Source organism: Rana temporaria, chromosome 5, assembly GCF_905171775.1.
Source record: "Rana temporaria chromosome 5, aRanTem1.1, whole genome shotgun sequence".
In the NCBI taxonomy this organism is placed as follows: domain Eukaryota; kingdom Metazoa; phylum Chordata; class Amphibia; order Anura; family Ranidae; genus Rana; species Rana temporaria.
In genome coordinates, this window is record NC_053493.1 from 342,476,985 (window position 1) to 342,549,073 (window position 72,089).

The 72,089-nt window shown below is 42.1% G+C and overlaps 1 long non-coding RNA gene across 1 annotated transcript; it reads right to left on the bottom strand.

Moving 5' to 3' along the window:
• Positions 1–39,137: 39,137 nt before the first annotated feature.
• Positions 39,138–44,230, bottom strand: LOC120939678. Its single transcript, XR_005749349.1, has 3 exons — positions 44,098–44,230; positions 41,934–41,968; positions 39,138–39,780 (listed from the first exon to the last, which is right to left on the bottom strand). It is a non-coding gene; the product is annotated as an uncharacterized LOC120939678 (long non-coding RNA).
• Between the last annotated feature and the right edge of the window lie 27,859 nt (positions 44,231–72,089).

A 72,089-nucleotide genomic window follows, 5' to 3' on the forward strand; every position in this document is an offset into this window, starting at 1 on the left:
TCTACATGAATCTGGCCCACAGTGTCTGGAGTTGAATCCATTATCGTCTGTGTGGAACTCCGATGGAGAAAAAAACATGCATGCTCAGAATCAAGTCGACGCATTCTCAGAAGCATCGAACTTCCTTTTTCTCGGCTCGTTGTAGTTTTATGTCACCGCGTTTTGGACGGTCGGAATTTGGTCTGACAGTGTGTATGCAAGACAGCTTGAACAGAATTCTGATGGAAAATTCCATCGGATTTTATCCCATCGGAAATTCCAATCGTGTGTACAGGGCATTATAGTTGCATAATATGATTGATTGCATTGCATTGAAAAATATATATTTGTTTGTATGCTCGCATTTTAATTTCTGCTTTAAGTATGGAAAAACAGGAAATGTTTTAGCAATTAAAACTAGCCAGGGTTGAACATTATAAAGTTTAAAAGCTTTCAGTTTAATATGATGAAGTTAATTTTTTGCAGCCACTATGCAGTAGATATTGCAGTAGATATTGAGAAATTTTGAGATATGTGTAAGCCAAAGTAATAATATTGAAACTAAGAAAAGGGGTACTTGACATTGAATATAATATTATTACTTATTTTTAAATGAATAAACAAGTAGCTTTAACACATATAATATTGCCATCTTGTATCTATATAATCAATTTAAGAGATTGAATAACTGAGGTGCATGATATGATAAAATTAATTCTTATACATTTTGTTTTATGGGTGCACTTCACCTCTATTATTCGAGAATGCATATTGCTGCATTTGCATTTCATATTCGGCAAGTCCTAGCCTTGCTGGAATGGGGTGAGTGTTGAAGACAAATGCAAATTGATGAGAAGGGTTTAGTTCAGAGAAGTTATCCGTATAGATTTAAAGTATGTTATTACATGTTTGTTGTTGAAAGGTTGCAACTACTGTCAGTCTGTTCATGGAATGTGTTGGGTGCATATTATTAAGCCCATGCCCAATGCACTGTTAATTGGAATCATATATGGGGAATGTGAAGTCACTATTAAATTACATGTATTTGGTGGTACCAAATACATCTAATCAGATAATTAAGTATATTTAAAAGGTTAAGATAATTGCAAAATACATAGCTGTGGTATTTTGATTAGTCCAGTTAAAATCTGACTTAAATTGTGCAATTGCCTATCCTCACATTGTTCAAGGTTTTCTTCAATATCAACAAATGTACTATATTTTGGATTGAGATAATTGCCCTGGGCTCTGAAGTGTTCAATACATGACATTATAGTTTTTGTAGAAGAGCCTAAAGTGGTGTGTGTATACAGTATATATATATATATATATATATATATACAGAAATAAATATGTTGTTCAAGATTAATTAAGAAAAAATGATTATATGTGCCGGAGGACCCATTTGTTGATATTGAAATGAAAGACATAGAACTTGCCATTGTACATTGCCTGTTACAAAACAAAGGGAATGCTTATTTGTGCAAATGTTTTTTAGTTGTGTTTAAGTTAATACAATTGATACAATATTGAAATAGTTATAACAATACTTTGGGATTCATAAATATTTGATTTAAACTTTTGGATTAAGAAAAAAAAAAGGAGGAAGTTTGTTCCAAGCTATTTGTCCAGGCACGGTGCCAAAGGAATTGTGGTTAATGAAGAAAAGGGAAAGTATCTTAAGGTTGTGTCATTTTATGTATTAAGTAACAAAAGGAAAAAAATATACTTCGGGTGATATATGGATTCGATAAAAAATATGGGCAAAGGTGTTAGAGGGGAAAATATGGAAACATTTCTAAATTCAGAATGAATAAACAGGCCAATGAATGTGGAATACGAAAGTGGTATTGTATTGTGTTTAATGAATGCACAAGGTATTATTTGATTAGTATTTAAGTTTGTTTTAAAATGTACACAAAGAGATGGTTATCTCAAGTGATTGTGTTCTCTTGTTTAGGGAGTAGAGGTTACTAGGCCCATGTTCCTGATAATATATATACAGTGCATTGCAAAAGTATTCACCCCCTTGGCTTTTTACCTATTTTGTTACATTACAGCTGTTAGTTCAATGTTTTTTTTTTAAACTGAATTATATGTGATGGATCAGAACACAATAGTCTAAGTTGGTGAAGTAAAATTAGAAAAAATATACATAAAACTATTTTTCAGAAAAAAAAATGATAATTGGCATGTGTGTATGTATTCACCCCCTTTGTTATGAAGACCGTAAAAAGCTCTGGTGCAAGCAATTACCTTCAATAGTCCCATAATTAGTGAAATGATGTCCACCTGTATGCAATCTAAGTGTCACATGATCTGTCATGATCCGTCATTACATATAAACACCTTTTTGAAAGGTACCTGAGGCTGCAACACCTAAGCAAGAGTCACCATTAACCAAGCAATGCCATGAAGACCAAGGAACTCTCCAAACAAGTAAGGGACAATGTTGTTGAGAAGTACAAGTCAGGGTCAGGTTATATATTTTTTAAAATCTTTATGGCAGAGTGGCCATAAGAAAGCCATTACTTTCAGCAAAAAACAAAATGGCACATTTTTAGTTTGCGAAAAGGCATGTGGGAGACTCCAAAAATGTATGGAAGAAGGTACTCTGGTCTGATGAGACTAAAATTAAACATAAAAAACTATGTCTGGCACAAACCTAACAAATCACATCACCCAAAGAACACCATCCCCACTGTGAAACATGGTGGTGGCGGCAGCATCATTCTGTGGGGCTGTTTTTCAGCAGTCGGGACTGGGAAACTGGTCCGAGTTGAGGGAAAGATGGATGGTGCTAAATACAGGGATATTCTTGAGCAAAACCTGTAATACTCTGTGTGTGATTTGAGGCTAGGATGGAGGTTCACCTTCCAGCAGGACAATGACCCCAAGCACACTGCTAAAGCAACACTTGAGTGGTTTAAGGGGAAACATGTAAATGTGTTGGAATGGACTATTTGTTGTTTGCTTCAGAATAAAAAAAAATCTTCTAAGTTGTGGGCATGTTCTGTAAATTAAATGATGCAAATCCTCAAACAATCCATGTTAATTCCAGGTTGTGAGGCAACAACACACAATAATGCCAATGGGGGTTAATACTTTTGCAAGACACTGTGGGCCAGATCCACGAAGAAGTTACGATGGCGTATCTATTGATACGCCGCGTAACTTCTAGTTTGCTCTGGCGTATCTTTGTTTTGTATCCACAAAACAAGATACGCCTGAAGCTGGGCTAGATCCGACTGGCGTACGTCTTAGTACGCCGTCGGATCTAAGGTGCATATTTACGCTGGCCACTAGGTGGCGCTTTCGTCGATTTCCGCGTCGAGTATGCAAATTAGCTAGATACGCCAATCCACAAACGTACGTTCGGCCGGCGCATTTTTTTACGTCATTTCTGTAAGGCTTTTTCTGGTGTAAAGTTACCCCTGCTATATGAGGCGTATCCTATGTTAAGTATGGACGGCGTTCCCGCATCAAATTTTGAAAATTTTGCGTTGTTTGCGTAAGTCGTTCGCGAATAGGGCTTTGCGTAGAATTACGTTCACGTCGAAAGCATTGGCTTGTTGCGGGTTAATTTGGAGCATGCGCACTGGGATACCCCCACGGACGGTGCATGCGCCGTTCAGAAAAAACGTCATTTACGTCGGGTCAAGACGTATTAACATAAAACACGCCCCCATCTCATCCATTTGAATTGCGCGCCCTTACGCCGACACAGTTACACTACGCCGCCATAACTTATGGCGCAAATTCTTTGAGGATACGGAAAATACGCTGTAAGTTACGGGGGCGTAGAGTATACGCTACGCCGGACGGAACAATGCGCCGCGCTACGTGGATCTGGCCCTGTATGTGTATTTGAAAAAGATTTCCCTAGGACTTCGGGGTTAAATTAAAATTTGATTATGGGATTTTGGTAAAAAAAGGTTGAAATTATAAATGTTTGAAGAGTACTGAAATTAAGTTATCAGGAGTCCATGAAATGCAAAATGCAAACATTTGAGGGGAAAGTTTGTTTGAATAACAGTCAGTGTGACTATTAAGGATATATAACTTTTTGAATTCCCAAAATTTCAACTGTAAAATGTTAATGATGTAATGTTTATTCATCAAATACTTTGTTGTTGATGGTCAGATATATTTGCAAAGTTGGGAGGCTGACTTCTGAGTCAGAATATGTGTTTGGGTAAAAAGTTTTGTTCTGAGACCCTTGGGTTCACTTGAGTCCCACGGATAGATGGAACTAAAGGTGTTTATGTTTTGTTGAAATCCTGCTGTAATACTGGATTTGGGAAAAAGTTTAGCTAAATCTAGTTATAAATATTGAACTTATATAATGAAAACTGTTGCTGAGAAACATTTTATTTCTGCATACTTTATAGACTTATGTTTGAATTAATGAGGAATATTATTTTTAGTACCTTCAATGTTTAAGGCCTGAATTGATAGGTAGATTCTGTGGTTATTCATGTTGGATGAGGAGTATCCACCCCAGCCGGTATTCACCTCCAGCCCCATGCACATGACGAAATTCCCCCAATTCTTGCCCATTCATAACCTACCCTATACCCTATCCGAATGTCAAGTTACTTGAAGAAATGTCTAAAACTTTTACATGGAAATCTTTGTTGTTCATATTTGTTGTTCTAATGCCATGGGAGGTGCTGAGATGAGTAAAGGTGACTCCTGCTGGAAAATGTTCCTGGGAATGACACTTTGAGGGTTAGCCAATGACTCACACCCAAGGTCTACAAATCCCAGTGAGCACCACAAAGTAGAGATCCAGATGCCAACCCAAAGACCTAAGTCTGGCCCAATGCATTAGTTCCAATCTGTCTGTGGATGTCAAGTTATGTCCTTACAAGGAGGCAGGGTTTGGGGTGGAGAATTTCTGTAAATATGGATGAGTACAGAATCGAACCAAAACTTTTTGGAGAAGTTTAGGAGAATGAAAATTTCCTTTTCCTTTTTTCTTTTGAATTTTATGGACATTCATAAGCCAAACAAGAGACTTATTGTGTTCTTCTTTGGGACAATTTTTCATTTAGCCTGAAGGCTGTCATGCCCCTCCCACTTATGGGAAAGTAGTCCAGGTGAGTGTCAGGGGCATATTAGGCCCCGTACAGACGACCGAACATGTCAGCAGACATGTTCGGTCGTGTGTAGGCCCGAGCGGGCAGGATTCCAGCAAACATTTGCCCGCCGGGCCTTTTCCCAGCGGGCAAATATTTCTGGACTTGTTTTAAAACAGCCCGCTAAAATCCTGCCCGCTCGGACATGTTCCGTCGTCTGTACAGACCTACCGTACATGTCCGAGTGCCCGCCATCCCTCGCATGCGTCGAATGACTTCGACGCATGCGTGGAAGCATTTAACTGGCAGGGCCGCCCACGTCGCCACGTCATCGTCGCGGCGACAGCGCGTACACGCCCCGCGTATTGTTTACACGCGGATTTCTGTATGATGGTGAGTACAGCCACCATACAGAAATCCCCGGGCATACATGTACGGTGAAAACGGTCTGGCGGACCGGTTTCATCATACATGTATGCTCGTCTGTACGCGGCCTTAGGGGCAACAGAGTTTGTGACTGTGACGTTCATAACAAAAGAGAGGATTGAAATTTTGCTCAACTGTTTCTTTAAAGTTATCATGTTGCTGATCAAGAAAATATATATTGTTGTTCAAGAAGTGAGTTTGTGTTGAAATCAAAACCAGACATCTGCAGTTATATCTGCCTGTGTGGCATAATATAAAGTGACATAATATAATTTGACATACTATAATGTGACATAATAAGTTATAATGATAAAGAGTTAATGATTATGATTGGTTGAATACATTGTTGAAGGAAATGTGTCATTTGAACATGTACCCCTTATTGGTGGAAGATGGTCGGTAAGGCCTATCTTTCATTCATACCTTAACACCCTGTCTAGGAAAATAAAACTGAACAGCAGCGCGGCGATGGAGCTGATGTGCGTGCCCGGCGGCCGTGATGTTCACCGGGCACCCACGATCACTCCTGAAAAACACAAAACGGAGATCTATCAATGTAAATAGATCTCCATTCCTTCAGGGGTGAGGGGACACACAGCGATATTCCTCCTCCTTCAGGCAGTCCCATCTCCCTTCAGTTAGAATCACTCCCTAGGACACACATTTAACCCTTTGCTTGCCCCCTAGTGTTAACCCCTTCCCCAGTGACATTTACACAGTAATCAGTGTCTATTTTTAGCTCTTTTTGCTGTATAAATGTCACTGGTTCCAAACATGTGTCAAAAGTGTCTGATCTGTCCGCCGCAATGTCGCGCATGTTCAGAATCAAGTATGCAGCCCAAAAGCAGCCCAAAGGGTGGCGCCATTTGAAAGGAACTTCCCCATTATAGTCCCATCGTACGTGTTGTACGTCACCATGCTTTGGTCGGATGTTTTTTTGCATGAACATGTGTATGCAAGTCAGGCTGGAGAGGAATCACGTCGGGAAAAACGTTGTTTGTTTTCCTGCCGAGAAAAATGGTTGTGTGTACAAGGCATAAGAGAACCGGGATCTATGTGTTTACACACACAGATCCTGGTTCTCACTGTGTCATGAGCGATCCGTGTGCCCGGCAGTCATCGCCCCTAGTGACCATAGCCACGTAAAACTGCAGCGGTTGGTCGGCAAGTGGTTAAATGAAATTTTTTCCTTTAGAAATGCAATTTGCTGCAGTACTGTTCTACACATCACACAGATGTGCCACTTTACATGCAGACTAAGGGAACCCCCCGACACGATATTTAAAGGAATATTTCATTTTTATTGTTTCACTTTAACCACTAGCCGACCAGCCACCGTCATTATACGGCGGCAGGTCGGTCTCCTGGGCGAAAGCCCGTAGCTATACGTCCTATCGTATAGCCGCCACTAGGGGGCGCGTGCGCCGCTGGAGGCGCGCGCGCGCCCCCCGCTCGCCCCCGACTCCCGTGCGTGTGCCCGGCGGGCGCGATCGCCGCCGGGCACACGCGATCGCTCGTTACAGAGCGGGGACCGGGAGCTGTGTGAGCTCTCGGTCCTGTCAGCGGGGGAAATGCTGATTTTCTGTTCATACAATGTATGAACAGAAGATCAGTGTTTCCCCTAGTGAGGCCACCCCCCCCCCACAGTAAGAACACACAAGGGACATACTTAACCCCTTCCCCGCCCCCTAGTGTTAACCCCTTCACTGCCAGTGGCATTTTTATAGTAATCTAATGCATTTTTATAGCACTGATCGCTATAAAAATGCCAATGGTCCCAAAAATTTGTCAAAAGTGTCCGAAGTGTCCGCCATAATGTCGCAGTAACGAAAAAAAATCGCTGATCACCGCCATTACTAGTAAAAAAAATATATTAATAAAAATGCCATAAAAATACCCCCTATTTTGTAAACGCTATAACTTTTGCGCAAACCAATCAATAAACGCTTATTGCGATTTTTTTTACGAAAAATATGTAGAAGAATACGTATCGGCCTAAACTAAGGAAAAAATTTTTTTTTATATATTTTTGGGGGATATTTATTACAGCAAAATGTAAAAAATATTATTTTTTTTTCAAAATTGTCGCTCTATTTTTGTTTATGGCGCAAAAAATAAAAACCGCAGAGGTGATCAAATACCACCAAAAGAAAGCTCTATTTGTGGGAAAAAAAGGACGCCAATTTTGTTTGGGAGCCACGTCGCACGACCGCGCAATTGTCAGTTAAAGCGTCGCAGTCCCGAATCGCAAAAAGTGCTCTGGTCTTTGACCAGCAATATGGTCCGGGGGTTAAGTAGTTAAGCATTATTAAAATCACTGCTCCTGAAAAAACTGTTGTTTTAAAAAAAATATTTTGCATTGATACATGTCCCCTGGGGCAGTACCCGGGTCCCCATACACTTTTTATGGCAATAACTTGCATATACAGCTTTAAAATTAGCACTTTTGATTTTTCATGTTCGTGTCCCATAGACTTTAATAGGGTTTGCATGTTCGCTAGAACTTTAACTTGCATATAAGCCTTTAAAATTAGCACTTTTGATTTTTCATGTTCGTGTCCCATAGACTTTAATAGGGTTTGCATATTCGCTAGAACTTTTTGCCTGTTCGCATGTTCTGGTGCAAACCGAAACGGGGGTGGGGGGGGGGTTCAGCCCATGCCTACTGGTTGGTTATCCTCAGTAAAACTGGAGGAATAAAGTTAAAACTTCAGTCATAAAGTTGTTTATTCTGACAATTGTTACCCTGAGCTCGGGATCGGATTATTATGGTTTGGTATGTTAACTTATGTGATGGGTTACCCCTAATTAAATACCATAGTAGTCGGAAGCCATCAATCTACAGTTTTTGGTGTTTGTGTTTTTTATTGTAGTAATAAATGTAATATGTACTCTGTCTTAGCTCTTGTGTCCTATCCCAATTGGCCAGGTTTGTGACAGTTTTACTTAAAATCAAGTATTGATTGCATTCTCTGAATAATATGTTGTTCTTTTTTTTTTCTTTTGTTAAAATATACATGTTCTATCTTTTACAATATGCTTTATTTTGCCTTCCCTCTGTGGAAAAGTATCTCTCTCCATCTTCTGTGCTTTATTGGCCTTTTTCCAAGATGAAATATGTGTCATTCTTATTTTATAATTAAAAGGAAACTACCAGGAACCTGCCTTGTTTAGCCTTATGCTGGTATGACATGTCATACTATCTCACTCCCAGAATATAACGATTTGTGATAGGTTACATGAGATGCATGACATTAACATTTCAACCTCCAAATCCTTTAGATGTGCTTCTGACTCCTGCTTCCCAAGGCGTACACATTTTAGCTGCAGAAAAAAAATGGGAGTGAATCACAAAGTCAGGTTATAGAACATTAATTCCTGTAGCACACAGTCAATGCATAAAACAGAAAAGAACAGAAGAAGCATATTGTGACAGAAAGATCCCAGGTGAATTTATATAGAGTTATAAATATAATGAACAATTACCTTTAGTAGTTACGGTAAATTAAATGTGCTCATTGTGGCTCATACATTTAAAAAATGGTCATGTGTACGAGGCATAAGAGAACCGGGATCTGTGTGTTTACACACACAGATCCTGGTTCTCACTGTGTCACGAGCGATCCGTGTGCCCGGCAAATTCCAGCTTGTTAAAGATTCCAGCTAAATTCCAGCTTGTTAAAGATCCTGGCTAGGGATGAGCTTTGTGTTCGACTCGAACGTATGTTCGACTCCAACATCGTCTGTTCGTACGTTCGACGAAGTTCGAACAAAACGGGTCGTTCGCGCCAAATTCGAGTGATGCGCGTCGGCCCATAATTCATTGCGGCGTTGCGCGCTGATGATTGGTCAAGCATGCACCATGACCCTGCATGCTTGGCCAGTCACAAGGCGCAAAAAACGAAGAACAATAATTGGCCAAAGCCAGGGTGGCTTTGTCCAATTATGGCTCAGGGGGTTTAGTACACGCCCCACACTATATAAGGCTGCCTGCAAGGCGGCCTCGTGTAGTGTGTTCCGGCTTTGTTAAAGACAAGTCAGACAGACAGTCAGTTAGAGAGTGAGAGATAGATAGAGACACTGGGGCTGATTTACCAAGCCTTTTCTCCATGACTCATGGAGCAAAGGCAGGAGTAGCAGCCGTTTTGACATTTACTAAAGAAATACGCTGCTAGTGCAGTGTATTTCCTTAGTTACTAAAGTGCTCAGTGCACCCAGGAGAGGACTCCATTGAGCACTACTATAGACCTGGCGCACGGCATATTGAAATGTAAATAGCAGGGATTTGGGTGGGAGTTTATTAGGGGGGGAGATGGGGTGATGCGGGGGAAGTGTAGTGACATGTGTTTGAATGTGTGTTGCGGCCCGAATTGAAAGTGAAAGTGATTTTAGGGAACCGATCCCCGTACGCTTGCACAGTGCGCCTGAACCTCGGGAGGTTCATTTGCATACTGGGCATGCGTACAGAGAAATTTCGGAGATTCTCGTGTGCCTTGTCAGTACGCCGAGAAAATCTTGGTAAATACCAAGCGGCGTAGCTGTAATTCCTGTGCGTGACGCGGCGCACGGGAATCTCCGACCTGTTTTCAGCCTGCGCTGACCATGAAGGGGAATTCCGCGCCAAATTTCAAACAAGAAACCGGCGACATTTTTTTTTTCAGGTTACCAGTTTATAGTTACAGAGAAGGTCTAGTGCTAAAAGTATTACTCTCGCTCTAACGCACGCGTCAATACCTCACATGTGTGGTTTAAACGGTGTTTACATATGTGGGCGGGACTTACGCAAGTCCCGCCCACATATGTAAACTTTGTTCAAACCACATATGTGAGGTATTGACGTGTGCGTTAGAGCGAGAGTAATACTTTTAGCACTAGACCTCCTCTGTAACTATAAACTGGTAACCTGAAGAAAAAAAATGTGCGTGTTCGCTTCTGACTGGGAGCTACTAGGGACAGGGGCGTTTTAATTATTATTATTTATTTTTGTTACGTAATAATTCACTAAGACCTCCCCTTCAGCCTGGAAAGCATGAGTTCAGGGGAAAAAAACACAGCTCTCATGCTTTCAGCAGACATTGCAGCTTTGTTCCTGCATGTGAGCTGAACTGACCATGCTCAGGCAGTTAGAAATTTTTTCCTTTCTTTTTAAAGGGTGAAAATCACTTGGATCTCTCTGAGCATGCTCATAGAGCATGGGTGGGTTAGTAATTTAAGGACATCCTTACCAGGTGTAATCACTTACAAGCTCACCCAAACTAGAGACTGAAATTTGTTCATGTGATTTCAATTGCTTCATTACTAGAACACAAGGACACAAGTTATAAAAAGCGTGGATAGAACAGTCCCCAGCTGCCCTGAAAGGGGCAGGCTGGCAGGAATGTTGTTGCTAAATATTTTGCCAATGTTTTTTGTTTATTTTTAAATGATGTTCACTTTGATGTATTTGTCTCTGCTGCCTTATTTTGAAAAATATTTCTGAAGATGTTGGGACGGTTAACCTATGTTTATTTTGATTTTTGAAATGTATTTATGTTTGTGTGTGTTTTTGTTTGTTTGTTTGTCTTTTTTGCTTTCCTTGTTTTGTTGACCAATAAAAATTACTTTCAAATTTTGAAGTTTGTTTTTTGTTACTTTTTCATGCTACATATTTTGACAGCTGCAGCTGAAATAGGTTTGGGCCTAACAAATTAGGTGTGATTTTTGTCTAAGCTTCTTTCCTGGTGTGTAATCATGAAATGTTTGCTGCCATGTTTAATCTCCAGGAAATTAAAGACAAAGTGGTAAGTATTTTCTTTTTACTGCAGTGGTCCTCAGCCCTCAAGTACCCCCGACAGGACATGTTTTGTGGATTTCTCTTATCAAGAATTGCGGTCCAGACTGTCTTTTAAAGCACATGTGCAAGATGAAGGAAAACCTGCAAACATGGCCTGTGGGGGAGGGGGGGGTATCTGCACCCACTTCCGGCTCTACGATGCGGGAAAAAGACGGGTTTTTCCCTTGCTTCCCGTCCGTCCCCCGTTGTATGCTGGGAACACTCGGCTCCCAGCACACAGCGGGAGCCAATCGGCGGGCGCAGCGCGACTCGCGCATGCGCCGTAGGGAACCGGGCAGTGAAGCCGGAGCGCTTCACTTCCTGGTTCCCTCACCGTGGATGGAGGGGGGAGCAGCAGGGTGACGAGCGATCGGCTCGTCATCTGCTGCGATCACCGCTGGACTCCAGGACAGGTAAGTGTCCTTATATTAAAAGTCAGCAGCTGCAGTATTTGTAGCTGCTGGCTTTTAATATATTGTTTTAGTGGCACATCCGCTTTAAATCTAGCGAAAGGCAATCCTATTCTAATTGTGGGTGTTTGAGGGAAGCCACGTGAGTGTTAGAGCCCCTGCTTGTGTTTTTTTGGGGTTGAGCTTTGTGTCCCTTTTCTTAAAATTGGCTTCACTTCCTGTCACACAGCTGAACAGGAAGTGAGGTTAAAACCCTACCAATGTCTTTTCTTGGGGTCAATCTAACTAGTGTCCCCATTAAGCAGATTGCACTGCTGTGTACACCCCAAATGATTAGTTAGCTTGGGGTCTAGTAAAGGCAAAGCCACTCTGCAGTACAAGCATAGTCGCTGAAAATCAGAGAGGAAGCACTGACGGTTTTAACATCCAATCCTGTAGAAGCAACGTTTTTTTTGTTTTCTTCCTTGCTTGTCCACTTGTAATGCAAAGTGGATTTGCCTTTAGTAAATGGACCCCCAAAGTCCAAGATCCCTAATAATTTGGGGTGTACACAGCAAAATGCAATTTCCATAATGGGAAACTATTTAGATTGATCTGTGTCCCCAACAAAAGACATTAGTAAGGTTTTACCCTCACTTCCTGTTTGGCTATGTGACAGGAAGTGAATGAATTTGAAGTAGAAAGTGACAACATTTGTGAGGTGTCTTCACCCTATTAGGGGTGCAGGCATCCCCCAAAAATGAGCAGATAATACTTTTTTGCAAATTAAGAAAATTGTTTATTTAACATTGGAAGGTGTTTGTGGGGGGCCCTAACACAAACATTCATACATATTAGCAACGCTGTATCCTGGCCTATTGGCATGGTTATATTTTCTTAGGCCTCTCAATAAAACTCTCTGAAATTTGTGCTTAACCACTTGCCGACCACTGCATGTATATGTACGTCCACAGAATGGCACGTACAGGCAGATGGGCCTACATGTACGTCCCTGCCTTTCCGCGGGTCGGGGGTCCGATCGGGACCCCCCCCCCGCTACATGCGGCGGTCGGATACCCGCGGGGAGCGATCCGGGACGACGGCGCGGCTATTCGTTTATAGCCGCTCCGTCGCGATCGCTCCCTGGAGCTGGAGAGCGGTATGTAAACACGGCTTCCCCATGCTTCACTGTGGCGGCTGCATCGATCGAGTGATCCCTTTTATAGGGAGACTCGATCAATGATGTCAGTCCTACAGCCACACCCCCCTACAGTTTTAAACACACACTAGGTGAACACTAACTCCTACAGCGCCACCTGTGGTTAACTCCCAAACTGCAACTGTAATTTTCACAATAAACAATGCAATTTAAATGCATTTTTTGCTGTGAAAATGACAATGGTCCCAAAAATGTGTCAAAATTGTCCGAAGGGTCCACCATAATGTTGCAGTCACGATAAAAATGCAATAAAACTATCCCCTATTTTGTAAACGCTATAAATTTTGCGCAAACCAATCGATAAACGCTTATTGCGATTTTTTTTACCAAAAATAGGTAGAAGAATACGTATCGGCCTAAACTGAGGGAAAAAAAATTATATATGTTTTTGGGGGATATTTATTATAGCAAAAAGTAAAAAAATGTGCATTTTTTTTCAAAATTGTCGCTCTATTTTTGTTTATAGCGCAAAAAATAAAAACTGCAGAGGTGATCAAATACCACCAAAAGAAAGCTCTATTTGTGGGGAAAAAAAGGACGCCAATTTTGTTTGGGAGCCACGTCGCACGACCGTGCAATTGTCTGTTAAAGCGACGCAGTGCCGAATCGCAAAACCTGGCCTGGGCATTTAGCTGCCTAAAGGTCCGGGGCTTAAGTGGTTAAACTAGAACTATAATCAACACTTTTTATTTTCTTTAATTTTGGATACAGTGAGGGAGGGTTATAGGCCCTGTCAGTTTATTTTGTATTATCTGTGTCTAATTGGGGAGATTTGCCTTCACTTCCTGCCCCATAGCCAAACAGGAAGTGAGAGAAAAACTATGAAAAGTAAGGGAATCCAGTGCCCCCCCTCCCCCCCAGAACTAGTGTGTGTGTCCCCTGAAAATTCCTGGGTGGGTCATACAAAAACAGGGTGTGGCCTTGACAGGAAGGGGTGGGTCATTTTTCTATTAGGAGGTGCAGAAATGTAGTGAGGCCTAGGGCAGCACAAAACCTAAATATACTACTGCATATTAGGGCTTATTTAGACCGGATCCGATTTACAGCATGTTTTTATATTGTGGGAGGAAACCCACGCAGGCACAGGGAGAGCAAACTCCAGGCAGATGGTGTCACGGGCGGGATTCGAACCAAAGTGGTCAAAGTGCTATACACTACACCACTGTGCTGAACGAACATGATTGCAGCTGAAAGCATGAGATCTTTTTTTTTTTTTTTTCAATACCATGCTTTCCAGCCTTGTTGACCCCAGCTCTCTCCATAAAGAGGACCTGTCACACACTAGTCCTATTACAAGGGATGTTTACATTCCTTGAAATAGGAATAAAAGTGATCCAAAATAAAAAAAAGTGACAAAAAAGTGCAAAAATAAAAATATTAGGTAAACAAATAAAAAAATAAAATAAAACGCCCCTGTCCCTAGTAGCTCCCACTCAGAAGCGAACGTGCATGTAAGTCCCGCCCACATATGTAAACACCATTCAAACCACACATGTGAGGTATTGACGCGTGCGTTAGAGCGAGATAAAAAATTCTAGCCCTAGACCTCCTCTGTAACTCTGAACTGGTAACCTGTAAAAAAAAAACAAGCATTGCCTATGGATATTTTTATGTCCCGAAGTTTGGCGCCATTCCATGAGTGTGTGCAATATTAAAGCGTGACAAGTTAGGTATCTATTTACTCGGTGTAACATCATCTTTCACATTATCACAACAAATTGGGCTAACTTTACTGTTTTGTTATTTTTTAATTCATGAAACCGTTTTTTTTTATTAATTTCACTGCTCCCGAAAAAACGGCCGTTTTAAAAAATACCGACACTTTATTCCCTAGGGTGTCTGCTTTAAAAAATATATATAATGTTTGGGGGTCCTGAGTAATTTCCCAGGAAATAAATATAATTTTTACATGAAGGAGAGAAGTGCCAGAATAGGCGCGGTATGGAAGTGGTTAAAGTGAAACAATAAAAGTGAAATATTCCATTAAGTTTCATACAGGGGGGGAGGGGGGAGCATGTTTCCTGTGCTTAGAACTGTCCCTGTACAATATGTCATTTCTGAAGTGAAAAAAAAGTAATTTAAAAGTACTCATGGCTATAAAGAATACAGTCATTGCTCGTTAAAACTAAAAAATAAAAAATGTGTGGGGGTTCCCCAAACTAAATTACCAGGCCCTTCAGGTCTGGAATGACTATTAAGGGGAACGTCGCCTTAAAAAAAAATGGCGTGGGGTCCCCCCAAATATCCATACGAGGCCCTTCAGGTCTGGTGTGGATTTTAAGGGGAACTCCACCCCAAATAAAAAAAATGGCGTGGAGTCCCCCTAAAAATCCACACCAGACCCTTATCCAAGCACGGTAACCTGGCCAGCCACAGAAAAGAGGGGGGGACAGAGTGCGGCCCCCCCCTCTCCTGAACCATACCAGGCCACATGCCCTCAACATGGGGAGGATGTCCCCATGTTGATGGGGACAAGGGCCTCATCCCCACAACCCTTGCCCAGTGGTTGTGGGGGTCTGTGGGCAGGGGGGCTTATCAGAATCTGGAAGACCCCTTTAACAAAGGGGACCGCCAGATCCCGCCCCCCCCTATGTGAAATGGTAATGTGGTACATTGTACCCCTACCATTTCACCAAAAAAGTGTCAAAAGTGTTAAAAATGACAGTAGCCGGTTTTTGACAAATCTTTTAATAATATCTTCTTTCCGCTGTTTTTCTTCTTCTTTCATTCGGGTTTCTTCCTCTGCTTCTTTCTTGGGTCTTCTCGTCCACATCTTGCCCGATGTGTTCTCCCATCTTCTTCTCCGTCCGTCGGCCTTCTCGTCCACATCTTCTTGTTCTTCTGGGCGCTGCGCTTGAAATTGAAGATCCCGCCGTGTTCCGCTCCTGGGACCCCGCCCCCCTCTGACGCCACAGGTAAACTCATATGAAAGTCCGCGTGTGGTATATGTGCGTCAGAGGGGGCGGGGTCACATGAGCGTCACACGGCGGGAACTTCAATTGGAAGCTCGTCCGCATAGTGCGGCGGCTTCTTCTTCTCCGGATGGCGCGCTTGAAATTGAATTCCCCCGCCGTGTGATGCTCTGTGACCACGCCCCCCTCTGACGCACATGACCTTCTAATGAGTTTAGTTGTGGCGTCAGAGGGGGGCGGGTCCCAGGAGCGGAACACGGCGGCTAATTCAATTTCAATCGCTGCGTCCTGGGAAGAAAAAGATGTGGACGAGAAGGCTGACGGACGGAGAAGAAGATAGAAGAAGACGTCGGGCAAGATGTGGACGAGAAGGCCGACCGACGGAGAAGAAGATAGGAGAAGGCACCGGGCAAGATGTGGACGAGAAGGCCGACGGAAGGAGAGGAACATGGGAGAAGACGTCGGGCAAGATGAGACGAGAAGACCCAAGAAAGCAGCAGAGGAAGAAACCCGAATGAAAGAAGAAAAGAAGAACCACGGAAAGAAGATTTTATTAAAAGATTTGTCAAAAACCGGCTACTGTAATTTTTAACACTTTTGACACTTTTCTTTTGGTGAAATGGTAGAGGTACAATGTACCCCATTACCATTTCACATAGGGGGGGGCCGGGATCTGGGGGTCCCCTTTGTTAAAGGGGTCTTCCAGATTCTGATAAGCCCCCGCCCGCATACCCCCACAACCACCGGGCAAGGGTTGTGGGGATGAGGCCCTTGTCCCCATCAACATGGGGACATCCTCCCCATGTTGAGGGCATGTGGCCTGGTGCGGTTCAGGAGGGGGGGCGCACTCTGTCCCCCCCTCTTTTCTGCAGCCGGCCAGGTTAACGTGCTCGGATAAGGGTCTGGTGTGGATTTTTAGGGGGACTTCACGCCATTTTTTTTAATTTGGGGTGGAGTTCCCCTTAAAATCCACACCAGACCTGAAGGGCCTGGTATGGATATTTGCGGGGAACCCTATGTCATTTTTTTTTTTTTACGGCGGGGTTCCCCTTAATATCCATTCCAGACCTGAAGGGCCTGGTAATTTAATTTGGGGGGACCCCTACACATTTTTTTTTCTTTATGAATGAATCCCTTTAGAATTGTCAGAGCCGACAATTCATTATTGCCGCGTGTGGATTTTAAATGACTTTTTTCCTTCTGAGTGTCATTTTGTGCAGGGACAGTTCTAAGTGCGGGAAAAATGCGCTATTTTACATGCTGACTTTACACCCCCCCCATGGTACGAAATTTAAAGGAATATTTCACTTTTATTGTTTCACTTTAAGCATTATTAATTTCACTGCTCCCGAAAAAACGTCCGTTTTAAAAAATAAAAAAAGCATTGATACATGTCCCCTGGGGCAGGACTCAGGTCCCCAAATACTTTTTAGGACAAAACTTGCATATTATCCTTTAATATGAACACTTTTGGGAGTTCGGCGGTGGCTTTACATATCACTTGCAATGCGCCGGCTGCTACGCTGGTTCATGCGCCTAATTAAGGCTTCACCCGGTGCACTAATTAAGGCATGAACCAGCCCAGCGCACAGAGCATAGTAAATCATAGTAAAACTGTAAATTTCGGGTTCGGTACGGACTTTGGGTTTTTCCCGAACCCGGACCCGAACCCGAATAATTGAAAAAAGTTTGGGTCCGGGATCGGAATTCGGGAAAAAAAAATGTGCGGAGGTCCCCGCAAATTCAATAACCAGACCCTTTAGGTCTGGTATGGATATTCAGGGGAACCCGGCCGTCAATTTAAAACAAAAATGACGTGCGGTTCCCCCTAAATATCCATAACCAGACCCTTCAGGTCTGGTATGGATATTCAGGGGAACCCCGCCGTCAATTTAAAACAAAAATGACGTGCGGCTCCCCCTAAATATCCATAACCAGACCCGTTATCCGAGCACGTTGACCTGGCCGGCCGCAGAAAAGAGGGGGGGACAGAGTGCGGCCCCCCCTCTCCTGAACCCCATGTTGATGGGGACAAGGGTCTCATCCCCACAACCCTTGCCCGGTGGTTGTGGGGGTATGTGGGTGGGAGGCTTATCAGAATCTGGAAGACCCCTTTAACAAAGGGGACCCCCAGATCCTGACTCCCCCTCGTGTGAAATGGTAATGGGGTACCCCTACCCCTACCATTTCACGAAGGAAGTGTAAAGTATTGTAAAAAAACACACTGACACCATAGAATAAAGTCCTTTTAAATTGACGGCGGGGTTCCCCTGAATATCCACACCAGACCTGAAGGGTCTGGTTATGGATATTTAGGGGGAACCGCACGTCATTTTTTTTTTAAATTGACGGCGGGGTTCCCCTGAATATCCATACCAGACCTAAAGGGTCTGGTTATTGAATTTGCGGGGACCTCCATGCATTTTTTTTTCTAAAAGTCCGTGTCCCATTGACTACAATGGGGTTCGTAGTTTGGGTTCGGGTTCGGGTTCCCGAACCCAAACTTTTTTTTAAAGTTCGGGTTCGGACCCGAACCCGAACATCCAGGTGTCCGCTTAACTCTAGTCTTGATATACAAGTAGTGTCAAGTAGTGTCAAGTCACAACTGAGTATAAAAGAGAAGGGAGGCGCCGCTAAGTGTAGCAATATGGTAACATTTAATGAAGGTAAAACATTTAGCAACATATTGCTACACTTAGACCCCTTTCACACTGGAGCGGTGTGCAGGCACTATTGTGCTAAAAATAGCTCCTGCAAACCGACCCTAAACAGCTGCTTCTGTTTCTCCAGTGTGAAAGCCCAAGGGCTTTCACCATGGAGCAGTGCGCTAGCAGAACAGGGAAAAAAGACCTGCTAGCTGCATATTTGGACCAGTAAAGGAGCGGTGTGTATACCGCTCCTTCACTGCTCCTGCCTATTGAAATCAAGAGGACAGTGCGATTATACCGTCAATAATGCGCCTCTGCAGAGGCACATTGCGGGCAGTTTTAACCGTTTCTCGCTAGCGACCAAATAGCACAGCAAAATTTGCGGTAAAGCGCCGCTAAAAATAGTAGCACTTTACCACCACCGCACCTCCCGCCCCAGTGTGAAAGTGTAAATGGCGCTGTTTGCCATATTGCGTTCCACGCTGGAACGCATACCGCATACAACGGCCGCGCGATGACATCATCGCCCGGCGCCGCGTGCATTCCAGCTTGGAACGCAGAAGTGCCGAATGCAATCAGCACTGCATGCGGCACACCATGCCTCTCAGGTATTAACATAATGGCGTGTATTACACGCGCCGTTCTATTATTGTCAGCCATACTGGCCATGCTACATTTACTGGTACCATCTATCCCCACAACAGACATCATGCTACACTGGATCCCTAGGACCATCTAAACTCATGCCATTGCTGGGGACAGCCCTAAAAATATTATGCTCCAGAGAACCTACACTACAGAAACCTTGCTGCTGAAGATACTACAACATTCAATCCCTGCAAACGGATAAGTAGCTCTTACTACACTTGTACTGTTCTACAATTACCAACTTCATATATTGCTCCTAGCAAGTACTGTATTTAACCCGGCTTACTTAGTATTAACCAACTTCTTGGATTGCTTATTGTAGCTTTGGTTGTTCCATGTGGACTATCTTAAAGGGACATACACTCTCAATTTAGCTGACCTACACTTGCCTCTCTTATGCAAATATTACTTGCTTACAGTATTCCTAATTATTACGTGCTTGGACATAATTTGTTACTTGTTTATGGGCCCATGCCCTAAGTTATTTAACATGTTCGCTTTAACCTTTCTATGCTAAGGGCTGAAGGTATGTTATACCTGCACCCTTAGTGGCCTAATGCATTTCTTTATGTTAAAGTGATATGATGTAGAGAACCCCCAAACTCCTGTACTCCTGTTCTCTGATTGGAGTGATGCATGGGCTACTAATAATCACTTGCATACAGAAGTGCATTGGAATCTTCACGTGCATTGGAATCTTTTAACGCTAGGGGTTGGATGCATGTTGTAATACATCCACCCTTAATAGCTCAACGCATTCCTATATGTGAGAGAGATGATGTAGTGAACCCCCAAACTCCTGTTCTCAGATTGGAGTGACGCCTGGGGTCCAATACTGAAATCTCACATAGCATAGAGAGGTGCATTGAAATCCTTGCTAACCGCAGTTGTGGTTCACTCCCGTTCACCATAGTTTGTGACAGAAAGGGGCCTTAGAGGAGCCTCTCTTCTCTTTTATACTCTGCAGCTCCTGCTGGATTTTGCTTGTAATCCCCTTGTGAAGGCTGCCCTTTGTGGAAGGACATTTTATGGTTACACAACCTACAATACCTGTCGCCGAGAATGTGTTTCCAGCACGACGGCATCGCGCTGATTCTCGGCGACATGGTGCCGACATCTCACACTCGCTAGAATAGAAAAAGCACATTCCAGCGAGCGCGCCATAGAAGTGATGGGGATCCGACTTGGATTCCCACCAATTCTAGCCACGGCGTTTGGTATGAATCATGAGGGGGAACTCCACGCTGAATTTTAAATAAAAAAACGGCATGGGTTCCCCCCCAGGGGCATACCAGGCCCTTAGGTCTGGTATGGATTGCAAGGAGAACCCCCTACACCGAAAAAACAGAGTGGGGATCTCCCCACAATCAATACCAGACCTGTATCCAAGCACGCCGCCCAGCCGGTCAGGAAAGAAGTGGGGACGAGCGAGTGCCCCCCCTCCTGAGCCGTACCAGGCCGCATGCCCTCAACATGGGGGGGTTGGGTGCTCTGGGGCAGGGGGGTTGCCCTGTGGCCCCCCCACCCCAAAGTACCCTGTCCCCATGTTGATAAGGACAGGGCCTCTTCCCGACAACCCTGAACGTTGGTTGTCGGGGACCCTCAGATACCGGCCCCCATCGTACCCCTACCCATTCACCTGAAGGAAAAGTGTAAAAGAAAATGAACACATAACACAGGGTTTTAAAATAATTTATTAGTCAGCTCCGGGGAATCTTCTCCGCTCTCTGGGGGGGTCTTCTCCACTCTCCGGGGGGTCTTCTTCCTTCTTCTCCACACTCCGCTGTCGTCCCGGTCCTGGAGCATGATGGGACTGTGATGTCATAAGAGGCCTATATAAATCATCACGCACCGGACACCCGGCATTACAGCGGGAAGAAGCGTTGCGTCAACATAAGAAGAAAAGAAGAAGGCAGAAGACGGCAAAGAAGAGCGGGCTGCGCCGCCACTAGTAATAGAGCTAAAAAGAAGATAGCAGCGGCCAGCCCCGAAGAAGGCACCGGAGAGCGAGCGGGAGAAGAACCGGGGAGTGACGAGATGACAGCGGAGAGCAGAGAAGGCAGAAGAAGACCCCCCCGAGGGTGGAGAAGACCCCCCCGGAGAGCGGAGAAGACCCCCCGGAGCTGACTAATAAATTATTTTAAAACCCTGTGTTGTGTGTTTATTTTCTTTTACACTTTTCCTCCAGGTGCATGGGTAGGGGTACCCCATATTCATTCACTTAGGTTGGGGGGCCGGTATCTGGGGGCCCCCTTATTAAAGGGGGCTCCCAGATTCCGATAAGCCCCCCGCCCACAGACCCCGACAACCAACGACCAGGGTTGTCGGGAAGAGGCCCTGTCCTTATCAACATGGGGACAGGGTACTTTGGGGTGGGGGGGCCGCAGGGCGCCCCCCCTGCCCCAGAGCACCCAACCCCCCCCCATGTTGAGGGCATGTGGCCTGGTACCGCTCAGGAGGGGGGGCGCTCGCTGGGCCCTACTCTTTTCCTGACCAGCCGGCGTGCTTGGATACGGGTCTGGTATGGATTGTGGGGGGACCCCCACGCTTTTTTTCCGCGTAGGGGGTTCTCCTTGCAATCCATACCAGACCTAAGGGCCTGGTATGCCCCTGGGGGGTGTAACGCCGTCAGCGTTACTTCTTCCACATGGAGCGCAGACTTGTCACTTATGACAGTTGCGCTCCATTCAGATACACGTCCGCGTCACTTCCGGTGCGCGGACGTCTGCGCTCCACGTTGGAACGCGGAAGTGCGTTCCAACGTGCGGCGCTCAGCTCAGCCACTGCCCGGGCTATTTAAACTCCCGGGAATGGCGGCAGGGTGTTCGGATATTCCTGTTGGACCCTGCCGCCACCTGGGAACCCAGAACGAGCTACAGAGTCCCTGTAGCACCTGTCTTCACAGCGCACCTGTTCAGAGACCCAAGACATCACTAGCTTCTGCTGGAGATTCACCACCATTGCTCACTACAGGCTAGATACCACCACCACCTGTGCGGACTTTCCTGGTACAAACCACCACCTAAACCGCAAGTATATCTAAACCACATTACTGCTGTATAAGGTACCATCAACACCTGTGCGGACTTTCCTGGTACAGACCACCTCCTAAACCGCAAGTATATGTAATACCAGCTTGTTGCTAATAGTGATTGCTAGTATATGCCTGAACTATATCCTAGACTCTATACTTATTACTATATACTAGCACCAGATACAGCAGAGTACTTCATACTATTCATATGTGTGTGGTGAGATACTACAATACCAGTAATTTCTACTACCTTTATTTGATGCAAATACCTAAATTAGATTTACGATTATAGTATCTGGGTTGTGTCTATCAATTAAGCTTAACCACTTACCCCCCGGAACATATTGCTGCCTAAAGACCAGAGTACTTTTTGCGATTCGGGACTGCGTCGCTTTAACAGACAATTGCGCGGTCGTGCGACGTGGCTCCCAAACAAAATTGGCGTCCTTTTTTTCCCACAAATAGAGCTTTCTTTTGGTGGTATTTGATCACCTCTGCGTTTTTTATTTTTTGCGCTATAAACAAAAATAGAGCGACAATTTTGAAAAAAATGAATATTTTTTACTTTTTGCTGTAATAAATATCCCCCAAAAATATATAAAAAAACATTTTTTTTCCTCAGTTTAGGCCGATACGTATTCTTCTACATATTTTTCGTAAAAAAAATCGCAATAAGCGTTTATTGATTGGTTTGCGCAAAAGTTATAGCGTTTACAAAATAGGGGGTATTTTTATGGCATTTTTATTAATATTTTTTTTACTAGTAATGGCGGCGATCAGCGATTTTTTTTTTCGGTATTGCGACATTATGGCGGACACTTCGGACATTTTTGACACATTTTTGGGACCATTGGCATTTTTATAGCGATCAGTGCTATAAAAATGCATTAGATTACTATAAAAATGCCACTGGCAGTGAAGGGGTTAACACTAGGGGGCGGGGAAGGGGTTAAGTATGCCTGGGTGTGTTCTTACTGTGGGGGGGGGGGGTGGCCTCACTAGGGGAAACACTGATTTTCTGTTCATACATTGTATGAACAGAAAATCAGCATTTCCCCTGCTGACAGGAACGAGAGCTGTGTGTTTACACACACAGCTCCCGTTCCCCGCTCTGTACCGAGCGATCGCGTGTGCCCGGCGGCGATCGCGCCCGCCGGGCACACGCACGGGAGTCGGGGGCGAGCGGGGAGCGCGCGCGCGCGCCTCCGGCGGCGCGCACGCGCCCCCTAGTGGCGGCTATACGATAGGACGTATAGCTACGGGCTCTCGCCCAGGAGAGCCGACCTGCCGCCGTATAATGACGGTGGCTGGTCGGCTACTAGTTAAGAGGAATTAAGCTACTACTTTATGTGTTACCTTCATTAGAGGATATGATGATAATACCCCAAACTCTTATTGTTCTGTGAGAGTGAAGTGGTGGTTGATTTCTGATAAGCCTCTACACCTGCGGTCTAAACATTAAGTAGAGTCTTATCATTTTCAGGGACATAACATAATATCCGAACCCAAAAAGATAAAGGATATAATTACATATATCTTTTAAATGGATCCAGCTGACCTTGCAAATCATTTAGTTGCACTCTCCCAAAGAGTTGATAATCTTACTAACAACATGAATGAGTTACGTATGCAGAATGATGCTTTAAGAGATCAAAATTTGGCACAAGCCAGGCAAAGACCTGAACCAAAGGCCTGTTCACCGGAACCATTTTTTGGAGATAGAAAAAATTACAGACAATTTATTAGTTCATGTCGACTGATGTTTGAACTACAGCCACGTACTTATCATTCTGATAGGATAAAGATCCTTACATTAATTTCTTTTCTTAAAGGTGAGCCCAGGGTATGGGCTGACACCTATGTAGAAGAACACGGAGATCTCTTAGGAGATTTTGACACATTTCTTGATGAGATGTCTTTGTTATACGAAGATCCCAACAAACAGTTAACAGCTGAGAATTCAATCAGGAGTCTTAGACAGGGAAGGCGTCCTGTTGAAGATTTTATTTCAGAATTCAAATGTTGGTGCAGAGAAACTCAATGGTCTGATATTTCTCTCAGAAACCAGTTCCGTTTGGGTTTATCTGAAGCTATGAAGGATGAGTTAGCTCGTGTTGACCTACCCACTACTTTGGAAGATCTTATGCACCTCTCAGTCACTATTGATCGTCGCCTTCGCGAAAGAAAGACCGAACGTGCCACTACCTATTCTGTCACTCCCTTCAGGAGATCTAGATCACCTCCCAAAGATTCTCCAATGGATCTTAGTGTTATTAAAGGACCTTTAACCTCTGCAGAGAAACAGCGTCGCAGAGCTAACAATCTTTGCCTATATTGTTCTGCTCCTGACCACATCGTTTCCACCTGCCCTCTTCTCAAGAAGAATTCAGAAGGTAATTTCTCCCACATTAATAAATTAAATTCACCCGGAACCATATCTAATCATTATATTTTTGTTCCTCTCACCCTACAGTGGGATCAAGGAAAGATTTCCATTGAAGCAATGGTCGACAGCGGGGCATGTGGCAACTTCATTGACTCAAATGTTGTAAAAGCAAATAAAATTCCCAGTGTGTTAAAGCAGATTCCAGTGTCACTCACATTTATTGATGGATCTAACTCTTCTTTCGGTCCAGTTACATCTCAGACCGTCCCTTTAATAGTTTCTTGTGCCAATGGCCACACAGAGACTCTCAATTTTGATATTATTTCATCTCCAGTTTTCCCTATAGTTTTAGGTTTACCATGGTTGCATCTTCATCAGCCTACTATTCTTTGGCCCACAAGATCTCTTTCTTTACAGTCTACTTACTGTACAGAATTTTGTCATCCTCCATGTATCATCTCCTTCTCAGAGATTCATCCTACTAATTTACCAGATTACTTACAAGATTTTGCTGATGTGTTCAGTAAGACTAACGCGGAGAAACTCCCTCCACATAGGATTTACGATTGTCCTATTGACTTAATTCCTGACAGTCCTATCCCTACCGCTCGGATCTACCCCCTTTCACAACCAGAGCTTATACACCTAAAAGTTTACTTGGATGAGAACCTTAAAAAAGGATTTATAAGGCCCTCCACTTCTTCTGCCAGTGCAGCTCTATTTTTTGTAAAAAATAAGGATGGATCACTTCGACCGATAATAGATTATCGATCCCTCAATAACATCACAGTAAAGAATAGATATCCATTACCACTCATTCCAGAGCTTATTGAAAGGTTACAGACAGCTAAGATCTACACAAAGCTGGACCTCAGAGGTGCTTATAATCTTATAAGGATTCGCTCTGGAGATGAGTGGAAAACTGCTTTTAAAACTCGATACGGGCTTTTCGAGTACTGTGTAATGCCTTTCGGCTTATGTAATGCCCCAGCAACTTTTCAGTGGTTTATTAACGATATTTTTCATGATCTGCTTGACATTTGTGTTGTTATCTACTTAGATGACATATTAATTTATTCTGATACTCTCGAGGAACATCACAAACATGTGCGTTGGATTCTGGAGAGACTCAGAATTCACTCTCTATATGCAAAACTTGAGAAGTGCGTCTTCAGTCAGACTACTATCTCCTTTCTTGGTTATCAAATCACTCCAGATGGAGTTCAGATGGACCATACTAAAGTGGATTGCATTTTGTCTTGGCCTTCTCCCCAGTCCAGAAAGGCCCTTCAGAGATTCCTTGGATTTTCTAATTATTATAGAAAATTCATTAAAAATTTCTCATCAATTGTGAGACCACTTACTAGTCTAACCAGTTCTAAGATACCTTTCATTTGGTCCAAGGAAGCACAGAAATCATTTGAAACACTTAAGCTTAGTTACTCTTCAGCTCCCATTCTCCAACTTCCCAATCCAATGTTTCATTTTACGTTGGAAGTTGATGCTTCACATTTTGCCTTGGGTGCTGTACTTTCTCAACTCCCTAAAGGTCTACAACAGCAGTCTAATGGACTATTTACTTTCAACGACAAGATCTACGTTCCACCAAGTTTACAACTCACACTATTAAAACAACTCCACGATGCCCCACTTGCAGGTCATCCTGGTATTAGTAAAACCATTCTTTTACTGAAGAGAAGTTATTGGTGGCCCCATATGACAAAGACTGTTCATGACTATGTGAGTTCTTGCCACACTTGTGCAATCAACAAACATTCGAGGAAACCACCCTATGGGTTATTAACCTCCATCCCAATACCTGACAGACCTTGGGATGTTATATCCATGGATTTCATAGTAGACCTTCCTAGATCAAATGGATTTAACACCATCATGGTCACTGTTGACATATTAACCAAGATGGCCCATTTTGTACCTTTGAAAAAGTTACCTACTTCTCAAGAAACAGCAAGGGCTTTTGTATCTAATATTCTTAAATTGCATGGCCTTCCATCCCAAATCATTTCGGATCGTGGGTCACAGTTTATTTCCAAGTTTTGGAGAGCCCTTTGCCAAACCTTACAAATAGATCATCGTAGATCTACTGCTTATCATCCCCAAACAAATGGGCAAACGGAACGTGTTAACCAAACTCTTGAGCAATATTTGCGCTGTTATTGCACCCATCTTCAAGATGACTGGGTTGACTTACTTCCACATGCAGAGTTTGCATATAACAATGCTTCCAATTCATCTTCTCAGTTTTCACCCTTTTACGCAAATTATGGGTTTCATCCTAATAGTTTACCTTCTACTTTTTCTCCAAGTAATGTTCCGGCTGTTGAGAATTTCTTATCAACCATAAAAAACACTCTAAACACTCTTCGTTCTAATCTAAAGACTGCTCAAATTAGACAAAAGAAATATTACGACTCTCATAGAACAATATCACCTCCATACAAGATTGGAGATTTGGTATGGTTATCCACTCGGAATTTACGACTTAATATTCCTTCAAAGAAACTTGGTCGTCAATATACAGGACCTTTCTCAATTTCTCATGTAATAAATAAAAATGCTGTTAGATTACTTCTACCTCCAGATTGGAAGATTCATCCATCTTTTCATGTTTCACTAATCAAGCCTTATAAATCTAACCCCTTTCCAAATAGAGATCCACAACCTCCTCCTCCAATTCAAGTTTTTGGTGAAACTGAATATCAGGTAGAGAAGATTCTTGATTCTAGGAAGAGAGGATCCTCTATTCAATATTTGATTCGTTGGAAAGGCTATTCTCCCACAGATGATTCCTGGGAATGTTCTTCAAATATTCATGCTCCTCGGCTCATTAAGCAGTTTCATCATAAATATCCTGATAAACCATGTCTCACTGGGCGCTCCGGAGGTGCCCCCTTGAGGAGGGGGGTATGTAACGCCGTCAGCGTTACTTCTTCCACATGGAGCGCAGACTTGTCACTTATGACAGTTGCGCTCCATTCAGATACACGTCCGCGTCACTTCCGGTGCGCGGACGTCTGCGCTCCACGTTGGAACGCGGAAGTGCGTTCCAACGTGCGGCGCTCAGCTCAGCCACTGCCCGGGCTATTTAAACTCCCGGGAATGGCGGCACGGTGTTCGGATATTCCTGTTGGACCCTGCCGCCACCTGGGAACCCAGAACGAGCTACAGAGTCCCTGTAGCACCTGTCTTCACAGCGCACCTGTTCAGAGACCCAAGACATCACTAGCTTCTGCTGGAGATTCACCACCATTGCTCACTACTGTGCGGACTTTCCTGGTACAAACCACCACCTAAACCGCAAGTATATCTAAACCACATTACTGCTGTATAAGGTACCATCAACACCTGTGCGGACTTTCCTGGTACAGACCACCTCCTAAACCGCAAGTATATGTAATACCAGCTTGTTGCTAATAGTGATTGCTAGTATATGCCTGAACTATATCCTAGACTCTATACTTATTACTATATACTAGCACCAGATACAGCAGAGTACTTCATACTATTCATATGTGTGTGGTGAGATACTACAATACCAGTAATTTCTACTACCTTTATTTGATGCAAATACCTAAATTAGATTTACGATTATAGTATCTGGGTTGTGTCTATCAATTAAGCTTAAGAGGAATTAAGCTACTACTTTATGTGTTACCTTCATTAGAGGATATGATGATAATACCCCAAACTCTTATTGTTCTGTGAGAGTGAAGTGGTGGTTGATTTCTGATAAGCCTCTACACCTGCGGTCTAAACATTAAGTAGAGTCTTATCATTTTCAGGGACATAACAGGGGGGAACCAATGCCGTTTTTTTATTTAAAATTTGGCGTGGAGTTCCCCCTCATGATTCATACCAAACGCCACGGCTAGAATTGGCGGGAATCCAAGTCGGATCCCCGTCGCTTCTATGACGGCTTTTTCCCCATCGCGGCGAGCCGGCTCAGTGCTGGCTCCCGCGACGGGGCTCGTAGGTGGTCAATTTTGCAGAGAAAGGGAGCGAGATTGACACAATATCGCTGGCACCTACAGTATCACATTGCTATAATGTGCAATGGATGTACAATGGATGCACAAATAGGATCAGTAGTTAGTGGATCCCACCATCTTCTACGTCTCCTACGAAGAGTTGTCCCCTTCATCCCGAAAGAAGACACAGCAGTAGTGGTAGGGACAATTATTAACTGTAGGTTAGATTATGCAAATTCCGTCTACCTCGGACTCCCAACATACCAGCTTGCCCGTCTCCAAGTCGTCCAGAACACAGCGGCCTAGGGAAAAAACCCTGGGAACCAATCACCCCGTCCCTGAGATCCCTCCATTGGCTGCCCATAAAGGACCAAGTCACATTCAAGGCCCTATGCCTAATGCACAAATGTGTACACGGAAGCGCTCCCCAATATTTAAGTGAGAAAATAAAACACCAAAACCCCAATCAAGTTCTTCCATCAACTAACCAAAAATGACTACAAATCCCCAAAGCCTGCTACAAGACCAAAGGAGAACGTTGATTTGCAGTCCAAGGGCCTCGACAGTGGAACGCATTAATGACTAACATCCAAACGGAAATTGATCACCTGGCCTTCAGAAAAAAACTCAAGACCCACCTATTCTGAGGGATAAACAGAAGGAAAATGAATGCCAAGCGCCTTGAGGCAATTCAGTTTGCATTTGTAGCGCTATCCAAGTTATTCACTCACTCATTCATATTTTTATATGGACTATAAACTGAAGGACTTATGAATAAATGGTTGTGGAACGAATCATCTGAGTTTCTATTATTTCTCATGAGTAAATTTGGTTTGATATACAAGTGCTTTGGATTACAAGCATGTTTCCGGAATGAATTATGCTCGCAATCCAAGGTTTTACTTGTATAGATTTTTTAGTCTACAGTTAATAGTTATGAATTGTAATTTATCTAATGTTGCAATAAACTGTAAGTCATAAAAAACCTGCTGTCATGGTATTTTGCATTAAAATAGTAAGTGGGGGCATTTTGAAGGCATTCAGCCTGATCTGTCCTACCTCTTGATTTGTCTAATGTTAAACCCACAATATTCCTGAGGTAATATTTCTTTCTACTTATACTGTTCTCCTTTAAATGAGAATTTTCTACTGTCATTTTTAAAAATAACAAAAAAAATCTACTTCATCCTTCATTTTACTGAGCAACCTTGAACTTAAACGATAATTCTTATCAGAAACTTGACCTTTAGATCTATTGGGTCTTATCTTCTTTTCTCATATTTTTGCTTTCACCTTTGAAAAATGCAAGAAAAACATTAGAAGTTCTTTTAAAAGCAACAAATCCAAAATGTTTTAAGCATTTCCGTTCTGTGGTGCATTTAAGATGAAAATTAAAGTCTCAAGTGTTTATTGAAATCACTCTTCTTTATCACATCCTTTTTTTTCATTCCCAGTACAACAAAAGTACATATATGTGGTCAGCTTTAGATTTGTCTCACTGGGAGTTCACATGTATTTTTAACTCCCTTCAATTGTTAATGTATTCCTCAAATGAGATGCATCACCTTGAAGAATGACTTTTTGTCCCATGGGAATTAGCCAAACAACTATTTCATTCACTATGATAATCAGTTCTACCTCCAGCAATATATGAAACTCAAATTTAATAGGCACTTGTGATTAGTTTTTAAGATGGCAAGTCATCATGGTCCATTGTAGAAAAAATAAAATAAAAGCAAAAAATAATAAGAGTGGCCAAAGGTTAACAATGATGTGTTTGTTCGTATGATTCGTTAACATCTTTGATCATGCCAAATAATTCTTATTACCATTCTCATTATGCTCATTATAAAGTAACAGTGTTTATCACAATAGGAGTTCAATAGCATAAAAAAGGCGGTAATGTAGTTGTGATTATACATTCAACTTCCTTAGCTCAGAATGTGAAGCGGAAAAGGATATAGACAAATTGGTACATGAGATGACAGTTGTGAGTCAAAATTAGTGAACCTTGCAAAATGATTTATATTCATACATGGCATTACTCCAAAAATTTGACAATATAATACATTTGATCAGTTTTTATTTTTTTATATGCCTACGTTTTTCTCCGGTGCCTATAACTGATATATATATATATATATATATATATATATATATATATATATATATATCAACAAATATAATATTTATATAAATTTTGGCTAATATTTTGTTTATTCCACCAACTTTAGACACCTATGGATAAATCCACTACCAAAACAAAAAAGTGTCCGCAAAGAGGGGTCACAAGACTTTTTACCACTCAAATAGGATTAAAGCATTTCCTTTTTTTTGTGTTTGTAGCTTTGCATATAACCTAGATCAATGTTTCTCAACCTTATTTTCAGCCAAGGTACCCTTTAAAATCCCCCACAATCTTGGGGCGCCCTATTTTAAAATGTCAAAAATTAGAGTACGTTTTACATAAAACAACAACATCCACACACATAGGACAGCCAACGCTAGAGGTGATTTTTTTTCCAAAGCAAATATACGTTTGCACACTGGTACCGACTAGTATTCCAATGTTTCTCTTCTCCTTCAGTTTCTCAGCTAATGTGACCCCTACAGCTATTGGAGATGGGCAGGGGAGGATCAAACAAGAATGCTGTGCATGTGTCCGACGTCCTCCTTATCACCCAATGATGTCAGTGGTTGGATGCTGACAGCTAGGTTGTAATGGGGCACAATGAAAACTTGTGGCTTTGTGTAATTAAAAGGTTGGCTTGATCTGCCCACTGGCTTATATACAATTTTGGGGATATTTCTAGGCATTCTGACAAGGCACCCATCTTCTGGCTTTTGTTAATTGCATCAGTTTGACATCAGTCTCAGATGCTAATAAGAATTCAAAATTAATTAACAGATGCATTTGACTGCAGCTGACCTCCTTCTGACCTGCACTTTATCTGCTTCAAGTGAATTTTGCAATCCCCTAGACTTTTATGGGAATATAAAACCCACTTGAAGCAAACAAAAGCCCCCAAATAAAGTCCTACCTATAGATATTGTGATGAATAGGTTAACAACTCATTTTTTATTTAGCGTGCTACAAAGGCTTGTTCACACAAGTGTACTTAAGCATATGCCCGTGCGAAGACCGTGTTTTCATGGGGATGCAAAGGTGTTTAATGCAGTCGCTGAGTTCCAATTGACATGAATGGGTCTGGCTTCATGGGGATGCAAGGAACACCTGTGCATCCCAGTGTGAGAAAACACAGCCCTCGCATTGGTGTACAATTAGACCCCTTTCACACTGGGTCACTTTGCAGGTGCTATAATGCTAAAAATAGCCCCTGAAAAGCGACCTGAAACAGCCGCTGCTGTCTCTCCAGTGTGAAAGCCCAGAGGGCACCGCGGCTATAGCGCCAGCAAAATGCCTCTGGGCGCTTTGCGGTGGTTTTAACCCTTTCTCAGCCACTAGTGGGGGGATTAAAAGCACACCGCTATTGGCCGAATAGCATTACGAAATTGACGGCAAAGCGCCGCTAAAAATAGCGGCGCTTTATCGCCAATGCCGTCCCGCCCCAGTGTGAAAGAGACCTTAAGTACACCATTGTGAATGAGGTCTAAAAGGCGTTAAATGACAGTAGCAGTTATACATGTTCTTTATAAAAAAAAGTAAAGACAGAGAGAAATATGTGTGGTTTCTTGGTGCCATGTATGTTTTTTCAGTCAGACCAGCAGAAAACCAAATAACACAAAATGTTTTTGTGATGTTCCTGAGTTGTGAGTTTATTAGACAACCTAGTGAAAACCAGCTAGACCAGTACCTAGATATGGAAAAGAAGTGTGAGGCAGAAATCCACATGAAGCAGTGTAGTTATGCACTTGGGGGCTAAAAACATGCATGCAACATACTCATTAGGAGAGATCCTTTGGGGATTAAGGATGGAGACCACAGACTCAGCAATGCCATGCAATCTTAAGCTGCAGAAGCAAGTCTAGCAGGCTACTATCATGCATTAAAAGGGGCATTTACTCAAGAGATAAAAACTATATTTCTGCCACTTTACAAAACACTGGCCTCATCTTGAGTATGTAGTTCAGTTTTCGTCACCCATGCTCAGGGAGGTTGTTCTTGGAGAGAGTCCAAAGAAGGCAAATAAAACTAAAGAGGGGGCTGGAGGATCTCCGTTATCAGAAAGGACTACAAAACGTAAACGTATTCTCCCTGGAGAAGAGACATGTAAGAAGGTATATGATTGCAGTATACAAATATTTCAATGATGACTAATACTTGGAAAAAACTGTTTAACCACCCTGGCGGTATGATGTCAGACTTGTGAATCTCACATTGTTTTGCATAGAAAGTTGGCATTTTATATTGTAGGCCTGTAATTCTTAGGAATAACTCAATTAAATCTGAAACATTTTGAAACACGAAATCATAAATTATAATATAATTATAAATAAATTTATATATATATATATATATATATATATATATATATATATATATATATATATATATATATATATATATATATATATATATATATATATATATATATAATTTCCCCGCGAATCACTATCGCTCAATTCTGCAAGTGTTCTAATTTACTATCGCTGTTTTCTAGCTGGTCTACAACCACTTTTGACGTAAAGGGACATATTTTTGATTCCATAGACATTCTCAAGTTTCCAGACAGAAAGAACAGTATACAGTATATAATATAAAAGTGCATGCAAGGCACTGGGCAAAGCACTAGGGACAAAAGTGAGGTGAAATGATTTGATACAGTAATGTAATCTGTAAGATTACAGTGTACTGTGTACTCTGTTCGCAGGGGACAGAGCCCCGCACACAGAGCATCGGGCAGAGGATCCGATGGAGGACACAGCAGGGTGACATCGCAGGATCCTGGTGACAAGGTAAGTACGTTGTACCAGGATTCTGCAATGCAATCCAGAGTGTGGCTCGGGTTACCGCTAATGGTACTGAAATTTAATCCAGAGCCACACTCGGGAATACCACCAGGGAGGTTAACATAAGATCTCTGAAGAAGAGACTTAGCCAGGTGATCACGCTATGAAGCTGGATGAGAAGTGGTTCAATCCTAAACTGTGTAAGGGATTCTTTACTGTTAGAGTGGTAAAGATGTGTAATTTCCTTCCTGGTTTGGTCTAATGCCGCGTACACACGATTGGTTTGTCTGATGAAAACGGTCTGATGGACCGTTTTCATCAGACTAAACCGATCGTTTGTGAGCCCCATCGGTTATTTATCCATCGGTTAAAAAATTAGGAACTTGTTTTAAAATTATCTGATGGATAAAAAACCTATAGAAAAAAACGATCGTCTGTAGGCACGTCCATCGGTTAAAAATCCACGCATGCTCAGAATCAAGTCGACGCATGCTTGGAAGCATTGAACTTCATTTTTTTCAGCACGTTGTTGTGTTTTACATCACCGCATTCTGACATGATCGTTTTTTTTACTGATGGTGTGTAGGCACGACTGATCATCAGTCAGCTTCATCGGATAACTGATGGAAAAATCCATCAGACCGTTTTCATCGGATGGACCGATCGTGTGTACAGGGCATTGGTCTTGGTCACACAGAGTGCATATTTGGGGGACACATATGAAACTAGCAGAAGCTTTATAAATTACATGAAAGTCTGAAAATTAGTAAGCATAACTTGATAAAATAAGGGAATTGTCTGGTTTCAGTTTAAGGTAATGTATTATGTGTTCCACCATTGACTTTGCTTGGGTTATTTGTCCAAACACAAGGATATAACTAAATATGTAGTATATAAAAAAAGGGATATTTTATATCTAATTCTGGATATAATGGACTTTGTAGGCACTTTTTATGTAAAAATACAAAAAAAAATGTAATAGAAAATCACAGCAAAATGTTAACATATCAATAAATATGGATTATTAAAACATGTATAGGGTGGATAGGTAAGTGGGCCGTGCAGAGTGATTAGTGTTGGTATAGATCACTGAAGAACTTCGGTTCGCACTCGGTCCACACTTGTTCAGTCCTTAACATGTACAATGTTCCACGAATGGCTCAACTAGTTTCGCGGAGCTTGTCCGTTTCATCGGGAGCTTGGAACTAAAATATAAAGAGTATATGTATCAAAAACAAATAATATAAGATAATATAGGAGACCTGTGCCTGAGTTGAAACCAATCCAGGTACGAAGGATTCCTATAAATTGTACTCACCACTTGAATGGTATTTGTTCAAAAAAGGAGTGCTATAGACAGAGGCGTCACCCAAAAAAGAAGCCTCCTCCTGACCAACCCAGCCGGGCAAGAAGATACATCACCAGTCAGCAGACACCAAATGGAGCCGTGTGGGGCCGTTCCTCAACCTCATCATATGTAGTTGTAACAACATGTTATGTATAAACATTACAAAGCAATCCTTTACCAATACTGTAAAAATTCTCTGTTTACTATCAATGGACACATATGCTCTCTTCACTATGTCCAAGTGATTGTCATACTGTCCAAAAGATTGTGTCTAGTGTCCCATGTGCACATACAGACATATACATACACAATATTATATTGTTGATCAGGATGGTGGCATACATTCTTATGCCTCCTCTGTGCTAACATTAAGTGTCTTTGTATATACTGTGCTGAATTACACTAGTACTTGTTACTTGTTTTAATGTATGGCAAAATCCACAAATTTCTTGTACTATAATACTGTACTTTTTCCTATATTTGATTTATGTTGAGGGTTAGTTCCCCTGACTGAACAAATCCAGAACATATCTTTATCAATCAATCTGTTTAGTGGCAAATACGGACCGTTTATTTTCCATCAAGCTGTCCACAGTCTAATCCACTCTACAGCGCTCTGGGGGCCTTTTCCTACAACTCCCAGAAGCGCTGGCGCCGGCCGGCGCATGCGCGGCTGACTGTATTGGCTGGCGCGCATGATGTCAGACGGCCTCTGACGTACAGCGCGCGTGGGGCTATATAAAGACAGGGAGCGCACACTCATTGACAGTGTGGAGCGAGCCACACGATATACACACGATTGGACTTTAGCAATTTGTACTGGTAAGCGATTCCCCCCCCCCACTTATACTGCTCATGTTGGACACTGGCATATGCTCTATGTAGACTCTCCATCAACCTCTTGTTTTCTTGAACTTTATTTGTTTAGACTCTGGTACCAGCAACGCTGCAGCTCAAAGTCTCCCACTTTTTAAGCTGTTACAGCAGTCTGCCCTTCCTAAATTTGCAAAACTAGGTAATAATGGTTCTTACCTTTGCTCTGTTAAATTTATTTAAATGATATGGGTATACTGACCAGCTATTGTTTGTCAACTCCATACTAGTCTATTTCCCCAAAATTATATGTGTATATATATTTTCTTAAAATGCTAATGAAGTGGCTATTTTTTATATAAAACCTTTATTTAGGGTTGACATTTGCAATGGCCTCAATATTTACCCATTTAGTCACAAATATCCTTTTCCATTCAGTATGTAGTATTCCAACGGCAGCACTTGTTTAAATAAAACCCACAGTGCTGTTTTGTTCAATATAATTATATGCTCTATCATGCAACAAAATTAACTATTTATATATCGCTTCATTTCGCTTGTCCATGCCTTTCCTGGTTATATAATGATGTCCAGGTTACTATGCCCATATTTACTATAATACCATTATTTTTGCAGTACCAGTGGCACCCCCTAGGTTGTGGAACGGCCCCACACGGCTCCATTTGGTGTCTGCTGACTGGTGATGTATCTTCTTGCCTGACACGGCTGGGTTGGTCAGGAGGAGGCTTCTTTTTCAGGTGACGCCTCTGTCGCATCTGACGCCTCAAGTGGTGAGTACAATTTATAGGAATCCTTCGTACCTGGATTGGTTTCAACTCAGGCACAGGTCTCCTATATTATCTTATATTATTTGTTTTTGATACATATACTCTTTATATTTTAGTTCCAAGCTCCCGATGAAGCGGACAAGCTCCGCGAAACTAGTTGAGCCATTCGTGGAACATTGTACATGTTAAGGACTGAACAAGTGTGGACCGAGTGCGAACCGAAGTTCTTCAGTGATCTATACCAACACAAATCACTCTGCATGGTCCACTTACCTGGTTCTATCCACCCTGTACATGTTTTAATAATCCATATTTATTGATATGTTAACATTTTGCTATGTGATTTTCTATTAAAAAAAAAATTGTACTTTTACATTAAAAGTGCCTACAAAGTCAATTTTTCGCTCCTCTTCTATCCCAATATATTTAGGATGTGGCACTATTTTTCTCAAGGATGTTGATTGCCATCCAAGGGCAAAGCAATCAAACTTTTACATAATTCTGGATTTACACATGATACAATTGTTGGAACCACTCGTATTGCCACATCCATGAATAGTCATTGAAAATAGAAAAAGAGAAATACCCAAAGGCCGAACTTTAGCAGCAAATTGGACTACATTGATTGAATAAAATTAAAATTTTATTTATAAACACAAAATTATAGCACATAAAAACGTGCCGTTAAAAACATGTATACACATATATACAAAAGATGGCCAACAAGGGTCCTAATATTCCAGATAAGTTACATTATGTCAAGTGAGTGAGCCCCTGTGCATCAACTCGTTTTCCTGATCTGCTTCTTTGGAACACACAAAAGGGAAAATGGAAGAAAAACAGACCTAACTTTCCTGGGTCAGAATGTGCATGCATGAGTCTCCCTGGGTGGGCACTGGAGTAAAAAAGTCAGAGACAGAGAGAGTTGAAATTGTCAGAGACTATCCCTGAGAGCATCCCTGGGTTGTATGCACTTTAAAATATATACAATCTACAATATATTAAATTGTAAGCTTCTCTGAGTAGAACCCTCTTGTATTTTATTGTATTGTAACTGTATTGTCTCGCTTTTATATTATAAAGTGCTACGTAAACTGTTGGCGCTATATAAATCTTGTATAATAATAAAAATAATAATAATAAACAAAAAGGAATACTGTATATTGCAGCTCACCAGTTCTTAGATGTGGTGGCTGCATTTGTTTTCATTTTTAAGCGTTTTTCTTTTTGTTTTTACATAGTGATTCAGCCAGTAACAACCTTCCAGGTCTAGGATGACAACATTTTACATCAGGACAGCAAAAACAAGATATGATTTCAAAATCTTGCCCCTTTCTTATTGTCCATAACATGGAGGGGTGTGGTACTGTAGCCTCCAGAAAATCTCTGGCAAGATTTTTGGCAAGACCAACAGACATTTATTTGACTTTATCACATATATAAATCACTCTTAATAGTATATTTAAAGCGGGGGTTCACCCTAAAAAATAATTCTAACATTACATTAAGCTCCATTCTGACATTGACTGTACACTGATCTTTTTTTTTTTGCCGTACATACCGTTATATCTTTATTTCCCCCCCTGGCTTCCGGGTATGAATCCCGCGGGAGTGGGCGTTCCTATGCACAGGCAAATTGATTGACGTATGGCATAAGCTTCCCCCCGGCGCATACGGCCGCGTCATGGGTTGCCGAAAGAAGTCGGACTGTGAGTTGGCTCTATACGGCGCTATACAGCGCCTGCGCACCGACGTTTGGCTTATTTCGGCAACATTGCGCCGGGGGAAGCCTATGTCATATGTCAATCAATTTGCCTGTGCATGGAAACGCCCACTCCCGCGGGATTCATACCCGGAAGCCGAGGGGGAAAATAAAGATATAACGGTATGTACGGCAAAAAAAAAAAAGATCAGCGTACAGTCAATGTCAGAATGGAGCTTAATGTAATGTTAGAAACAGTTTTTAGGGTGAACCCCCGCTTTAACAGGGCAAAGAGGGCCAGATAGAAGTTTTTCGTTAGACCGGCCATACGCATAAAATAAATTTGCTAGATTCCCCTATTAACACAGACAGTGCTCACAAGGGAATCCCTCCTGCCAGGCCACTGTTTTCTCCTGGCAGGGGGGGCTGGCCCTGCCAGGAAAAGGCAGTGATTATCACTAGCGGCTAGCCGCTTGCGATAATTGCAAGAGAATCTGGCAGGCTGGTTATACCCAAGTTGATTGATCGATCAACTTGGTACATTCAGCCTGCCCATTAACGGATCGAATCTCAGCCGGTTTATGTTGAACCAGCTGAGATTCGAACCATGTATGGCCAGCCTAAGGTATTACATACACTTTAAATACAGGTATTTTAAGGTACCTATATACAAGCACCAATTGTCAGTGAATAACTGCAATGCGATAATGAGCCATTTGGAATGTGTATGGTCATAAAACATAAAAAATTATTTTGACCACCATAATGTCAGGCCCTGTGTTGGATATAGGCCATTCTTTGTTCTCTAAGCAGAGACTGTCTCAGGCCTCGTACACACGACCGAGTTTCTCTGCAAAAACCAGCAAGAAACTTGCTGGGAGATATTTTTTTGCCGAGGAAACCGGTCGTGTGTACATTTTCGTCGAGGAAACTGTCGAGAAACTCGACGAGACAAAAAGAGAGCAAGTTCTCTATTTCCTCGACGGGAATGGAGAAACTTGCCTTGTCGAGTTCCTCGACAGCCTAACAAGGAACTCGACGAGGAAAACGATGTGTTTCGCCCGTCGAGTTCCTCGATCGTGTGTACGAGGCTTCACGTTCTCCTTTGGGCAATGTATTCTACATGCTCGATTTTGTAGCTATATATATATTTGAATGAAAATGTGAGGATCTAATCAGTCCTAATACCCTCGTGTATGGGTAAATTCCAAGAGATAATTTTTTTACTTTATACTTTTACTATTTTATAGCAGAGGCTTGGTAGTGGCAGCAGCTCTTCAAGTATTAAGTCCTAACCAGTGGATTTTGCCCATAAAAGTAAAATGAAACATAATGAAAGAATGAATAATAGGATCACCTAATCCATGAGCACTTCTACAAATCTGAAATCATTTGGATTTTATTGTTTTAATACAGGGTTTAATCCAAAAGTAAGGGTGCTATCAGTTGCCAGTTTATTTGTGATTGTACATAAAAATACAATGTCAAGAAAATCCTTTTTTTATAACTATAGATAATTGCTTCATCGTTATGAATTCCAGACAAAGCCCTTTCTATCCTATAAACCCATCACTTAGATACATCTTTATTTATTGTTGTTTTATGCACAGCACAACCGTTTTTAAAATTAATCCAAATTGCATCTTGCTGAGCCTGTGATTTGCAACCGTTTTTTTTCTCTGAGATATATGTCACCTGTAAATGTAAATGTAAATAAAACAAACCCATTAGAGATGTTAACATTTGCAATATTTAACTGTAATTATTTGCACTTTTTATTTTGCAGGGTTTAATAACACAAAAATAAATTTTCCCTGTTAACATAAATAAAAACCCTCCCTTGTGTCAGAATGGCGGGTCATGGACAGTAAATGATACACAGATTCCATTTTCTTGGAACAGAATAGCAGGAGAAAATGAAGAAAGATGCTACTGACAGGGTGAGGATGATTTGAGCAGGCTAGCATTATGAATGATATGTTAAGTGATTGCTTCAGATGGAATCCTTGGATTGCTGCATTCTGCAGATGCTGATTTTCATCTATATTGTTTGTCTTTTTCTCAAGAGAGTCAAACCCATGTGTGTGAGCTTGCATATGTATGAGCCTCTATATGTGTGTTTAATATATAAAACAAATGTGATAAACGTATGTATTTGTATATACATACATATACATAGTTGTTTTTTTATATGTCCTTAAATTAATATATATATATATATATATATATATATATATATATATATTTATTTATGTATATGCACACAAGGATAGGGCCTGATTTACTAAGATTATAGACTGTCTCGCTAGGCTGTAGATCTTGAGCGATGCAGCAGAGGTACGTTATTTGATTTGATAAAACCAAACAAAGTCAATGTGTGCATATTCGACTCTAGGCTATGCTAATGCAAAAATTTAGCACACAGCCCATGGTCGTAACAGCATTCTTCAAACATGCATCCCCTTGTCTTAGAGGAACTGATGTGCAGGGATAAAAAAAAAAAAAAAGCAAGACTTTTATTTGATGGAGGGCTTTTTTTCTAAATAGAAACCCAATTATTAGTGTGCTACTATAAAATAATCATTTATATTTACTATGTTTTATTTAACCCCTTCCCACCCACCCCTGCACCCTTTTATACAGTCTTATTGTCCAGGGGCAGAAAGGATCGGTAATCATGTGACCAATGTCACAGGCCAGCCCTGCCAGTTACCAATCTTTAGTCCAGACCAAGAACTGTCTTTGACAACTCCGTCTTTAAGCTGGGAGTGCATAGTTAGCGCACTCTCTGTGCATAAATATCAGTCGCCCAGCAATGCATATATGCAGAATGTGAAAGCTTAAGCCCACCTTTTTGTCATTAAGAGATTACATTTTATCTAAGCCCAACAACATTTTTATTTATTGCAGCTTAGTAGTACTAGTTGCTGCAATAGTTTTCTTTTTTTCAGGCTTATTTTCTTTATTTACATCTAGTAAATCCTGTAACACTTTAAAAGCACAAATTTACTGTAGTGTACCTATGGAGAAGCAACATTGTCAGCTTTGGACAAGGAGGTAAGTTCCAAAATGCCATCCCCTGCCCTCCCCTTCCCTCTCCATCTCCTCAGCAACACAGAGCAGGCAATGTAAGTGCAAGAGCAAACCGTGCTATATATGGTGTACAAGCACTATTAAAACTCCCAGTTTTCCCTGCAAGCCATTTTCTTAGAAACATGCAACAAAAAGGAGGTTGGCTTGTTTATGAATTTCCAGTAGTAAACTACATCCCAGAGATTGTCCACTGAGCATGGCTGAATTTGTATGGGGTGCTGCACGAGCAAGCAAGTATTACGGAAATGTGAACTGAACCCAACCTTGATGGGAGAATAAGTTCACAAATCTAAGCATTAGGAGAATTTCCCAGTTTTAAATCTATTTGCCTGAATGTATGCAAACCAATTCTACCATATGACATTCAATCACACAATTTATGAACGATGATGCTCTTGATTCATAAAATGCATAATTCTCTCAAACTAGAAAGATCTGCTTGGAAATGTGTGGGTGAATTAAAAACAAAGTAAATCAATGATTTTCTAGAATTGAGGATCACTATTTTAATAAATGGGACCTTAAGAGAGAAAGACGGTAAACAGACATAGAAATAAAAGGTAGATAGACAATTACAAGTGTATATTATATATCTATCTATATATCTATGTATCTATATATAGATATATAGATATATAGCTATAGATAGATATATTCTAGTTCTTAAAATTATTCTTAGAGATTGCCAACTAAATGAATTATGTGAAATGTGAATGAATTTCTTAACATATTATTACTATGTGTACATGTTTTACCTTTTTTTCTACCTTTGGGTTTTGCTGTCCTTTTCCTGTAAGTGAAAAAAAAATCTGTATGATCTGGGGATTTACAAACCATGTTTGCAACAAAATTTGATTCAAGTGTTAAAAAAAAAAGATTAACATATTTTTTACAGTTCATGCAGCCGCCAGCAGAAAAAAAAAAAAGAGAAAAGACTTTGGTGTGCACCCGTCTCACAGTGTTCCTGGGAGATTGATATGTAGGCCCCAAAGAATCAAATAAACACATTGAAGGCACACTGAGGGTTGTTCAGCAATATTTACAGAATGAATTACTATTAATTTTGGGTGAATTCCTTATCATGCAATTTTGCCAACCGTACGTCTTTTACAAAAGAATGCTGCAAGCATATTTGCTGATTCCAGTTTCTTCTCCCCTTCACTGCATTATTAATGTTAACTCTGACAAATCTTAATATGGAACCTCACTACATTGGGGAGCTTTCTTATGTTTTTTTATATCAAGTTTTTGATTTTTTTTTTTCGTAACAAAAGCACATGACTTACTCTTGTTAGCTTGTTCATAATATTACATTGAAATCCAAAATGTATGACATTTTTTTTACTTATCTTAGCCCTGGAGATGCAAATGACAATATATTATATGTGAATAAACAAATAAACAATATTATAGCAACATTTTAAATAAATGCACTTTTTAATGTCTTATAATATTATTCATCATATGTTTGTTTTAAGGGAACAGAGGTTTATAAGATCTCCATCTGAAAAATACAGCACTTCTCTAGAAGACTATGTTAAAAAAAGTAGGTAACATAGTTGTTAAAGAACTAATGAAAAGATTTTACACATAAACATACGTCACTGTTTATCTGAAAGTGTTATCTAATTTCTGCACACACACACACATATATATATATATATATATATATATATATATATATATATATAAAAATATATATGATTTATATATTCTCTCCTATGCTTTGAGTAGGACATTGGGTGACAAAGATATACATTATTGTTTATGTTTATGAATGATTTCCAAGAAAAGACCCATTAATGAGTGATGATGGCTACCTCACTTAGCGAATACTCTAATGTGTTAGCTATGCACTTACATAGCCTGACGTGGTTTGTGATTTGGAAATTGTCAGCTGGATGGGATAAATAAAGCATTGCTTGATAATGGGTTGTAGTAAGACTTGCATCCTTTTTATATATATATATATATATATATATATATATATATATATATATATATATATATTATAGTGACTGAAAATGCTTTTTCATGTCAAGAAATAAAAAAGAAAAAAAATATGAAAAATATATATAATGGATTTTTCATTTCCTCTTACATGGAGAAAAATCTCAGCAGAATATCGAATGCGTATTTGGTCCATAATTTTTTTTTTTTAAATGTCAACAACTAAACTGGATTTAGAAGACATTTTTTGTACTTCAAATTGGACCCGAGATATTGTTACACAGTTTGAAACATGGGATAATGTAAAGTAAATGTAAAGTATTTGTTTCAAACCTCTAGTCCTTTCTTGCTGCACCAAGGTCCAGATTTCTTCTCACATTATAAGAATATTATTTGTGGGCTAAAGATTTTGAGAATACATAATATATTTGAATTATATACTATGACTAATTTGCCACAAGTGGTTATAGACATACTGGAAATATAATTTATTAAATAAGAAAGCAGTAATTTTATTATTAAAATATTGCCATTAACGTCTCATACCTGAAGTTTTGGTGACAATAAACAAATCTGAGGAGCACAATAATGATCTTCTCAGCTACAAATGACTAGCTTTAGTTCTGAGTGTTCCTTCATTCTCATGAGCAAGTGTGCATGTGCTGATATATTTAGGAAGGTCATACACTATAGCATCACAATATAAACACACCATTGCCATATACTACCTAAAAAGTCCAAGAAATCATGGTAATGCTGTATGTTGTTGATTTTACTTAACTAACACTAATGTTCTTGGATGAAGGCTAATAAGTGGCCATTAAAGCTGAACTCCAGTCAATTTAAAAAAAATCAACTTAATAAATTACAGTGGAACCCCACCACACACACACACACTGGTGTGCCTCAAGAGTTAACTGCTTGCTTTTTCACAGGGGGGGGGGGTAATCAATAAAGTGAAATACTTACCTTATTTCTCTCCCCCTTGGCAGCCAATATTCTTCCTCACTGACCAATGCTCCTGATATGCAGCCTGGGTTTCAGAGTTCTCAGCTATACTTCAAGACTGCTGGTACTGCATTTTCCATGATGACATTGGATAGCTGTGACCAACTGAGCAGTGAAGAGGAGCAGCCATACATTGGGGAAGAATCTCACAGAGAATTGTTCTTTACACTTCAATTAAGGCTGGCTGTGCACAGTAAACTTTACAGAAAATTAAAAAAAACTGTGATCAACATTTCACAAAATCGATTTCCAAATACAGTTCCTTGTGATCAATATAAACAGGAAACATCAGTTGAATTTTCCCCTGAAAATTTTTTTTTTTTTATATAAAAACAGATTATTAATTGTAGTGCAGAATAATTAAAATTGAAAATGTATGTGCTGCTATTAAAACTGTCAGTTATTGAAAACAAAAAAATAGAAATTACTATAGCTCATTATATTACAACTATTTAAAGCGGGGGTTCACCCTTAGAGGGCACTTTTTCCCCTTAGATTCCTGCTCGTTTTCTCTAGGGGAATCGGCAATTTGTTTTAAAATATGTGCAGTACTTACCCGTTTACGAGATGCATCCTCTCCGTCGCTTCCGGGTATGGGCTGCGGGAATGGGCGTTCCTTCTTGATTGACAGTCTTCCGAGAGGCTTCCGACGGTCGCATCCATCGCGTCACGATTTTCCGAAAGAAGCCGAACGTCGGTGCGCAGGCGCAGTATACAGCCGCACCGACGTTCGGCTTCTTTCGGCTACGAGTGACGCGATGGATGCGACCGTCGGAAGCCTGTCAATCAAGAAGGAACGCCCGCTCCCGAAGACCCATACCCGGAAGCGACGGAAGAAGATGCAGCTCGAAAACGGGTAAGTACTGCTCATATTTTAATACAAATAGCCGATTCCCCTAGACCGAACGAGCAGGAATCTAAGGGGAGAATTTTTTTTTAGAAATGGGTGAACTCCCGCTTTAAGTAAAGTTTTTTTTTTATAAATTCATCAATACAATTTCTGAACTACCATTTTTGTTAGATGCAGGCTAGCTACTTGGCTAGCATTCATGGCATCTAAGGACAGTTGAATAGAAGTAAACATTTCAAGTAACATTTCAAGAGAAATATTTCTTATATCAAGCGACATAAGCCATGGCACTTTGCAGTTTTGGAAAATCACAAAATAAAAATACAGCAATTAGTAGAAAGCAAGAAATGAAGGAGCCAAAGGTTAGAGAACATCATTCACAAAAGCTTACAAATCTGTGTTCTGGATGAGTCCTGCTTAGTAAATTAATCTTTAGAATAGCTACAATGGATGTGGAAATCAGTACAACCATTGCATCTACTTCATAAATGCAACCAAAATAGAAGACAAACTACAAATAAATAGTCAAACCCTGATAGATGCACTTAGAAATATAATCATAGCATAAAGAATGAAGAAAAGCTTCTTTACAACATATAGTAAATACAATAATTACTGATTCAACACTATCCAACTATACAAAGATCAGTTTTCACACAGAACAAACATAATTATGCACATGAGCAGACTCCAACGCTAACTAATCCCCATTTAAAATAGTTCCCTTTCCTAATAATGTATCTACAGTTTATCCATTCAACCAACCATCCCTCTTCCATGTGCCACTGTCTTTTTGTTTTTTCTTGGCTCTCAATCTTTGTGTTGTTTCCAGTTATGTTATTCTAGTTAACACAGTTGCAAGGCTCTACTACTCACCATTCAGGCCATCACATTGCATCTTCTTTTCTTTATGGTCTCTATTATTGGTGCTGCTGCTGCTGCCACCACCCATTAGCTAATTCATGGCAAGGTAACTGTTAGATTTTACACCAAGACATTACTCTACCACTAATTGACTGTATGTTAATGTGACCATATATGAAAAATAAAATCTTGGTACATCTTACTGACCATGACCACTTTTAATGGGTGTGGGATGGGGAGGAGCAGAAGTGTGTCTATCAGCAGCATGCAAAGTATTTTGTGCCGAATTATGGGAATGGCAATATCTTGCTTACAGTTGGAGGGGATTAAAACCTGAGCCTACTCTGCTCTGTGTCCAGAGTGGATAATGTAGAATTCAGAGGTCAGGAGTGTAAAACAGAGAGTGCAGGGATCGAGAGTGTGTAATTCTCAATGCAAGGATCAGTAATAAGTAACACAAAGTACAGAGTTCAGTAGTATGCAATGCAGAGTTCAGAATTCAGTAGCAAGTAACACAGAGTGCAGGGGTCAGTAGTAAGTAACACAGAGATCAGATGTCCGTTTTAGGCAATGCACTGTGTAGGACCATCAGTAGGTAACACAGAGTTCAGGGGCGGTAGTAATAATACATAGGTCATGGATCACAGATAGTGACTTTGAGGTACTACAGTTAGCAGACTGTCTTCCACTCTTTCCTTCTTTGTTACTGACCACTTGAAAAATAAAGTAAAGTTAGTAGACAACTGTATATGATAGTCCCAATCACCCAGTATAGATGTCTTACTAGCATAAATGATTGTCCAGGGGTGCGATGTGCTGCATGGGCAAGGAAGCACCTCCTCAACCTCCTTTTGTAAGACCTCACAAGTTGGGAGAGTGGCACACATGATGTACCGTAATCATAAGACACAGACACGGGGTCCTCATGCAGACCCATCCGTTCCCTCCCTCTTCCTTCTCCAGACACAAGTAGCCGATAAGAAAAATCTGCCAAAATGTTGCCAGATAGATTAATCTACAGCCTACAGGCTGGGAACATTGTTTAGAAAACAGGGACAAATTTGGATACACTAGGGACAGCCTCCTATATTAGGGTACTCCCCCTGAAAACTGGGCATGTTTGGTCACCCTACTGTGTGTAGTATTGAATTCATAGAATGTAGTTTTAGTATGTCTTGAAAACCTCAGCAGATTGCAAATGTTGATTCACTAAGGCTCCATTCAAACCTGAGTGTAGCGATTTACTGGCATTTTTCGGGCATTTTTCAAAAGCATTTTTGCAGCATTTTTAAAGTGTTTTTGAAGTGTATTACAAGTGTTTTACGGCTTCATTTTTTTAGCTAAGAGAAAGCACGAGTGGGAAAAGAGAGGAAATTAGGGGTGGAGAGCTGCTATTTGAGCAGAAAACCCCCATAAAATGATCAAGTCAGGCATTTCTATAGAAGTCTATAGGGCCAAAAATGCTTGTAATCTGTCAAAAAGAAGCTCATGTACTTTTTTGAGCGATGGGCATTTTGCTTCAGGTGACAGAATACTCAGATCTGAACAGGCAATTCTTTTTTTCACGCCTCAAGCTTTCATCCCAAACCCCTAATATCCTCAATCCCTAATAGTCAATACTTGAGGACTAGAAGGAATTGCTCTGACTTAACAACATTTCATGAACAGGCAAAAGAACTTAGGTCATTGTTCCCAGGAGACATTGCAGAGGTCTGCCGCGAGTTATCGCGGGATTTAGAAAGAAGCAAATTCAGTGACTCGAGCTGGGCATCGCCGCTTAGTGAAGGATCGGCTCGGGCGGCTCGGCTGCTCTTGGCTGCTCTAGTCCTGCAAAGGGAACTGAGTTCCTGCTGTGAAAAAAGTGAAGGAACTCTGTTCCCAATGCGTTCCCGCAGGACTTGAGTCCTGATTAACCCACTATGGTTCTTTTCCTTTTTTTGCAGATCCCCTTTTCTCCACTCCTCTGTTTATGTCAAAGGTATAATTAATCTTTAGGTGATCGATTTTATGGTTGCTATGCACAGATATGACGTGATGTACCTATGCTATATTTTACATATTGCCATTATTTTTTGGTTCCATTTATCCTTTTTTCCCTCCCTTACCCCCTTTTTTCTTCAATGTGCTAGCGGGACCTGTGGGGTGTCACCTGACACAAGAGGGCCATGTGCCCCTTTGATGGAGGTAGGATACCTCCCGAGTCACTGCTGGCTAGCAGCGTACGGCCTATCCACACGTGTTGGAGGTGCGGGACTGCACCAACTGGTTGCCATGGCGACTGATGCAGGGTGACAAGCCTTTTTGCATCCCAGCCCTGTCAGGCTCTGAGAGTCAGATGTCATTGGTCTTCTGCCCTGCTGGCTCCTCCATCCATCCACATATACGTGGTGGGAGGTAGGGTTCTCCTGCCCTCACATATCACATCCTGAGAGGGCTACATGCCGTGCAACCTCATATTGCCCATTGGCAGGCTGATGATGCGTTGCATCGCATTCATGCCGGGGTCGGGTGCCAGTGGGCAGGGCGCCACCCTGTGCTGCAAATTTAGGGTACTACAGTACTGGCATCAGGCCATTATGGCTTCGATAATGGCGGCAATTATCCGCATCTATCAGATTCAAAGGTGAGGATGGTTTTGCACTCTCCCCATTACTATTTAAAAATAAGGAAATCTTCTTTGAGCACGCCACTCACTCCATGTGGACCTGCTACAACACCTTAACATAAATCAGTCACTGCAGACAGAGATAAGTTCAACTGATTTATAGACCAAACCATACTCACTCTATGGGCTACTTATTGTATTACACCCTGATAGGAATTCCCCCCTCTCTTTAGAATAGATATATGTACTTGTGATTATGTTCCCCATTGGGGAGTCCCTATCATAGAGTTTTGCACTTGCTGCAATTGGATCTGTCTCATCCTCTTTGCAGTGAGCTTCCTCTGCATATGTTTTTTAACTCTATTATTTTTCAGGAAAGATACTCTCATGATATGCTTTCACTTTTATTACTCCCCCTAGACTTCTCATGGTGATGAATCCCTCTCCTCACCTTCCCCTCTGTTTTTTTTTGTTATCTGATTTCTCTCCCTCTGGGTCTCCCTGGATCTTAGGGAGGTTCCATTTGAGGATTTCCACAAAATTGTCTTTTTTCTCCTACTTAGGAGAAGCATGTTATGAGTACATCACCAATGTCTGTGCTTAGATCACCTGTTTTTTTTCTTTGGATATGTTGTTGTTTAATGTTCTAAGATGTTTGGTTTTGTACCATAGATCATACAACATTACTTGCAGAGTCTACTCTGAAGAAGGAGCTATTTTGACTCTGAAATTTGCTGGACACTTTCACTGCATGTACAATTCTTTTGGTGTGCATAGACTACTGTATTGTATGACATTATACCTACTCCAAAAATTGTTTTTGTCATTTTATGTATGTACATGTTCTATTCTTTTAAGTATACTACAATAAAAATATATTTTATGATACCATTTTGAGCCGTTAAAGTCCCAACTTATGGGGAGGAGTCCTATTTGTCTTACTAGATGTAAACAGGGGCCATTGAAATTAATGAGATTTGACTTGTTGAGCATTTTAGATCTACAATCTTCAAGTAGAAAATTGCTCAGGTGTGAACGGGACCTTAGAATTATGGCAACCCCCGCCTCATCCCACAATGCAATGAGGGTGCCTCAGTAACCTACTGAGATGTAATCACATTGCATAATAAGATGCAGCACATACACTGGGTTCAGATGCTGAATATACATACTTTCGCACTGTAAATCTAGTTTTCCAAAAATAGCAATCACAATAGAAATTCAAATGCAGAATTAAAATTACAAACCAGTTCTATTTTTATAGCAAAATTCCAACAAAACAAAATGCTCTCAAACTTAATTATGTGCTGTGTTTAAATGTATCATTTGAATATTAGTAGGATCATATATAATATCCCTAATAAATTCCTAATGACTATTAACGACTTAGCAAACAAAGACTAAAGGATAAATGCAGCTATCCTCAAGGCATCTGCTTAGAAAATTGATCACTGGGGTTAAAATATGGCATGTGATGCAGCTTGTATTTCAGTTAACCAATGGTGCACTCTTTGTAGTATTAACACTATTAACACTATTCAGCACACTGCTTCTATTCACAGCCCTACACAATGTAGGAGTACAAATATGGTATAAGACTTAGGAACCCAAAATACATTTTACCATTAAACCCCTTATTTAAAAAAAATGATAAAAGATGCAAAAATAAGGCATAAGAATCATATCTTCAAACATTGCATCCATACCAATAAATGCAGCATAGTAATTCAGCCTTGCTGTGGGTTGGCTTTCACAACAATAGCCAGAGATTCTAGGCAAAAACAGTGCAAAATAACAAACAATACAATACACACATGGCACTGGGTTATAATGGCATAATACATCATAGATTGGATCTAGAGTATTAAACAAGAAAGGTGAGGATCCCTTAGAACTTAGAATATATATTTTAGTCCTGAAGAAGAAGCTGGAAACAGGAGTGAAAGGTGAGATGAAATTAGGAGACTGGAACACTCCCGTTGTCTGCCAGTCATAAGGCCTATTGGTTATGACATTTAGAATCTGCAAGATGGACTTTAACATGGCATGGCAGTCCACATTTCAAACATGCAACCCGATTTCTCTGTTTTGTTGTATTGATAATTAAAAGTGTCCCATTTTTATTAAATTCTTATTTCACCCAAAACTACATTTTATCATATACTGGGGTTGATTTACCAAAAATTGGAAAGTGCAAAATCTGGTGCAGCTGTGCATAGAAACCAAACAGCTTTCAGGTTTAAGATTTGGGTCACACTGGTGCGATTCTAGACATTGCATGTGATTTACACCACATTGCTGTGCAGATCACATGCAATGTATGTGCGATGCAAATTCAGCCATACAAACTGTATGGCTGAATTCACATCACATTTGGACCAAACTCATGCAGGATCCTTTTTTTTGTCTGCACAAGAATAAGATCGCATGGATGTTCACACTCATGCCATCCAATTCCTGTCTGAATTCACAGTTCGCACTGCGATCTGTGAACTGATCTCGGGGTGTAATTAACTTTGTGTAATTAACTTTGCATGGTAGCCAGCATTGTCTTTGGTCTCTTTGTAGCTGATTTCTCCCCATTACTGACCTACTGTGACTTGTTCTGCACTGCTTCCTTGTTTGGAGGTGTCTACCTTAGTAGAATCAGGGTTTTGCTTCTTTGCCCTGGTTCCCACTGGTGCGTTTTGACATGCGATTTAACATGCAATTGACGGCAAGGGCATCATTCTAAACATCTGCGGCGCTGCACCGATTTCAAAAAGTTGTTTCTGTACTACTTTTTGCGTTTCCGGCCTGCGATTTACATTGACATCTGTGCAGAAACTGCACAGATGTCTCTGTAATAGCGGCCAAATTCGGGACTGATAAGCGGGAGTGAATGGCTTCATTCCCGCAGCTCAGTGTGAACCTAGGCTTCATGTCAGATAATCTAGCAAGTTGAACAGTGAGCAGCAGAGTAGCAAAATCCCCAAATCCCTCTTTAAGGCCTGGTTCACACTGGTACGATTTGAGATGCGATTTGAGATGTCAAATCGCATCTCAAATCGGCGGCATTTGCCGGCAATTGTTGGCAATGGCACCGTCCTAATCGGTGCGACGCTGCATCTGCGGTGCTGCACCGATTTAAAAAAGTAGTTCTTGTACTACTTTTTGCGATCTCGGGCCGCGACTTATATTGACATCTGTGCAGAAACCTGCACAGATGTCTCTGAAATCGTGGCCAAAATCGGGACTGCCAGCGGGGGTGAAATCGTGCGAGTTCAGCTGAACTCTCACAGCTTCACTCCCGCAGCCCAGTGTGAACCTGGGCTCAATCTCACAAAACTAGCAGCCAGAGGCCACAGTACATGAGATCCCCCATTACAGATATACAGCTAGGAGGCTGTAGGCACAGAAGTGCCTAGGCCAGGCGAGGGCAAACTCAGCCCTCCAGCTGTTTTGAAACTACAAGTCCCATGAGACATTGCAAGACCCTGACAATCACAGGCATGACTCCTAGAGGCAGAGGCATGATGGGATTTGCAGTTTCACCACAGCTGGAGGGCCGAGATTGCCCACCCCTGGCCTAGGCACACACGCATGCACTGCTATATTTTAGGAGGAATGCCTGACAAAAGGTAAATTTTTCAGGGTACTGCTTGGGCACAGTTATCATTTCTACATAATCCCTATAACATAGCAAATCTTCACTTTTGATTTTAGGTCTATTTTCATAAAACCCTTTCAGCATTTTTTACCAAAAATCCTGAACCCTTCCTAAATTAACTGAAATAAGTGAAAATAACAAAGTTGCAATGCTATTTTTCTCAACTAATTTCCATGTGAAATTTATTGCCCACGGATGGTTAACTTAACTTAAAAGTTTAAATTGTAGCTGACAGAAAGACTACAATAGGTCATGGTTTATATAACTGCAATTTACTGCTCATCTCAGTGCTTCACCAATTGCTGTTGGGTAAAAAATGTAATTATTTTGGACAATAAATATTGTTAATTAAACTAATGAACTAATTTTTGTTCAGGGCACAAATGAGAAAATGAGCAAAGTTCTCATTATTTACATCTACATACACACGTACGTAGAAGCACACATATATTTTCCCCCCCATTACATATTTACTTTGCAAAATGAGCGTTAGTAGACCAAGGTAATTAGCATGCCTTCTAAACTGATGATATAGTTATGGACTTGTTAGTATTAAAGATTCCACAAAATTTCATTTACCATGGTAGAGCCCAGCAGGCATTTTCTACTAAAAGGGGGTGGATTGAAATCCCCAGCCTAGCACTCATATCCCCCCTAAGGGGAAAGGCAAGTTGCATTCAAATCAAACATTTTCTTATCAAGCTTCGTGTTAATGGTTTTCCTATGAGACCTAAGCCTGTCATTCAAACACTGCTTCTAAAACAGAATTAGTTGCTTATTTATTTTTCATCAAACTTCTGTGTTTCCTTGTTCATGTTGAATTTGTGTCTACATTAGGGGGTGTCTTATCCTGTGTCATTTTTAGAAATCATTTTTAGTTATTTGGTATAATGGTAAACCGTTCTAATGCAGCACTTGGTCACAGCCTGCATAAAAAAATATTAGTCTGAATTTCAAGATGGGAGGAACATAGGATGGCAGATTGTAAGACAGCGTTAGGACCACCTGGTTGTTCTATTGTGAATACATAAAAAAAAAAAAAAGGCAAAGCAAGGTTTGTATGACTGACATGTAAAGAAAAATGGATGTTTTAGGTAAAGGCTTTGAAGAAAAATACGTGTAGAAAAGGAAAACTTTTTTTTAAATGTTTTTTCACGCAAGATTCACGCGTCTGTCAACCAAGCTTTACATAATGTCTAATTATATTCAGCTAATGAAACATATAAATCATAGGTTAAAGTTTTGCAAACTTGGTGTGAAAATGTATATAAATGTGTAAATATAAATGTCTTTATACTTGCATTTGCTAAATTAAAGGGGTTGTAAAGGTAATTAATTTTTTCTCTAAATAGCTTCCTTTACCGTAGTGCAGTCCTCCTTCACTTACCTCATCCTTCCATTTTGCTTTTAAATGTCCTTATTTCCTCTGAGAAATCCTCACTTCCTGTTCTTCTGTCTGTAACTACACACTGTAATGTGAGGCTTTCTCCCTGGTGTGGAGAAAGACTCTTGAGGGGGCGAGCAGGAGTGTCATGACTCCCACTAACACACAGCTCCTTTCTCTATCTGCAAAGTAGAGAGTGTCCTGAAACTCCTGCTCGCCCCCTCCCCCCTCAAGAGGCTTTCTCCACACCAGGGAGAAAGCCTCACATTACAGTGTGTAGTTACAGACAGAAGAACAGGAAGTGAGGATTTCTCAGAAGAAATAAGGACATTTAAAAGCAAAATGGAAGGATGAGGTAAGTGAAGGAGGACTGCACTAAGGTGAAGGAAGCTATTTAGGGATTTTTTTTTTTACCTTTACAACCCCTTTAACCGGTTGCCGACCGCTGCATGTATATGTACGTCCACAGAATGGCACGTACAGGCATATGGGCGTACATGTACGTCCCTGCCTTTCCGCGGGTCGGGGGTCTGATCGGGACCCCCGCCCGTAACATGCGGCGGTCGGAAACCCACGGTGAGCGATCCGGGACGAGGGCACGGCTTATCGTTTCTAGCCGCCCCCTCGCGATCGCTCCCCAGAGCTGAAGAACGGGGAGAGCCGTATGTAAACACGGCTTCCCCGTGCTTCACTGTGGCGGCTGCATCGATCGAGTCATCCCTTTTATAGGGAGACTCGATCGATGACGTCAGTCCTACAGCCACACCCCCCTACAGTTGTAAACACACACTAGGTGAACCCTAACTCCTACAGCGCCCCCTGTGGTTAACTCCCAAACTGCAACTGTCATTTTCACAATAAAGAATGCAATTGAAATGCATTTTTTGCTGTGAAAATGACAATGGTCCCAAAAATGTGTCAAAATTGTCCGAAGTGTCCGCCATAATGTCGCAGTCACGAAAAAAATCACTGATCGCCGCCATTAGTAGTAAAAAAAAAAAAAATTAATAAAAATGCAATAAAAATATCCCCTATTTTGTAAACGCTATAAATTTTGCGCAAACCAATCGATAAACGCTTATTGCGATTTTTTTTACCAAAAATATGTAGAAGAATACGTATCGGCCTAAACTGAGGAAAAAAATAATTATATATGTTTTTGGGGGATATTTATTACAGCAAAAAGTAAAAAATATTGCATTTTTTTCAAAATTGTCGCTCTATTTTTGTTTATAGCGCAAAAAAGAAAAACCGCAGAGGTGATCAAATACCACCAAAAGAAAGCTCTATTTGTGGAGAAAAAAGGACGCCAATTTTGTTTGGGAGCCACGTCACACGACCGCACAATTGTCTGTTAAAACGACGCAGTGCCGAATCGCAAAACCTGGCTTGGGCATTTAGCTGCCTAAAGGTCCGGGGCTTAACCGGTTAAGGGACCTGTTAATAAAGGTTGAAAATGGCTAGTATGTTTCTCTATTTTCTGCAACAATTCATGCACATTTGAACATTAAAGTAATAGTAAAGGCTATTTTTTTTTTGTTTTCAAATAACTAACATACTTACCTGCTCTATGCAATGGTTTGGCACAGAGCAGCCCCGATCCTCTTTTTCTCAGGTTCCCACGATGGAGCTCCTGGCTCCGCCCCCCCTGCTGAGTGCCCACATAGCAAGCCACTTGCTATGAGGACATTTGTGCTTGCTCGCTCCCAAGCCTTGTTCTGAGTGTCCATAAGATACGCACACTTACTCCTAAATGGTCATTTAGGAGTAAGAGACCCCAGGGAGCCTCAGCTCTCATGCACATTGCTTGATAGAGATCGGGCTCAGGTATGTATTTAGGGGAGCTGTGGGAGAAGCTGCATGCAGAAGGTTTTTTGCCTTTGGTTCGTTTCACATGGGCATTCTGTATGTCTGTATTTCCTCCTTCAGTTGGCAGACGAAAAACAAACATACATGTATGTCTATGGGCTAGCGAATGTTAGCAGATGATCATCCGCTGGCCACTGCATGAAATGCAGTAAGATAAAACACCTTCTGCATTTACAACCACTTTAAGGCTACATTTACACAGGCAGCCAGGGGCGCATATTTTGCTACATTCAGAGGTGGTTAAATACCTTCTTTGGCTGCAACAACTCTCAGTGCTTTGGCTGCATGCAAACTGCTCAATTAGGTCAGTTTGTATACAACCATAACTCTGCAAAAACATGACCCAGGATGCACATTGCCTGTGTCCAGGGTCAGTCAAAAGCTCTATTTTCATGAAAAGTGGCAGCATCAGCTATTATTTTGTATAGAGTACAAATCTGAGAGCCGCTGCTGTGTACACAAGGTGTGCACAAGGAGCATTTCGAACCACCAGCACTACCATTTCCACCGGAATTTTGGCTCAAACTTGTGTTGCATACACGCGGTCACACAAATGTTGTCGAAAATTCTAAACGTCAAGAACGCAGTGACGTACAACACTACGAAGAGCCGAGAAAAATGAAGTTCAATGATTCCGAGCATGCGTAGGATTTTTTATTTTTTTTAATAAACATTTTTATTAAAGATTTTCAGCAAATACAGCAAAATCCTTGACATAGGTACATTGATCACATAACAAGTTAAGACTTAACCGGGTCCTACAGTAACAATTACATATAAAGGTTCATGTATATAAGTATATCATATGCAACAGGTCAATGAAATACCGTTCAAGCACGGAGCATAGTCCAAGAGCACGTGTCAAGATGTAAACCATAAATGCCGTACCAACCAAAAAATTCGAGACCTCCTAATTCCCATTCTATATTTGTGAGAGGAAGCTCCCCTCTGCCCTCCCCACCCCTGATCGGGGACAATCTGTGGGGAGCGCAGAGAGGGGAGTGGTGGGGGTCAAGGTAAAATAGACCTGGCCCATCGCAATCAAGCCAAAAAGAAAAAAGGGAGGGGCCGAAAGGGGAACAGCGAGGAATAGGCCTGCCCGGGCTATCCATGTCCTAACCCATCCCGTCCCACCCCTTGAGAAGAGCGAGGTCGGATATGATGTCCAAAGGGGGGTGAACATCCCCTTGTGGAGAGGAGGGGGAGGGGGGATTGAGGCAGATGGGGAGGACACATGAGTGGAGGAGTATCTGATTGTTCGATCGTCTAGTGAGTCTGATGTCTGGTGTTATGCTAAGGTTTTCTAAGGCACTGAGAGGTATTTATGTAGGGGGGTTTCTATACAGAGTCCAACATGCCCATGTTTGTCTGTATTTCTCGTGTGTGTCCCTGGATTGGTGGATAAGACGTTCCATTTCTTCTACCCTGTCAACACGTGAATGCCATTCTTCAATTGTTGGAATAGTTTTAGATTTCCAGTAGATGGGGATGCATTGGGTGGCAGCATTTATTAAGTGAAGAATTAGTGATCTACGGTATTGTGTTCTTGGTATGGGGGTGTGATGAAGTAGAAATTGCGCTGGAGTAAGGCTTATTAGTATTGTTGTAATTTGTGTGATACGTTCATGCACCTCCCTCCAAAATTGGGCTAATAGAGGGCATTCCCACCAGATATGGAAAAATGAGCCTTCCGCCCCATCACACCTCCAACAAGAAGGGGAAACTGCTGGAAAGATTTTGTGAAGCTTATCTGGTGTACGATACCACCTAGTGCACAGTTTATATTGGTTTTCTTGTGCGGAAACATTAACAGTTCCTTTATGTGTGTGTTCCCATATAGTGTTCCAGTCTTCGTCAGATAGAGACATGGAGAGATCTTTGTCCCAGGCTGAGCGAGTGTTTGAAGCAGGAGGCGATTTTGGCATTAGTAATGAGTGTAACGTGGAAATCAGATGGCGCTGTGGTTCCCCCGCCGTGCATATTTGTTCTAAGGGAGAGAGATCTCTACACCATTTCGGATGAGACTGAGTGGGACCTAAAAAATGTTTAATTTGGAGATATTTAAATATAGACATGTTCACCTGAGGGAATGCTTTTATTAGTTCTGGATAGGATAATAAATCGCCATTGTGAAAGAGTTGGTACGCTCTAATGACTTGGGAGTTGGACCCCGTCACTGGGTTTTTGTAGGTTATGTTTGGTATGAAGTCGGGATTGTGCGATAGAGGTGTCAACGGTCCTGGGGATGGAGTTAATTTCAGGGTTCGGCAAATCGTCTTAAGGTTCTGGAGTGTGGGACCTATTAAAGGGTGATTAAGGCATTCTGTGGGGATCGAGCGCTGATCTATCCATGGCAAATGGGTAATCGGGAAGGAGAGAAATGCACTTTCCAAGGTAATCCAGTCCTTATTTCCACTGTGGAGATGCCAATCTACGAGTCTGGTAAGCAGACAAGATTTGTGGTATAGGGCTAGATCAGGTATACCCAGGCCCCCCTTACGCTTTGGTTGAGACAATCTATCCCAACTCAGTCTGGGTGCCTGGCCAGCCCACAGAAATACTCTACAGTGTCCTTTGAACGTTGTAAAGAAGGTCTGTGGGATCATGATTGGGACTGCTTGAAGGAGATATAAGATTCTTGGAAGGATATTCATCGTAAGGATTGCTGATCTACCAAACCACGAAAATCTGCCATTGTTCCAGTCCACTAGGTCTGTTTTGATAGTAGAGAGAATTGGTAGGAAGTTTAATGAGAATAACTTACTTAGGTCTTTGGGGATTTTAACGCCCAGGTATGTGATATAGTCAGGCTCCCATTTAAATGGAAAGTTTTGTTTACAAAGATCCACTACTGGGGTTGGAAGAGAAATGTTAAGAGCTAGCGATTTGTCGAAGTTAATTTGTAAATTAGCCAAAATGTTAAACAATTTAAAGTCCTTCAAGAGATTGGGGATTGTAGTTATTGGATCCGAAAGGAATAGCAGGACATCGTCTGCGTAAGCCGCTGTCTTGTATTGCTTTCCCCGGATCTCAATACCCTTGATTGCGTCGTTCGCCCTAAGTTTTCTAAGAAAGGGTTCCATCGTAAGAATGAAGATGAGGGGGGATAGGGGACAACCCTGACGGGTTCCATTGGCTATGGAGAAGGCGTCCGACAGGTGGCCGTTTACCCTGACCCGGGCCGTGGGACCAGAGTACAGCAGTTGGATCATCTGGGTAAGACGTGGTGGAAGTCCCATTTTAATCAGGACCGCCTGCAAGAAGTCCCAGGCCACTCTGTCGAACGCCTTCTCAGCATCCAACGACAGAAAAAAAACAGTGTTCTTTGTGGAGGACAGCCAGTGATGAATATTGAGAGCTTTTATAGTGTTGTCCCTGGCCTCTCTGCCAGGGACAAAGCCAACTTGGTCAGTTGTGATAAATTTAGGGATCAGTGGGAGGATGCGGTTGGAGAGTATCTTGGCGTACAGTTTGATATCGACGTTTAATAGCGAAATCGGTCTATAATTGGTGACAAGCGTAACATCTTTGCCAGCTTTGGGAATCAGGGAGATATGGGCCTCTAACAAGTCTTTTGTGTGTGAAGGGGTGTCCAGAAGGGTGTTAAAGGTAGAGAGAAAATGGGGGGATAGTGTGTCAGAGAATGTCTTGTAGTAGCTAAGTGGCAGGCCGTCTGGGCCGGGACTTTTCCCCGGTTTAAGTTGGCTTATTGCTAATGTGATTTCTTCCGCAGTGATTGGGGAACCTAGGTCGGCAATGTCGTCAGGGGCGGTATGTGTTGGGCAAAATTCTGACAGAAAATCCTCAATCAAGGTCTTCCTATCAGGAGCTGTTTCTTGTTGACGGGAGTTCTGTAGGTTATATAACCCAGAGAAGTATCTGACAAATTGATCTGCTATTCCGTTGTTAGTGACTATGGATTCCCCTGAAATGGCCGTGATATTGTTAATGGTATGGGATGCCTTTTTTTTTTGTAAGGCCGCTGCCAAAAGTTTACCCGACTTATTCCCATATTCATAGTAAAGTTTATTTGTCAGTGTATGTTTACGGGCAAGTCTTTTTTTGATTTCACCGAGTAGTTCTTCACGGGCTTTAACTAGCTCGTCGTGTGTTTGGGTAGCTAATGTTTGTTTGTGTGTTAGTTCCAGGGCCTTAATCTTTTCTGATAACTCTAAAATGTGCGCTTTCCGTGCCTTGGCTCTCTTGGCCATTAATGAGATGAAGTGTCCTCGAACCACGCACTTGTGGGCGGCCCAGGCCAAAGGGGCGGACGTGTCTTCAGTTAAGTTTTCCGCGAAATAATTGGAGAGGACCTTAGATATGTCCGAGGTGTGATTGTTGTCTAACAAGATAGAGTCATCCAATCTCCAAATGGGTGATCTGGGCCGATTCGTAGGGATCGATAGTAAAATGGTGATCGGGTGATGATCTGACAGTAGCATTGGGTCGATAGTGGCGTTTACTAGGGCGGTAAGATCGTTTTGTGAGAGGAAAAGGTGGTCTATCCGAGAATATTTTTTATGCAGTGGTGAGAAGTATGTGAAATCCTTCACGTTTGGGTGGAGTGTTCTCCAAGTGTCGTGAAGGGACAAAGTGGAGAGGGTGGATTTAATAGCTTTCAGCGCGCTGAATTTTAGACAGGTGGAGCCATTGGATGTGTCTAGATCTGGTTGCAGGGGAACATTAAAGTCCCCACCTAAAATGAGGGTGCCTCTTTGGAAAGATGTAAGTTGGTAAAGGGTAGAACGGAAGAAGGGAACTTGTTTTGTGTTGGGGGCATAAATATTCGCTATTGTGTACATCACATTGTGTATGGTACCCCGCAGGAATATGTAACGTCCCTGAGGGTCCCTCTGGGTATCTAGAATTTCAAAAGGACAGTGTCGCGAAACTAATACCGATACTCCCTTGGATCTTGCCTCATTGTTAGGGGCGTGAAACACCAGTGGGAAGTTCCTGTCCGTTAATTTAGGTATTGTATCTGCGCGAAAATGTGTCTCTTGGAGGAAAGCTATGTGTACTTTTTCTTTTTGCAATAAGAAAAGTAGGCGCGACCGTTTTTCGGGGGTGTTCAGTCCCCTAATATTCAGGGAGTATATTTTAATGTGACTTAAAGGTCCCGCTCTCTGTGCAGGGGGTAAGGGGGGTGATATCGGGATCATATCTGCAATGTACTAGATCTGATGGGGAAATGAAGGGAACTATGTTGGGCACGAGGCAGGATGGGAAATATACAGGCCTCAAGTGAGGTCTACAAAGGCAAGTGCAGTGTTGGCAGAGCGGGCCAGGTGACCCGTGAGTTCTAGATACCGATTAAGTGGTGAAGGTCATTCCACACACTTTTTATATACAAAGAACAATCGGAAAATTACAGTGGATGCCAGACCCCCAGGAACCTACCACAATCCCTAGAGGGCCAGCACACCACTGTTGCGGGGTTAGCCAAGCCAGCCGAGGAAAAAGAAACACTATTATTGAAGCTTAACCTGAAAGTTTCTAGCAAAGTTATTAAAGTTATTAAGCAAACAAATAAATGTAACCAATAGTAGCCAAGCCACCTCAGAGTGGATTCAGACTGAGAGGAGACAGGGAGTACAATAAAGATGTACTAGGTACCAATTTTGTTGGTGACTAAAGGTAGATTACAATCATCTATTTAAATTAAAATTTGAACCGTGAGGGGTTTCTCAGTGTGAATCTCATTCTGATCAATACAACAACTTTTTCTTATCACCTACGAAAGTGTAATAAGGAGAGACCGTTTCAAAATTATAATATACTAAATAATCGCTATTAACAGTAATAATAATCAATTTTGAGACTACCACATGACCGAGCCTATTCTGCAGTATCCTTTTCTGGGAGAAATGACAGTGATGTGGATCTGTTGCGAACAAACCCAGGTCAAGATAATTTACCTGTTACCTCTGACACTCCAGGATCTCGAGGGGCCAGTAACAACCTAGAAGGGGGGAGAGGTGCCAGAGAGGCCCTGGGTCTCTGTTTAACCCAAAGTAAGAATCTTACTATACTCGGTTCTGGGTTTAACATGAGTTGCCAAAGTCACACTACCCCGGTGGAGTGAAGGATCCACTGATACTAACACTAGAGGACGAGATGGCAGTACAATGTCCTTTGGTTGAAGAACATTATAAGTGTCCTTAGCGGAATTTCTGGGGTCAAGATGTGTCCACTGTTAATACCAGAGGGAGGATTATGCAGAAAGGCCCCGTAGCACCAGTCCGTGTGAAACAAAAATAGCATCGTGACCCAGGTGCGCAGGAGAGAGGTATCTCTCAGTATCAAAAACTTAAATGGGGGATGAGCTCGGTTGAGCCACGGGGAAAACTTTCCCATTAAGAATTCAGGAGGAAGGGGTAGAACTGAACACATCAACTAGCAGTTGATAAAACTATCAAGGGCCTTTGGATGATTTGAATCAATGTCAAGTCTATTACTCGTTATGGTCTCTTCTGGCCCTCCTGGCCTCAGGTGGGGTCATTTGGTCTTGTTCTCTTCTTACTTCTGAGGAGTTCTGAGGGGTTCTTGAGTTGGAGGGAGATCTCATCCTGCGAAACCTGGTGGTTTGGGTGTCCATGGGTGTTTCAGGTGGTTTCCCTCTTCTCCCAACTGACCGGCGGTAGGGTGCGTACCAGTCAGGCACCGAAATTGGTGGCAAGCCTAATGTTTCACAGAACCTTGGCAGGTCTTCTGGCACTCTCAAAGAAGCATTGCGACCTTGGTTCGAGGCAGCCAAACAGAAGGGAAATTTCCATTTATACCTAATGTCTTTTGACCGCAACACATCCAACAATGGTTTAAGATCGCGCCTATGTTGCAGGGTGATTCCTGAAAGGTCTTGGTATAGTTGGACCGGGGTTTCACCGCAGTACAGTCTCTGACCTCTGGCCCTACTCAGGATTTCTTCTTTTAGTTTGAAATTGGTCATGCAGCATATTATGTCCCTAGGGGGATCTGTATCTCTACCCCTTGGGCGTAGGGCACGGTGTATTCTCTCAAAGTCGATGAAGGTTTGAGGGGGTTTACCTAAAATCGAATTGAATAGGGCGGTGACTTCTTTTTGGATTTGATCTCCCTCAATTACCTCAGGCATTCCTCTCACGCGAAGATTCCGGCGTCGGCCTCTGTTGTCTAAATCTTCCAGTTGTCGATTAACTTCCCTTAGCTGGAGGGTATGGTCATCTATCTTTCTGGTGGATTTTTGTAGAATTACTTCGTGTTCATCCGTTATCTGTTCAGTAGCAGACACCCTGTCAGCGAGAGAGCGCAGGTCTATGCGGAGATCTGCAATAGCTGCAGCCAGAGTGTCCTTGATATCTGCCGCTACTGCTCTTAAATCCAGTAAATTGATCTGTTGCATTCCAGCACTCCCGGTGCCTGCCATAGCCCCTATCATTTGCGAGGGTATCTCTGTTTCTGGAGCTGTCAGCACAATTTCTGTGGGAGATTGTGAGGATGTTTGGGAAGTATTCTGGGTACGACCCCGGCGGGTGGGTGCCATGCTACCTTGGGAATTGCGATGTTGATCCGTAATACTATGTCCTGCTACTCCAGTGTGTTCTCTGGGAGACCGGGACCGAGATGCCGAGGAGTGGCGTGAAGAGGTTCCCATAATCACCGGTACCCGGGAGGAGAAGAATGACGACTACAGGAATATCTTCCTTCTTTTTGAGCAGTCTGTGCTTTGTTATATTGCAGTTTCTCCTCAGGGTATGCTGTAGTGAGGTATAATGCTTCTCAGCAGTGAGGATAAAGAGTTTACTCAGGAGTAATTGTCCACTATCACTGGGTGATCCAAGCTAGCAGTCGGGTAGGAGTACTGACTGACTTTGCGGATTTATTCAGCGTTCAAGCACAACATGGCCTATAGCACTTGATGTTCCTCCCCTGCCTTCCTTTCAGAGTAGTTGGTGGGATAATAGGGGTTCAGCAAGACCGGGCGTAGAACAGACAGGGGTCTCCTGGATAAACTGTGTGACCCAGTATATAGGATAGGGGCTGGTATTACAGACCGCCAGGCACTCTGTCCAGGGGGGGTGATATCTTGGTCATGACCCCAGAAACATTCAGGCCCCAGTTCCAGGGATGCTGTGGTTTGGGTCAGTCAGGGGAGTCAGGTGTACACCACAGAGGCATCCACAGGGAGGACCAAGATGGCCGCCGACCCCGGGTCTATTTGTTCAGTTCAGGGGCTTCCAGGTGAGTATTACCTGGTACTGGTGGTGTCCTCGGGCTGTACAATCCCCGATCCGGGAGGTGAAAGTGTGTACCGGAGCAGGGGCGAGCCAGATACTTGGCTGGGCGCCTTCACAGAGGGGACCAAGATGGCCGCCGCGTCAGACTGGGAGCCGAGTGCGCGGCCCCACAGGGAATCCGTGAGGTAACTTGCTGTAGTTCGGAGGTGCCCCCCTAGGCTGTGCGGACCCCGGTTCAGGTAAGGGAGGGATGTTAGTGAGCGCTGGGGGTCAGTTGGAGCCGGGCGGCTCCGACGCCGGAGGGATCAAAATGGCCGCGGCTCCGAGACTAGGCCGAAGCCGCGGTCTTTCCTGAAACTCGTCCCCCGGTCCGGGAATTCATCCACGGCAGCCGCACAAAGCACTTACTTTTGTGCAGTGTGTATTCCGACCGAAGGCAGAGGGGTTCTGTCAGGCTCGCAGGTAGTTTTCCTGGCACTTTGGAGGCAGAAAACTGTCGATAAAGCCAATGTGCTTTCTGAGGCGGCAGGAGCTTAGAGATTAGGCGTCCATACTCTCCGCTGGCTTGGCCACGCCCCATGCGTAGGATTTTTGTGCGTCGGAATTGCATACAGACGATTGGAATTTCCGACAAGAACTTTTGCCGTCGGAAAATTTAAGTACCAGCTCTGAAATTTTTGCTGTCGGAAATTCCGACAGAAAATTTCCAAATTTTCCGACCAGAAGCTCACATGGAACATTTCTTGTCGTAAATGAGTTTCACCGTCGGCTCTGCTCAGTGTTGATGTACTAACCATCTGACATTAGTACAGTGATCTCCCCCACTGAGCTTTTGTGTTCTGACAGGGCCCAGAATCTGGGACCCATAGTCCAGAGTCTCTAGGTCAGTCACCTGGCCCGTGAACATTTTCGGTGCTGTCCTCTTTATTAGACAATGGTGAGCGGGCAGTATCACAGGGCTGAATGGGGGCAGGAAACGCAGGAATTAACTTTTATCATTAAACAGCAGGTGGTTGGTTGAAGGGCAACCCTAGCAATCAATTGCCAACCTGTTAATGTGAAAAGTTAACTTCAATAGTTCCCGCCCCCATCCAGCCCTGTGATTCCGATCTCAGATGCTCTGCCTGCTGTACAGCTGTGTAAGGTAGGGGCAGAGGACACTATGGTGAGGTGCAGGGGACAAAGGACACTACAGTGGGGTTCAGGGGACAGAGGACACTGCAGTGGGGTGGGGTGCAGGGGACAGAGGACATTACGGTGGGGTGCATGGGACAGAGGACACTACAGTGGGGTAGGGTGCAGGGGACAGAGGACACTATGGTGGGGTGCAGGGGACAGAAGACACTATGGTGGGGTGGTGTGCAGGGGACAGAGGACACTATGGTGGGGTGAAGGGGACAGAGGACACTACGGTGGGGTGCAGGGGACAGAAGACACTACGGTGTGTGGTGCAGTGCTGGGCACAGGTGAGGCTGCATTCCTTGGCACTGGTGAGGCTGCATTGCTGCGCACTGGTGAGGCTGCATAAATGGGCTCAGCTGAGCTCGGCATTCTTTATTGAGCCAACTCCTGAACCCTGGGGCTCTCTGGGGACCCCGATGTAAGGAAGAGGTTCTCTGGGGACCCCAATGTAAGGAAGGGGCTCTCTGGGGACCCTGATGTAAGGGGGGCGGACCATGATGTGAGTATAGAGCAGTGGTTCTCAACGCCTGTCCTCAGGACCCACTAACAGGCCAGGTTTGCAAGATAACTGAAGTACATCACAGGTGATATAATTTGGTACTCAGTGATTTCAGTATTCTAGTCTGCATCTCCCCAAGGTAATACTTAAAATCTGGCCTGTTGGTGGGTCTTGAGGACAGGAGTTGAGAACCACTGGTATAGAGGCTCTCTAGGGACCCTGATGTAATGTATATGCCCGCCCAAGCGTATGATTTTCTTTACTTTGCTGCTATGGGCTCTACCCCCAAATCTTTTGTAGACCTAGCACGCCCCTGGTAAGCATAGGTCTGAACTCAGCAGAATGCTGTTTTTCCCTCATTGTCCAATCTGCTCGCTATGTCTAAATACTGTTGTAGTGCTTTAACTACAAAAAAGGTCCCAAACTTAGGGCGTTATTTACGAAAGGCAAATCCACTTTGCACTACAAGTGCAAACTGCAAGTGCAAAGTACACTTGAAATTGCACTTGGAAGTGCAGTCGCTGTAAATCTGAGGGGTAGATCTGAAATGAGGGGAAGCTCTTTATTATACAAGCTAAAACTTTCAGTGCAATTTCAAGAGCACTTTGCACTTGTAGTTTGCACTTTCAAAGTGGATTTGCCTTTAGTAAATAACCCCCATTGCGTTGCTGGCTGACAGGGGCAACTGGACCATGATACTGGCCACAGAAAAAAATTGTTTTATCTGGTACAACAGTTCATGCAATTTTTTATGTCACATAATAATTGCAAAATTGTTTATTAACTTTACATTTTCCGTAACAAAAATCTAGTCAAATTATTTCAGTGCACACAACACAATATAATACTTTTTTGGTAAAGTATAAAAGAATGTGGCTGTGCTGAAAAATAAAATACCTAGAATGTCATGCCTCAAAATTGTGCGCTCCCATGAAACCGCAAAAAGCAAGCATAGCCAAATGCTTTAAACATTTTTATAGCTCAGAAATTTAAAGTTAACAGTGAAAGATGGTCCTACAATTATTTCTTTCACTCTGACATACACAGTAATGCTTAACATGTGTGGCACACCTAAAATGCACATTTGCAATGTGGATGCTTTTCAGAGTGGGGGGGGGGGGCTTTAAACATCTTATGGAGTATTTTTACATTTCTTTTATTGCACTTTGGTTTTTATTTTATTTTCTGAAAAGCCCCCTATGTGTCAGCATGATACAGGTTGTCTCTAGGGTTGCCATCTGTCTGGGATTCACCCAGACAGTCCAGGTTTTAAATCATGTGTCTGAAACCCAGACACATTATTCAGACAGGATTGTGGCAGGGGGCACTATGTGTGCCACATTACTATTCTTTTAGGAGTGCCCAAAGGTGCCCCAGGTCTGTTACAATCCGATAGTGTATACTAAAAAAAAAAAAAAAAAATACTCTGTGCCTCTAAAACGTTTCGGTTTGGCCCTAGTTGTCTTTATGACCCATAATATGGGTTGAACTAGATCGGCTTGTGTCTTTTTTTAATCTAACTATGTAACTATGTAATATTACCTCTGCATCCTATTAAAGTGGATGTAAACCTGAATTATTATTATTGTTTTGAAGTCACAATGTAGGGTATAAGATTCCCTATCATCTGTGCCCAGTATTGCCACACAGAGTTAATCCAGCTCTGAGCAATCCTATTTTATTGTTCAGTGAAATAAAACGGACTTACAGAGAAAAAACTTTGTCCGTTCCACCCCCTTGCTGTGAGTGACAGGTTATTTACATATCTCATGCACTAGCCTGGAGACAGGCATTATTTTTTAATTCCCACCCCCACTCCTTTTCTGAAGTCATGTGGTTACTTTTCTGGATTTTGACTGGATGTTAGTAGCAGAATTTAGTGTAAGGAATACATAGGAAAAAATGCATGTTGACAAGGGGAGTGTAGAGGAGGGTGGGGAGTCTACTGACATCACAGCTCCACCCACAGAGCTCCAGACAACAGACTCACCCACAGAATCTGCAGTTTTTCAATTCCTATAACAGACAGAGGGCAGACATTTGACAGGTAAGGATACATGCAGGAGGCATGTATATCCTTATAGATCAGCAGTAGTTTAGAAAGGATGAGAGTGGGTTTACATCCACTTTAAATCGAATCAAGTACATTTTGTCCCAGATTCATTTATTTCCCGGTCATAGTAACCAGGGGTTGACATCTTTGAACCTGTAAGTACTCAGAGCTGAGCATTTTCGGGTTCATACTACCCATAGGGGAATCAACAAATGGATGTTCACTGATATCACTTTGCTTTCCACCCTGACACTTGCCGTGGAGGTCCTGGACACTAAGGAGTAATCGGTGAGCTCAGAACACATGGCAAAGGGGTTCAGGTGGGGGGAATGGGAGTGCAGCACCTTTCTAAGCATGTAGAAATTATTAGGCAGCTTCAGAGCCACCAAAATTATTTCTACAAAGCTGTTTTTTTTTTCAAATGTTTGATTTGGGGGAGTTACAACCCCAACTGCCATTTCTTATTTTATTAAAGAGATTCCAGCTATCTTCCTGTCCTGCTGACATGAAGAGACAGGAAGTAGCGGAAATCTTTAACAACACAGGCTGCAATAAAATGTCTGGGCCAGATTCACAAATAATTATGGTGGCGTAACGTATCCCCTTTACGTTACACCGCCGCAAGTTTTCGGCGTAAGTGCTTGATTCACAAAGCACTTGCCTGTAAACTTGCGGCGGCGTAGCGTAAAGCCGTCCGGCGCAAGCCCGCCTAATTCAAATGGGGCGTGTACCATTTAAATTAGGCACGTTCCCGCGCCGAACGTTCTGCACATGCTCCGTTTGGAAATTTCCCGCCGTGCTTTGCGCGAAATTACGGCGCCCCGACGTGTTTTTTGAACGACGACGCACGTAACGTACTTTCGTATTCCCGGACGTCTTACGCAAAAAAAAAAAAAAATTAATTTGACGCGGGAACGACGGCCATACTTTAACATGGCTGGTCTAAATCTAAGCCATGAAATAGCAGGCTTAAGATTGCGATGGAAAAAAACGACTAGCGACGACGTAAGAGAATGCGACGAACGCGCGTACCTTCGTGGATCGCCGTAAACAGCTAATTTGCATACCCGACGCGGAAAACGACGCAAACTCCACCCAGCGGTCGCCAAAGTATTGCATCCTAAGATCCAAAGGCGTACGAAGCCGTACGCCTGTCGGATCTTAGCCAAAAGCCATCGTATCTTTGATTGTGAATTACAAATAAAGATACGACGTGGCAAATTTGAAAGTATCAGCAGATACTCCGGCGTACTTTTTCTGTGAATCTGGCCCTCTGTTTTTAGAACCTCTGCCAGATTTCTATTTCTGTGTATCTATTTTTTTCCTACCTAATGAGGGCTCTATCCCTTCCCCATTCTGCCCAAAACTAAAAAAAAAAACATTTTTGGCTAGACATACCATTACATACTGTATATTTGACCTGCAATTTGTCAGCATGTGTGGCCTACTATATATAGTACTTTGTTACACAAGTCATATATAATGGCCTCTCTACGCTGTTGGCTGTATAATGTAGAGGTACGGCCCATATTCAGCCAGGAGAGTCCAAACAGGGGTTGTAAATATTTTGTAACTCACCTTGTAAATCTTGGGCTTACTTCCTTTTAGTGGCCGGGGTGTGTTTGTTCTGGATCATTCACTTCTAGCAAACACAGTAAGCAAAACGCATCAATAACATGGTATACAACTGCCGTCTACTTACTCTTGTATTGCGGTTATGTTATGTAGAAAGTATAAACACACCATAGTAGAAGCTGCATGATTGGCCATGCAAGTTATTTATATATCAGAAAACATGAACTGTTAAGCATCTTACATGTTACACACAAGCTCTAAGTTGAAGGCAGTGGCATAACTACCACCATACCTGAGGGCAGGGAGGGTTTTCCTTGCTTTTTCACCAGTCCCTTGCCAACTGTTTAATACAGGCATGTCCAAAGTCCAGTCTACGGGCCGAATGTGGCCCTTGTTCCGGTTTAATGTGGCCCCCCTGGTAATTAAGATATATATATCTTTTGCGGCCCCTGGGCTACTAAAGATATATACTGTATTTATTGGCGCTACCTCAGAGGGGACAGGGAGGGGGCATAACAAGCGCTTACTCAGCGGCATCTGTACTAGGAAGTTCTATCTCCTGGGATGCCATTGGACAACTGTTCTGTCTATCATAGAAGGCAGGACTTGGTATTAAAGAGGCCGCAGAGAAAACTGGAGATTCTCCTGCATGTAATCATAACGCTCGTCCTGCCCCCTCCCTGTCCCCTCCGAGGCTGCAAATGGGCATGAATCATGCTGCTTTCATGGCAATGGGGAGGCTGCATTCATGGCAATGAGGAGGCTGCTTTCATGGCAATGGGGAGGCTGCATTCATGGCAATGAGGAGGCTGCATTCATGGCAATGGGGAGGCTGCATTCATGGCAATAAGAAGGCTGCATTCATGGCAATGGGGAGGCTGCATTGATGGGCAATGACCCTTTTTTTTGCTTCACAGTTCTTTATTTAAAATATTTTTTTTTCCCCCTGAAACTTCCCTCTTAAAGTGAAGGTGCGTGTTATACGCCGATAAATAAGGTATACATAAAATAACACTCCCAAGCTCATCCTTAGTGTTGAGCGGCACTCAGGGATTCACTGGGGCCACAAAAGATATATATCTATATAGATATCTATAGATATCTAGATAGATAGATAGATACAAATAACACGCCCAAGCTCCACTCTTCACCACACACAACCACAAAGGCAGGATATTTCTTGTTGGGCAATGTATTAGTGCTCAGACAAACACACTTAGACCGAATTTTAATGGTTCAAAGAATGTCAGGCAAAAATGGTCGGCATTACGCATGTTCACTTCATCAAATCTGGCCCTCTTTGAAAAAAGTTTGGACACCCCTGTGTAATAGAAACAAAAAATAACTTAGCGCGTTAAAGGAATAAATTACAGATAAAACAACAACAATTGCCAGCAGCAGTGTGAATGTGAGCTAACAGCGTCACTGCAATCTAAAAAATTAATAAACAAACACCGTGCTTAGCTAGTACAAATGATTAAATCATTTAAAAAAACATAAGCATCACATTTTCAGTGATTATGAATAGTCCCACAGTAGTGAAATAAAGAGCTTGTGCTCCAATGCAAAATATGAAATTGGTGCTCCACTGTTCAGTGTCCCACATGGATGTAAACTCAGCATGGATGTTGGCCTACTCTCTCTAAAGTGGTAGCTCATGCTTTGTGGGGAAATAAACCCCCAAGTAATCCTCCACGGATGGGGAAAGAAATGACAGAGGGGAGAGCACATAGCATAAAACCGTATTTATTGATAATTCCAGTAAAAACAAACGCAAGTACATGTTAAAGGTGCCAGTGCCTTGCACCAAGTGTGATCAGCATGTGTCTCAAAGGGGATAATCCGTCCGGCATCATCTGGACTCCGCTCAATTGCAGTTTGGCTCGGTCCCCTGTACTCGTTTCTTGGGCGGATGATACGAACTAGCCTCAATGCGTTTCAGTCAATAGGAAAGGCCGTCTTCATCTGATGACACTTCTGAGGCAAAGCAAAATGCATTAGATGGGTGGATACTTCCGGTGACGTCATTTCTTGGGATGCAAACGGCTCGTTGAATTCAAGGACAGCGTTAGTATATGCTTAGATACAAGAGGAGAATTTTGTATGTTTTTTTATTGGCTGAAAAATCTATTTTTTTACCTAATATACAGCATTACACTATGGATATCTCCTGGTTATATTCCCTATGATATACATGAAGACCTATTTCCACTTGCTGGAGAACTACAAGGACAGGCAGACCATCTTCTGAGAACATTATCTGGTGACCAATTGCTCTTCTATTAGGTGCAATATCTACCAATATCTGAGCATTTTTTTTGCCTTTTTTTTTGTTTTATTTTGGCTTGGCACTTAAAAGAGGTTGTAAAGGTTCATTTTTTATTTTCTAAATTGGTTCCTTTAAGCTAGTGCATTGTTGGTTCACTTGCCTTTTCCTTCAATTTCCCTTCTAAATGTTTTTTTTCTCTGTTTTCTTTGTCTGAATTTCTCACTTCCTGTTTCTCCTCAGTAAGCTGTTCTAAATGACTTTCCACCACCCAGATGATGGTGGAAAGCTTACTGAGGAGAAACAGGAAGTGAGAAATGCAGACAAAGAAAAAAAATATTTAGAAGGGAAATCAAAGGAAAAGGTAAGTGAAACAACAATGCACTAGCTTAAAGGAACCTATATAGAAAATAAAAGATGAACCTTTACAACCCCTTTAAGATTAATTTGCACTTGTATTTAGGGTATATTATGATTTTTGAAAAATGTTGTTGATGTGAAGACAGCGCTGGGTACATATGTTATAAATACATTTAAAGGCACCCACATCTTATACCACAGTAGCAGTCAATTATTTAATTTAAAGGGGTTGTAAAGGTAGAATATTTTTTCCCTAAATAGCTTCCTTTACCTTAGTGCAGTCCTCCTTCACTTACCTCATCCTTCGATTTTGCTTTTAAATGTCCTTATTTCTTCTGATAAATCCTCACTTCCTGTTCGTCTGTCTGTAACTACACACAGTAATGTGAGGCTTTCTCCCTGGTGTGGAGTGTCATGCTCGCCCCCTTCCTTGGACTACAGGAGAGTCAGGACGCTCTCTACATTGCAGATGTGTTCTGTGGGAGACCAGATATAGTGAATGCAGAATCCTGGGTTTAGTAACATTTTAATTCTGCAGATAGGTCATCATAAAGAAGGACAGCTAAGTGGGAGGGCTCCAT